Raw genomic sequence first — 72089 nt, 5'->3', positions numbered from 1 at the left:
TATAAACTCTTCAAGGACACACTTGTCCCACATTTAACCAAGTTCTGCAATTTCATCCTGGAGGAGGGTAATCCTATACCCCAGGAGCTCTTAGATGCAAAGATAGTGGTTATCCCCAAACCAGACAAGGACCATAAAAAATGCCAAAACTATCGACCCATCTCGTTAATTAACCAAGACCTTAAGATTTTCACCAAAATCTTGGCCAATCGCCTTTAACCAATCATGCCACATTTAGTCCATCCCGATCAAGTGGGGTTAATACAGAATAGGGAAGCCCCAGACAACATAAGACGAGTGATTAATTTAGTCCATCATCTGAAAGACACGCAAATGCCTTCTCTGGTCCTATCATTGGATGCGGAGAAGGCATTTGACAGGATAGACTGGAAATACATGTTTGCGCTCATGGGGGAGATGGGCTTTGACGACACCTTTATGACTGCCCTGCAGGCAATATATTCAAACCCACGAGCCCAGGTAACTTCGGGGGGATACAGGTCCATTCTTTTCCCCATATTGAACGGGACAAGACAGGGGTGTCCTCTGTCGCCCCTATTGTTCGCCCTCTGTATTGAGCCATTGGCGGCCAAAATCCGAGCTCACCCAGACATATCAGGAATTTGAGTGGCCCAATCTGAATACAAAATATCTCTATTTGCAGATGACATTCTGCTCACTATTACCAAACCACTCGTATCACTCCCTAATTTACATATGATATTGAATGAGTTCTCAGATATCTCAGGGTATAAAATAAATATGGACAAAAGCGAACTCCTTCCAGTGGCCATCCCCTCACACACACAAAATATAATTGAACTTAATTTTGAGTTTAGGTGGGTCACAAAAACAATCAGATATTTGGGTATTAACTTCCCAGCACAGATGCAGTTACTATATAAATATAATTACACTCCACTCCTTGCTCAATTTAAAAAAGACCTTTTAGGGGGGCGAACATGTGGTTTCTCCTGGATGGGAAGAGTAGAATTAGTTAAAATGAATTTGCTCCCACGCATTTTATATCTCTTTAGAGCACTCCCCATTAAATTAGTCAACACAGATATCATCAAAATACAGGCTGAAATACTAGCTTTTATAAGGGGACCAAAATCAGCTAGAATAGTGAAACAGGTAATTTGTAGGAGTAGAGTGGTGGGGGGGTGGGAACTCCGGATCTTATGGAATACTATAGGGCCGCTAGATTAGCCCAGGAATCCTGTCTTCTGAGGAGATCGGAGGAGGCTACCTGGGTGTTTCTGGAGAGGGATTTGGGGGGGTGGGAGGAAAGAGATTCAATTCTATGGGAACAGTCCTCTCACTCTACTAAGACACATATTAAGACATACACCTCAGACTTGACCACGAAGACTTGGACACAGACACTTAAAAGACCAGACTTATTTCCTGAGTTCTCCTTACTGACACCAATTAGATGCTTCCTATCAGGTGACTCTCGTATGCTGGTTGCTAAGTGGGAGAACAAGGGGCTTTATAGAGTGGCGGATGTGATACAGAAAGGGCAGTTGCTTTCCTTCACCCAATTGCTATAAAAACTTACACCCATAAAACTACACTGGTACCTGTATCTACAGTTACGCTCCTCCTTGCACTCTTTCTTGTTAAAATCAAAGAGCAGACAACCTACGGTATTGGAGGCCAGTGGCGCAAGTCCTACAAGGGTTAAACATAATATTTCTAGAATATATTTAACACTACAGACACCCCCGAACAGGACTAAATCCATGGTAATGGTAGCATGGGAGAGGGACCTGAGTACAGTTAAAGGAATACAGGAATGGGAGGAAATGATCCAAGAAGCAGATAGGGGATTAATTAGTATGGATTTAAAGGAAAATTTTATTAAGACTATATTCAGATGGTATCTGACCCCAATGAGGACAGCTCACATGCAACCGAATGGCAGTAAATTATGTTATAGAGGATGTGGTGAACCAGGGTCCTATAAACACATGTGGTGGGACTGTAGAGAGATTCAAGGGGTCTGGCAGAACCTCTCCGCTAGCCGACTGCTAGAGGACGAGGTCACACTCACTATTCAACAGGCACTACTACACGAACACATAGACAAATTCCACAGATATCTTAATATATTCATTAGAATCCTATGTACAGTGACAAGGATTTGTATAGCAAAACATTGGAAGGTAGGGTCACCCTCATGGTCGGAAATATACAATAAAATATGTTATACCTATACAATGTATGAAACCGCAGTGGACACATTAAATAATAGGGCTTCCTTTCAGAAGATATGGTACTACTGGATTAGTAACTCAACACCTTCCAGACCTGAACGTGCTGTCCACTCTGACACCTAAACACTGAACCTGGACAATACCTGCAGATTTCGGGGGATCACTGGGAGAGGGGATACTCTCCCCCCCACTTTCCTTCCCATCCCTTCCCCCCCCTACCCTTCCTGGACCCTAATTACTAGAAAGGGGTCCTTGGAAAAGCTGTTTGTTTTAATCTAAAAGTTTATTTGATCACTAATGTAGATAAGAAGATTTCAGCCTGCCATACTCTTTTTGTTTTATCATTAGGTAAAGAGTTCACGTGATAATATCTCTGTAGCATCCTTCCTGGAGTAGATTCTCAAAACAGGTGGTCAAATTGTAGAGTTTGAAATTTGAATTCTTTTGCAGGAGCCTCTACAAACCAAGTTGTATCCCTGGGAAATTTGAAGTACATTAAGATATATAGGAGGTAATGGGGGGAATGCTATTTGGATGCTATTTGGATGTGTTGGGATTGTTATCTCCTAATGTTCTAAAATGTGTATTCTTGGAATATTGGCTGAAAGTTTTTTTTTTTTTTGTATTGTAACCGAACAAGTAATTTGATAATAAAATAAAAATATTTAAACATAAAAACAAGAGCACTTTAATTCATCAAAATTGACATTTCACTCTTTTTCAAAAACTTACCTTTTCCTTCTGGCAGCCGTTCCAGCGATTCCCAAGGCCGTCGGAAGCCTCTGCAGACGTCAGAAATGACAAATCCGGCTTCCACCAATCATGGCTTCCCCCCCGGGGGAATCTTGGCCTGATGCAATGCCTTGATTGGAGGAAGCTGGATTTGTCATTTTGGACCCGCAAAGTCGGCTTGCGACGGATGGAGGAAGTGCTGTAGCAGCTGCAAGGATTAAATAGTAAGTTTTTGAAGAAAACGAGTGAAATGTCAATTTTGATGAATTAAAGTGCCCTTGTTTTTAATAGGCTTATTAAGAGCCGGTCACTAATTCATCAAAATTGACCTTCAGTTTAAGTTGTTGCATATCATGCGATCCTACAAACCAAAATTTAAGAAGCATAGTAAAAAATACATTGAATGATGCTTCTTATCTCAGTGCATTTTGAAAGTTTTTCATGTGTCATATAAGTAACATTGTGCACACTCCCATGGAGTTATTTATGAGTAAACACTAATTGGCTAAAGTGAATGTCTGTCAAAAGAACTGAGATTAGGGGACAGTCTGCAGAGGCTTAGATACAAAGTTATCACAGAGGTAATAAATGTATTAATATAACTGTGTTGGTTATGCAAAACTGGGGAATGGGTAATAAATGGATTATCTTTCTTTTCAAACAGTTAAATGTTGGTGAAGACTGTCCCTAAAAGTGGGTGCAGCATATGCAGTTTGTTCACCCCCAACCCAGTAAGACTGGTTATCTGTCTGGGCACCTTGTCTGCCCAGATGTTGATAAATGTCCTTCTGTATATTTGTTGCACACAAACAAAAACAAACTATGTATATAATTACATTTTACAAATGTTTTTTTTATTAATTATAATATTTTCTTTTCACAAGCAAAGGCATTTATTTAAATATAAATTCTAACTTGTAACTCTGCTTCTGTCATTATTTTATTATGAAACATAGATTTTTAAGAGGGAATAATTGTCACATCTTTGTTGCATACCACATAGAAATGTTCACAGTCTGAACACAGCAGTTCCATACCCAGAAACCATTGCAGCATTTCTGTGCACAACACATTTAAAGCCTACAGGCAATAGAACCCTAGGAGACAACTTCTCTAATTGATTGTGCTGCAAAACCTTATATAAATTCGTGCCTGCAAGCTTCGCCTGCTAATATTGGCAGCATAACATAAAGAAAAACAGAAATGAAAGACAGACTTACAAATTGAAAAAAGAAATACACAAACAGTACAAGCAAAAATGAAAGGAAATGTGATCTAAGTTCTGCAGTTTTTTGTTCTAAATCATTGTACTTGTTCCTTAAAGTGATGGTAAACTCTTGCTTTATAAAAACAGATCCAGAATGTTAATGATATTTTAGATGTTTCATTCACCAGTTGTAATTAAGATTCGCTATAACTTACTTTTTAATATAGATATGAAATTCAAATTCCCCACTCTCCACCGCCCACTTCAAAAGTCAATTTTTCTGAGAGCTAATGGTTTGAATTGTTGTTCACTCAGCGCTCTAGTTACAACAAAATTGCCACATGGGGAAATCACTGATTGGAAAAACCATTCAAACCATTAGCTCAGAAAAAAAATTCTTTTGGAGAGGGCGGTGGAGCGTGGTGAATTTGAATTTCATATATACTATATATTAAAAAGTAAGTTATAGCGAAACTAGGGAAAGGGTAATAAAGGGATTATCTATCTTTTCAAACAATAAATATTCTGGTGTAGACTGTCCCTTTAAGGGACATAGAACAAAAAAAATCTTTCAAGATTCAGAAAAATCATATAATTTTTTAAAAGTTTCTAATTTACTTGTATTATCAAGTTTGCTTCGTTTGTATGCTATTTTTTGTTGAAGAGCATACCTCTGTAGGTAGTGTGCATGTGTCTGGGTTACTATATGGCAGCAAACATTTCTCTCATATAGTACTCATATATGTATAAGATTCTTGCTACACTGTTGCCATAAAGTGCTCCAGGCATGTGCTCGCTACCTAACCCACCTACTTGCAACAAAGAATGTTAAGTGAACAAAATAAATTTGATCATACAAATAAATTTGAAAGTTTTTTTTTTTTTTAAACTGTACACTCTGTCTGAACCATGAAAGAAAATGATGGAGATTCATGTTCATCCCCATGGAGGATGGGACAAGCACAACTGTTACAGGAAAACAAGTAAATTACTGCAAAAGAAAGCAAATAGTAAATGTATATAAATAGTGTAAGGTTTCTACTATGCAAAAGTAAACATTTTTATTACAGTTAAAAAATGTTTCATGTCTACTTAAGCATTTTCATGCAATCAATAAAGCAGGTTTAACTATTCTGTGATTACTTTGTATTTAAGCCTCTGAAGACTGCTCCCTTATCTCAGTTCTTTTGAGAGACTTGGATTTTAGCCAATCAGTGCTGGCTCATAAATAACTCTCTGGGAGTGAGCACAATGGTATCTATATGGCACACATAAACTAGCTAGCTTTGAAAAATGGTCAAAATGCACTGAGATAAGAGGTGCCCTTTAAGGGCTTAGCAATAAGCATATCAACCTACATAGGTTTAGCTTTAAACAAAGAATACCAAGAGAACAAAGCAAATTTGATGATAAAAGTAAATTGGAAATTTGTTAAAAATGTCATGTCCTATCTGAATCATGAACGTTTAATGTAGCGTGCACATGTCTGGAGAACTATATGACAGGAAATAATACTTGCATCAAGTGGTAAAGAAATTAACATGCACCTGACCTTTCCTTCATGCTTTTCAACAAATGATAACAAGAAAACAATCAAAATTTGATAATAGAAGTAAATTGGAAAGTTGTTTGAAAATGTATGTTCTGTCTGAAACATGAAAGAAAATATTTGGGTTTTATGTCCCTTTAAGCTAGACTGTGTGAATGAAGTTGACTTGTATGACACATTTTGCTGTGCCAAACTGTATCAAATTGTAAAATAAAGGTTTTTTTCAGTAACTACTGTATAATTTGTCGATTTCCTTTGTGAAATTTGTAGATTCCTTAGTCTCCCTTTTTTTCTTAAAAAAAAAAAAAATTGGCAACCCAATATAGAACAATGACTTTGAAATCAAAAGCAATTTAACATTTTCTTTATATTGTTTGCATTTGGGAACATAAGTAGATTGCAAGTTATCATTATCATTAATAGGAGTTGACATATTACTGCCCCATTCTTAGCTCAGATCAATCAATGTCCCTTCCAATTCCTTAGATTAAGTCCCACAGGCCTTCTCAATGTAGCGATATCTAAACTCTGCCAAAGTAGGTGGTCTGCTTTAAAACAATGAAGCAAAGTGATCACTGACATAACTTGGTTTAGGAATCTGAACATTAAGCAGATATGGCTACGCAGACATAAACTATTTTCCACTTGTTATGCGAAAGCAAAAAAATCCCATACATTATAGTTGTGTATTTGTTGAAGCAGAACAATCAGCAGATTTTGGTTTGCATGACAATTGTATGGAATAAGTCATTTCAATGGTTAGTTCTTAACGTTATAACATTTTACAGTAATCTCATTCATCTGGTAGATCAGCTTAAATTTATAAATTACATCTTTTTTATTACTTAATTTTTTAGCAGTATCTTTCCTCAGTATTCTATGATGGTTTTTGTATTTCAAATATATGTGTAGCACACCAGGATTCTTAGCAGATTTAAAAATGTGGACCTTGACCATTAAGATAGAAAAAAAAAAATCAGCAAAAAGGAATTTTAACTGTATACACCTGATATAGAAATAAAATAGCAATATATAATGATCAAGTGTGGATTGAAACATAAACAAATAACATGAAATAAAAAGCAAGAAGATTATACCCTTCACAGACTTCTGACATTCTCAGTGTACATGAAAAAGAATGTTCCAAAAATAATAAAGAAAAGTTAATTAAATTATAGTTGAAGGGACAGTCTACACCAGAATTTTTATTGTTTTAAAAGATAGATAATCCCTTTATTACCCATTCCCCAGTTTAGCATAACCAACACAGTTATATTAATATACTTTTAACCTCTGTTATTATCTTGTATCTAAGCCTCTGCAAACTGTCCCTTTATTTCAGTTCTTTTGACAGACTTGCTGTTTAGCCAATCAGCGCCTGCTCCCAGATAACTTCACGTGCACGAGCACAGTGTTATCTATATGAAACACATGAACTAAAACCCTCTATTGATGAAAAACTGTTAAAATGCATTCTGAAAAGAGGTGGCCTTCATGGTCTAAGAAATTAGCATATGAACCTCCTAGGTTAAGCTTTCAACTAAGAATACCAAAAGAACAAAGCAAAATTGGTGATAAAAGTAAATTGGAAAATTGTTTAAAATTACATGCCCTATCTGAATCATGAAAGTTTATTTTGGCCTAGACTGTCCCTTTAAACCTCACACCCCATGACAATATTGTACCATTTATCTTGTGTCAATTGGTTTTTAATCAATATAATCTTCTATTTGGGAAATGTACTATGTGAATTGAAGTATTCATCTCATAAAAATGGGTCATGGATATTTAATTAGTATTTTGAGTATTTTAACTTGCAATAAAAAGATGTGAGAACTTTAGTGTTCAGCCCATTTTGCGAAAGAAACAACAATTACGCTTTGTGTTTCTTGCTTAAATTATGATTTACTCTGTGCTAGATATGTGCAATTCGTTTCGGATCGATTCGGAAATTCAGAAAATTCGGCAAATTTGGAGATTCAGATGGAACCAAATTTCCGAATTAAAATACTGCAGAATTTACAGAATAAATCCGGATTAGTTCGGATTTATTTGGTAAATTCGGATGGCCATGGATTATACTAGTATTGTACAGTATATTAGGTTATATCACTCTGCTATGGGTTACACCTAATATACAGTACATAATACTAGTCTAATCCCACCTAACACTTACCGAAATTCCGAATTTCCGAACCAAACTGAACCGAATCGAACTGAATCCAGCCGAATTTCTTCGAATCCGAATGAATCCAAAACGAATCCGAACCGAATCGATTCAAAATTTTCCGAATTCGAATCGATCCGAACCGAAATTCGAAAAATTCAGAATCGATCCAAACCGAACCAAATTTTTTCGCCATGCACATATCTACTCTGTGCATAGTTAATATGATTTATTCCTTTTTAATTTACCTACAATTTGCACATTTTCTATAAAATACAATTTTTGGTGAAAATATTGTTATGCATTTTGATGCACCTTAAAAATACAATTTTTTTTGTATAAATAATTAAATTATTTGTTTAGTAAGCGTTTAAAATGATAAATTTTATTGTGCATGTTGTAATGTATGCATCTCCTTCCCCTATGAAAATGCAGTATAAGCCCCTTAGAGAGACACCCTGTTTTCAGGATTTATAGAATTTCACCAGGGAAATAGAAAGGATGGTGAGCATTCTTATAGAATCTCACCAGCCCAGGGATCTTTTTAGAATTAGGGTCTTAAAGTGGGAATATTTTCTTGTTTCCAAACCAGAAACTGTATAAACCAGAAACTGTCCAAAGAAGGGCTACTAAAATGGTCTAAAATGTAAAACGTGCAAAGAAAGACTCTATGATCTAAATATGTATAGTTTATAGGAGAGAAGAGAAAGAAGTAACATAATGGAAAACTTCAAATATTTGTAGGGACTTAAGTGGAAGCTGAACGTATTTTCCACAAAAAAAGGATACCAAAACAAGGTGTCACAATCTTAAAGGGACATTGTACACTAGATTTTTTCTTTGCATAAATGTTTTGTAGATGATGCATTTATATAACCCATCTGTGAGTCTTTTAAGTAAGTTTTTAAAAGGTTTTATACTGGATTTTTAGGTCAGTATCTTTGCATATTCTTCTTTATAGTAGTGTCTATAACGTATTTATATGAAGAATGGTGTATACTGTCCCTTTACGTTAGAGGGTAGCAGATTCAGGAGAAATGTAAGGAAGCATTTTTTTTTTTACAGAAAGGGTGGTGGATTCATGGAATAAATTTCAATAAAGCTGGTAAACCCAAATGGCTAGATTACGAGTTTTGCGTTAGCCTTAAAAAGCAGCGTTGAGAGGTCCTAACTCTGCTTTTTAACGCCCGCTGGTATTACCAGTCTGGCAGGTACAGGTGTCCCGCTCACTTTTATTCCGCGACTCGGGCTTACTGCAAATCCCCTTATGTCAATTGCGTATCCTATCTTTTTAATGGGATTTGCCTAACGCCGGTATTACGAGTCTTGGAAAAAGTGAGCGGTACACCCTCTCCTGTCAAGACTCCTACCGCATTTAAAAGTCAGTAGTTAAGAGTTTTATGGGCTAACGCCGTAACATAAAACTCTTAACTAAAGTGCTACAAATTACACTAACACCCATAAACTACCTATTAACCCCTAAACTGAGCTCCCCCCCCACATCGGAAACACTTAAATAAATTATTTAACCCCTAATCTGCCGACCGGACATCGCCGCCACTTGAATAAATATATTAACCCCTAAAGCGTCGCACTCCCGCCTCACAAACTAGTTACATTTTATTAACCCCTAATCTGCCGTCCCTAACATCGCCAACACCTATCTACATTTATTAACCCCTTATCTGCCGCCCCCAACGTCGCAGCTACTATATTAAATTTATTAACCCCTAAACCTAAGTCTAACCCTAAGTCTACCCCCCCAACTTAAATATAATTTAATTAAAACAAAATAAAATTACTACAATTAAATAAATTATTCCTATTTAAAACTGAATACTTACCTATAAAATAAACCATGAGATAGCTACAATATAACTAATAGTTACATTGTAGCTAGCTTAGGGTTTATATTTATTTAACAGGCAAGTTTGTATTTATTTTAACTAGGTACAATAGTTATTAAATAGTTATTAACTATTTAATAACTACCTAGTTAAAATAAAGACAAATTTACCTGTAAAATAAAATCTAACCTAAGTTACAATTACACCTAGCACTACACTACAATTAAATAAGTTACCTAAACTACCTACAATTAAATTAAATAAACTAAAGTACGAAAAACAACAAACACTAAATTACAGAAAATAAAAAAATAATTACAAGTTTTTTAAACTAATTACACCTAATCTAATCCCCCTAATAAAATAAAAAAGCCCCCCAAAATAAAAAAAAATCCCTACCCTATAGTAAATTACAAATAGCCCTTAAAAGGGCCTTTTGCGGGGCATTGCCCCAAAGTAATCAGCTCTTTTACCTGGAAAAAAAATACAATACCCCCCCAACATTAAAACCCACCACCCACACACCCAACCCTACTCTAAAACCCACCCAATCCCCCCTTAATGAAACCCAACACTACCCCCTTGAAGATCTCCCTACCTTGAGACGTCTTCACCCAGCCGGGCACAAGTGGACCTCCAGAGGGGCAGAATTCTTCATCCAATCCGGCCAGAAGAGGACATCCAGACCGGCAGAAGTCTTCATCCAGGCGGCATCTTCTATCTTCTTCCATCCGGAGCGGAGCGGGTCCATCTTGAAGACGTCCGACGCGGAGCATCCTCTTCCATCCGACGGCGACTGAAGAATGAAGGTTCCTTTAAGTGACATCATCCAAGATGGCGTTCCTCCAATTCCGATTGGCTGATAGAATCCTATCAGCCAATCGGAATTAAGGTAGGAAAAATCCTATTGGCTGATGCAATCAGCCAATAGAATTGAGCTTGCATTCTATTGGCTGATTGGAACAGTCAATAGAATGCAAGCTCAATCCTATTGGCTGATTGGATCAGCCAATAGGATTGAACTTCAATTCTATTGGCTGATTGCGTCAGCCAATAGGATTTTTCCTACCTTAATTCTATCAGCCAATCAGAATTGAAGGGACGCCATCTTGGATGATGTCACTTAAAGGAACCTTCATTCTTCAGTCGCCGTCGGATGGAAGAGGATGCTCCGCGTCGGATGTCTTCAAGATGGACCCGCTCCAGATAGAAGAAGATGGAAGATGCCGCCTGAATGAAGACTTCTGCCGGTCTGGATGTCCTCTTCTGGCCGAATCGGATGAAGACTTCTGCCCCTCTGGAGGTCCACTTGTGCCCGGCTGGGTGAAGACGGCTCAAGGTAGGGAGATCTTCAAGGGGGTAGTGTTAGGTTTTTTTAAGGGGGGATTGGGTGGGTTTTAGAGTAGGGTTGGGTGTGTGGGTGGTGGGTTGTAATGTTGGGGGGGGTATTGTATTTTTTTCCCATGTAAAAGAGTTGATTACTTTGGGGCAATGCCCCACAAAAGGCCCTATTAAGGGCTATTTGTAATTTAGTATAGGGTAGGGATTTGTTTTTTATTTTGGGGGGCTTTTTTATTTTATTAGGGGGATTAGAGTAGGTGTAATTAGTTTAAAACTTTTGTAATTATTTTTTTATTTTCTGTAATTTAGTGTTTGTTGTTTTTCGTACTTTAGTTTATTTAATTTAATTGTATTTAATTGTAGGTAATTTAAGTAATTAATTTAATTATAGTGTAGTGTTAGGTGTAATTGTAACTTATGTTAGGTTTGATTTTACAGGTACTTTTGTATTTATTTTAGCTAGGTAGTTATTAAATAGTTAATAAATATTTAATAACTATTCTACCTAGTTAAAATAAATACAAACTTGCCTGTAAAATAAAAATAAATCCAAAAATAGCTACAATGTAATTATATTGTAGCTATCTTATGGTTTATTTTATAGGTAAGTATTTAGTTTTAAATAGGAATTAATTATTTAATTGTAGTTATTTTATTTAGATTTATTTAAATTATATTTAAGTTAGGGGGGTGTTAGGGTTAGGGTTAGACTTAGGTTTAGGGGTTAATAACTTTATTATAGTGGCGGCGACGTTGGCGGTGGCAGATTAGGGGTTAATAAATGTAGTTAGGTTGCGGCAACGTTGGGGGCAGATTAGGGGTTAATTAATATAATGTAGGGTTCGGCGATGTTGGGGGCAGCAGATTAGGGGTTCATAAGTATAATGTAGGTGGCAGCGGTGTCCGGAGCGGCAGAGTAGGGATTAATAATTATAATGCAGGTGGCGACGATGTCGGGGACAGCAGATTAGGGGTTAATAAGTGTAAGATTAGGGGTGTTTAGACTCAGGGTTCATGTTAGGGTGTTAGGTGTAGACATAAATTTGGTTTCCCCATAGGAAACAATGGGGCTGCATTAGGAGCTGAACGCTGCTTTTTTGCAGGTGTTAGTTTTTTTTTTCAGTCGGCTCTGCCCCATTGTTTCCTATGGGGAAATCATGCACGAGCACGTTTAGCAAGCTTACCGCTACCGTAAGCAGCGCTGGTATTACAGTGAGATGTGGAGCTAAATTCTGCTCTACGCTCACTTTTTTGTGGCTAACGCCGGGTTAAAAAAAACCTGTAATACCAGCGTTGTCTTAAGGTAGCGTTAAAAACAAAAAAGGCTTGTTAGCACCGCACCCCTGTTACCACAAAACTCGTAATCTAGCCGATTGACTGTAAAGAAATTAAAAAATGCCCGGGACACGCTTAAGGTTATCCTAAGAAAACAGTAACATGTAATATGGGTAGACTTGATGACCCTTTTTGGTTCTTATCTACCATCAAGTTCTATGTTTCTATATTGGATGGAATGATTGGGTATTCAAATCTGCTTCATTATTTTGGTATCCTTTATTGAAGAAGCCAAAAAGAACTACTGGAAGCTAGCTGAACACATCAGTGAAACAATGGGCAGCCGCCAATCAGCAGCTTGCTCCCAGCAGTGCATTGCTTCGCTTGAGTCTACCTAGGTATTCTTTTCAACATAGGATTCCAAGAGAATGAAACAAATTAGATATCAGAAGTAATGAAAGTAAATTGTAAGTATTTTGTTTGTTTTTTGCTTTACTATTAATTTGATTTAAATATACTTAAACTGGTCTTGAAATTAAAATTAAAGGTAGTGGAACCTACATATTTGTGTACAACATAGACCTGGGAAATCAAGTTTATTTTATCTGGGGGCCAGTGGCCAAGTGTTCTTTTCCCATGAGGGCCACTTGAACAAAGTGAGTGCTCTGGAACTTGATATACTAGAAACTGGAAGTGACATTTACCCAATAAGTAGTGCGTGGTTGGAGCTGTAGTCTACAATAGACATACACAGTGTATATTTATCTTGTAAGTGCCAAGTGAAGTGATCATTCTAAAAATTAAACCTCTTAGAACCCTAAATAAAATAATGGGGCCAAGCATGAAAACAAAGTATTGTTTAGGACAAAAACATTTTTTTCCTTCAAAACAAAAGCTAGAATACATTTTAACCCTTTGGTGACTGGGTTAAATTGTCTACATCGTAACAACTGTTCCAATGTATACAAATTGAAACCACGCGATCGTGCACACAATCGCAAGATTTCAATTATTGGATCGCGTCTGGGGGGCGTACCTAAAACCCTAGGATCGCCCTCCAGACCCCAATCACATCCTGGAAGCACAGAAGGCTTCAGGACAGCCGTTGGCTATGACGTTCTATTCCGTCATAACGGCTCTAAAGCCCAGTGTAATTATGACGGAATAGAGCGGCATAACGGCATTAAAAGGTTAAACGAACTTCTCTTAAATGAACAAACAAAAACAATGACAATAATTACCTTTGAAATCTATTGTGCAAATTTATAAAAAAAAAAACAACAACAAAAAAACAGTTGCTTTGTAATTATCTAAGGATGATACTGATTTTTTTTTTTGATAGCTTTACAGAGAAATCTATGAGAAGAGCAATAACTTTATGGTATCGCCCTCTCATTTTGGAACTTATTTTAAAGTTGCACATATTCCAGGCATAGGATAGTTTATTCCTCCAATAGAATTAAGTAATTTGAATTTTATTATGAGCACACTGTAAAACTCCTTTGTGGTAAATCAGTTTTTGTTTCTTGAGAAGTACAATGTGCAGGCTGTCAAGGTCAGATATAATAAAGACCAATACTTGTAGGAGATGATTATCCTCCAATAGATAGTAACAGATCTTCAGTTCTCTGCAGTTACTACCATAAGAAATTGTTAGAGTATATCATGTTATCACTAGCAACATAGCAAAGCATGTTTTTAAAACACAGATTAGAATGCAATGGAAAGAAAATGCCCCTTATTGACCAACTCCTAAATGCTTTTGTCCCCTAAAAAAAGGAAATAATCTGCTAAGAGGGCGCTATTAGCTAATAGGGACCAAAACCAGGGGTACAATTATTTCTACACAAATGTATAATTTATTTTTATTCTAAAACTCAAAATCTTAAATAACATCTATAAATAAAAGGGACGTCTCCTTTTAACACCAAACGTGCTGCAACATTATAATGTATGATCCTTTACTCTTTCAAAGATTAATACCATATGTTAGATAAAATATAGGAAAAGTACTGAAATCCATAAAAAATGGAGTTCGTTATACCCTCCAATAAATCCTCCAGTGGATTGTTCCACAAATTATCCAAAAAAAATTGTATAAAAGGAATTCATCCAAATTTTGATTAGATACTATATTTTAATGTTCATTTAGATATAAATGTTTATCCATAAACTAAACCCATGTTACAGCAGTTCTAAACATATTGCACAAGTGAAAATATATGTGTTGCCCAAATACCTCATACACATATTTCTTCCCTCTCCGCATTTCTGCTATCCAGTCTCCGCAGTAAGTGAAACAGACCGATCCTCACAGGAAGGAATGATACCTGTGACTTGTGATGTATCATTGGTTTATACCAATATAGTACATGATTTAGGAGTTGAGGCTGTGAAACATTATTAAGATAAAATACTGAAAGGGAACAAATATAAAAAGATTTTATTATAGAAAGCATAATATATATTTTAACCCACAATTATTTTTCTTTTAATAATAATTTTTATATCCAAAAGAAGGGTACAGCTAGGGGGACCAGGTTTGCCCCAAGCTATGCCAATCTATTCAAGGGCAAATAGGAACATGAATTTTTGGAGAGGTGTGGTTTTTGGACAGATCTGGTCCTTTATAAATGGTACATAGATGACATATTGATCATATGGAGAGAAGAATTAGATCATTTGGAAAGATTTATGGCCCTAATAAATGAGAATTACAAAGGGTTGCATTAGACCTATTAGTATAGTAAGGAATGTTTAGCATTTTGGATTTGGAAATATTGGTGTCTGTTGAGAGTTTTTATACAAAAACACACTTTAAATGTTTCTATGCCAATTCTATATTCATGAAAAAAGCTGCCATCTTAAAAGATGGAAGGACAACATTTTTTTGGACAGAGCTTTAGAATTAGAAAAATAAAACTGTACTAGACTATCTGATTATGAAAGGTGAAAATGATAGAACAGAGGTTCCTTGAGAGGAGCTATGAAGATAAAATGATAGCATCAGCTATTGAGAACAACAAAAATATGAATAGGAATAGCCTGATGAAATATAAAAATAGGGTAAGAAACATTGACAATACACTGTGTGCAGAATTATTAGGCAAATGAGTATTTTGACCACATCATCCTCTTTATGCATGTTGTCTTACTCCAAGCTGTATAGGCTCGAAAGCCTACTACCAATTAAGCATATTAGGTGATGTGCATCTCTGTAATGAGAAGGGGTGTGGTCTAATGACATCAACACCCTATATCAGGTGTGCATAATTATTAGGCAACTTCCTTTCCTTTGGCAAAATGGGTCAAAAGAAGGACTTGACAGGCTCAGAAAAGTCAAAAATAGTGAGATATCTTGCAGAGGGATGCAGCACTCTTAAAATTGCAAAGCTTCTGAAGCGTGATCATCGAACAATCAAGCGTTTCATTCAAAATAGTCAACAGGGTCGCAAGAAGCGTGTGGAAAAACCAAGGCGCAAAATAACTGCCCATGAACTGAGAAAAGTCAAGCGTGCAGCTGCCAAGATGCCACTTGCCACCAGTTTGCCCATATTTCAGAGCTGCAACATCACTGGAGTGCCCAAAAGCACAAGGTGTGCAATACTCAGAGACATGGCCAAGGTAAGAAAGGCTGAAAGACGACCACCACTGAACAAGACACACAAGCTGAAACGTCAAGACTGGGCCAAGAAATATCTCAAGACTGATTTTTCTAAGGTTTTATGGACTGATGAAATGAGAGTGAGTCTTGATGGGCCAGATGGATGGGCCTGTGGCTGGATTGGTAAAGGGCAGAGAGCTCCAGTCCGACTCAGACGCCAGCAAGGTGGAGGTGGAGTACTGGTTTGGGCTGGTATCATCAAAGATGAGCTTGTGGGGCCTTTTCGGGTTGAGGATGGAGTCAAGCTCAACTCCCAGTCCTACTGCCAGTTTCTGGAAGACACCTTCTTCAAGCAGTGGTACAGGAAGAAGTCTGCATCCTTCAAGAAAAACATGATTTTCATGCAGGACAATGCTCCATCACACGCGTCCAAGTACTCCACAGCGTGGCTGGCAAGAAAGGGTATAAAAGAAGAAAATCTAATGACATGGCCTCCTTGTTCACCTGATCTGAACCCTATTGAGAACCTGTGGTCCATCATCAAATGTGAGATTTACAAGGAGGGAAAACAGTACACCTCTCTGAACAGTGTCTGGGAGGCTGTGGTTGCTGCTGCACGCAATGTTGATGGTGAACAGATCAAAACACTGACAGAATCCATGGATGGCAGGCTTTTGAGTGTCCTTGCAAAGAAAGGTGGCTATATTGGTCACTGATTTGTTTTTGTTTTGTTTTTGAATGTCAGAAATGTATATTTGTGAATGTTGAGATGTTATATTGGTTTCACTGGTAAAAATAAATAATTGAAATGGGTATATATTTGTTTTTTGTTAAGTTGCCTAATAATTATGCACAGTAATAGTCACCTGCACACACAGATATCCCCCTAAAATAGCTATAACTAAAAACAAACTAAAAACTACTTCCAAAACTATTCAGCTTTGATATTAATGAGTTTTTTGGGTTCATTGAGAACATGGTTGTTGTTCAATAATAAAATTAATCCTCAAAAATACAACTTGCCTAATAATTCTGCACTCCCTGTAGACCAGATTGATATAAGGGGAGAGGTATAGTTGTGCAAAATAGGAAGAACTATTTGGAAGAGGCACATCGACACCTACAAGATCACAAGACCTATTCCCCCCTTACATTCAATCCCCTGAGAAATATAAGAAAGAGCTATATGTCTTTCTAACATAAGCAAAAGCTTTACATTTTCTGAATATGGAAGAATACAAATATCTATATGAAGTGGCACCAAAGATAGCGAGTTTCTACCATCTTCCGAAGGTGCATAAAGATGCCCATAATCCTCCTGGTAGACCAATAGTCTCTGGGATAGGCTCATTATGTGATAATTTATCCAAATATATAGACTTCTATTTGCAACATATGGTGGTGGATACTAGAGCCTATCTCAGAGACACTATTGATGTTATCAATAAATTTGAGGGTTTTTATGGGAAAAGGAATATGTATGGATGACATGTAATGTCTCTGCGTTATATACCAGCATACCACATTTATTATTGACATCAGTGCTTAGAGATATACTTAACACAAGCAAATTACCCAAAGATCAAATTGGATTTATTGTAGATTCCATTTTATTTATTTTGACTCACAATTATTTTCTTTTTGAGGGGATCTATTACAAACAAATCCAAGGGACAGCGATGGGGCCGACATTTGCCCCATCGTATGCTAATGTATTTATGTCCCACTTTGAAATGAATATGATATGGAACAATAACCCCTTAAAACGAAATATTATTAAATATTTTCATTTTATAGACAATATTATACTTACTGTATATGGAAGGGGTCCAATGATGAAAGTAATGAGATTATTTCACTTATCAATCAAAATACTTATAATTTACAGTTTACCCATGAGATTTCTCCAACATAAATTCCTTTTCTGGACTTTATTTTATACCATGATCTTGTTACGAATAAGGTTGCTGTTAAAAATTATTGTAAGACCACCGATAGAAATAGTCTGTTGAATGCGGAGACACCTAAAACAATGGAAAAATAATATTCCATTAGGGTAGTATCAGAGAATCAAAATAAATTGCACCGATATAAAGGATTTTAAAAGAGAATCTGAAACAAGTTTCTAGAGAAAGGTTATGATCCTCACTTGCTAAAGGATACCGTTAACAAAGTTGACAAAATTAATAGAGTTGATCTAATTAGTAATAAGTCCAAATTAATCTTAAAAAATATGGGGACAAAGGATAATGATCCCAAATTTGTGACTAAATATAACAACCAACATTACAAAATTAAAAAAATATTTTAACTAAACATTGGAATGTTTTAAAATTAGATCACAAAACAATACTCAGTTTTTAAACTTTGATGGTAGTAAAATATATAAGTGCAAAAGCAGATGCTCTTGCCACACTACTTATGTAGTGTAGCAATTGTCTTGTAAATGTGGTATGATTTACATTGGACGAACTAAAAGCAAGATTAAGTATAGACTTAGGGAGCATATTAACAATATTGAAAGGGGATTTGATAATCATAGCATATCCCACCACTTCAAACTGTTTCATAATAAAAACCCTCATGATCTTACAGTTACCATTGTAGAATGGGTTGCCCCTCATAAATGGGACACAAACGGGGGCGTGGCCTGGCTAGAGACGGAGATAGCTGCATAAGTTTGGAGCTCCGTGTGGGGAACTGAGCGGAAGCTTACCGGCACTACAGAAATCGGCTAAAATTATCATACTCCACGGTGGGAGACAGAGGGGGTCTTATTGATGAACCAGAAAGGACCCGAGAATATGTTCGAGGGGTAAAATTCTGGAGAATACAGGAGCAACAGATACCGCCACGGACATGGCGCTGACGCCATCTTGCTTCCCACACAGTGCTGCAGCTCTTCAGTCTCTCAGCCGAGATAAGACACGGACCAGGGGAACAACACGCAGATGGGTGAGATTTCTATAATTAAAACCACTGAGCTAACACTGCCACTTGGTCCAAGCTACTGCACTACATAAGAAGATAAGGAGTTACAACTATATAACAGTCCCAAAATGCACAGACTTTAACAATCACGGGGCGAAGCCGATATAATTTGCCTCCCCCACCCATTGATATCTTCACCATAGCAAAGGACTCAAAGTTGTTTGCAACAATTACTCAATAGCAGTCATATTCACTTGATTCCTTTAATAATAAGAAGGGAGGGAAGAAGACTTATGCTTTTTCCAGTGCACATTTAAAAACAATCTATTCACACAAACAGGAAAGGCAGTGCTAAAAAAACACTTCCCAGAGGAGCACATGAGTCGAGCATTACCAAACATTAAACTATAATTTGGAACATACAGACTCTCAGCAACCATAGCCCAAGAAAAGTTTCTGAATAACATGCAATAAATAACTTTTAAATGGTTGATGGCTCTTTTGCTGACAGATTACTTATAACCACAGTGGCTAATATTTAACTAAGGGCTTTCATAACACCGGAAAAGACTGGTTTATCCTATTTCGCACTCCCCAGCCAATAAGCCAAAACTGAAAGCCAACGCACTTAAAATGTCGTCTAGACAAGTAAAGAAAACGAGTTTAACAGGCAAACAAACTGCTTCCACTCTCTTTTTCAAATCATCTAAAGGGGATAAGACCACAGAACTCCCGGAATCGGACATAACGATCTCTTCAGACCAATCCTTTATTGAAGGATCTAGCACACTCGACCTTACACCACTCACTAAAGCAGATTTGAGAGATCTAGTGTCTAAACAAGATATCAACATGAATTTCGAAAAAATGTGGACAAAACTAGACTCCATACAAACAAAAATGACTGAGAGTCTAACGGAACTAAAACAAGACATACAGGAGCTAGGCATGAGAGTAGATACACTGGAGGAAAGTGAAAATATAAGAGATGAAACAGCAGACAAGGTATCACAACAAGTCCAGACCCACAAGCAAGATATAGAAGAGCTTAAAGACAAATTGGAGGATATAGAAAACCGCACGAGAAGGTGTAATATCAGACTCAAAGGAATCCCGGAATCCATAGCACCTACGGACCTACAAAGCTATTTACAACAGCTATTCAAGGCCATCACAGGCCACACAGAAGAAGATCACTTTCAAATCGAAAGAGCACATAGAGCCCTAAAGGCCAAGCCCAAAGGAGATCAACCACCAAGGGATGTCATAGTTAAGCTATTACGTTTTCCAGATAAGGAAGCAATTCTCTCAGCGGCTAGGCAGAATCCAACATTCAAGTTCCAGGGCTCAGTAATCCAATTCTTCCAGGACCTATGTGCGCAAACACTTCAGAAACGATACTCCATGAAACCCCTAACCTTGTTGCTCCGTAAAAATCAAATACCCTACAGGTGGGGCTTTCCATTTGCCTTAATTATTCTACACGAAGGTAAAATGCTCACAATCAGAAAACGACAGGACATCTCAGAAGCATGCTCTTATCTGAATCTAGAACCTCCAGATCTACCGCTCTCCGAGCAAAATGCAGAAGAGGCTCCTAACCCGAACAGGGAAAACATCCACAAAAGAACCAAGTGGACCACAGTGCAAAAGAAAAGACCAAAGTGACTGGTGACTCTAGATAGCAAGAAAGATCCTACTGCAAGATCCGTGATGGAAGCAAATTTTTGATCAGATGAGTATAATCTGATGAACTTATTCCTCTCTTCTCTTTTTCCCTTCCCCCCTTCCCTGCATTTGACTTGCAGAAAGTAATATTTTTCCCTTACAGCTGCCAAAACTAGACCTTCCATACGGACTAAGGGTGATTAAACCCTTGTTTATTAGGTTTTGTCTTGTTTATCATGTTTAGACTTAACATCTGCTCCTACAAGCTCCACTTTTATTAGAAAAATGAAAGAGACTTAAGCATTAGTCATATTCCTATTGCCTGTTATGAAAATATGCCGATTTGCTTCCGCTCCCATGACCGCTGCCCTGGGCTGGTTCTACCCCATTTTCTTCTTTTCTCTCTCTTTCTCTCTAATGTCGCCTCGGGGTGGCGGTCGTGGAAGCTCCCTACATCTAGTTGAATGTTCAATTTTTTGTATTTTAATACGAGATTTTTATGTTTCAAGGTTTATATGTTAATAAGTTTATTTTTTATTTATGTTCTCATGTTTGTGTGGCCTTTAAATGTTTGTCAAACAGAGTATAAACACTGACTGATACCACACCTACCATTTACCTGTAGGACTGTTACCATAAGATATAGTTACACACTCAACTCCTATGACCAATGACCTCATTATTCTCTCACACAATGTGAGAGGCCTTAACACCAATATCAAACGTAAGATAGCCCTAACCCAATATATAAAATTGAAAGCCAAGATCATCTTTCTCCAGGAGACACATTTCACACAAACCCTGATCCCTAAATACTGGCACCGACACTATCCAATCCACTTCCACTCCACAATAGAACAGAAAAAAAGAGGGGTCTCAATACTTTTGCATTCTTCCCTACAATTCAAAACTGATGAGGTCATAAGAGATACTGAGGGAAGGTTCCTCATTGTCAGGGGCCGCACACAAGGTATGAAAATCACACTCTGCAACGTATACGCCCCAAATGAAGGGCAACACACCTTTTTTCGACAGATCTCCCATATGTTAACACAATGGTCCCACTCCAGAATTATACTTGGTGGAGACTTTAACATCAATATCTCTACTCATTATTCTAAGACGATAACTAAACCCTCAAATAAACAACTTAGGCTATTATCCATAATGAAATCTATAAGGGAATCAATGTCAGAACATAACCTACTGGACACATGGGAAACATTGTTTGGTAACACAACAGACCATACATTTTATTCACATGTCCACAACAGCTACACAAAATTGGATTATATATGGACTAGTCAGACCTTGATACCAAATATTATTACTTCTAATATCCACCCTTGTGTCTGGTCAGACCATTCGATAGTCCAACTATCCATGACAGGGCTAATTGATATCCAACGTCAGAAGTCCTGGACATTTGACCCCTCCATACTCCATAACAAACAATTTCACACTGAGTTAGGAAAATTAATGAAAGAATACTGGTCTACCAATGTTGATTCCACTGTTAACTCACTCAACCCATGGGCTGCACATAAGCCATTTATTAGGGGGATTCTGATAAAGGAAAAAGCTAGGATCACCACCATAGCTAATAGAAACATTAAACAACTTCACTCAGAAATCTCTACATTAGAAACCCAGCACAAAAACACGCTATCTAACATCACATTTAGAACCCTCCAGGCTAAAAGAAAACTTCTGTCAAAAATCTTAAACGATTCGGCGATGAGAGCCCTCCAAAAACTAAAAGCAAACTACTTTTTATACTCTAATAAGCCGGATAGATATCTAGCCAATAAACTTCGAAATAGAACAAAATTATATTCTATAACCAATCTATACACACAAGAGGGCACTCAGACGTCGAATCCCCAAGAAATAGCTAATATATTTGCAAACTATTACGAATCATTATATGATGGGCAAAAAGTACATCACACTGACAGGACACACAGACTATTATCTAGATTCTTAAATCAAGCTAACCTTCCCACAATCACCCCTGAGGAGAATGATATCCTTAATGCGGAGATTTCTGTACAAGAGATCCTCAATGTCATTAAGGAACTAAAAGCAGGCAAAGCGGCAGGCCCCGATGGCCTACCCAGCGAGTACTACAAGTTATTTAAAACACCCCTAATAACCCACCTACAGAAATTATACAATGACATCATGCTAGGTTCCGATATTCCCATTGATCTACTCCGAGCCAAGATCATAGTCATCCCAAAACCAGGAAAGGACCCTAAGTGGTGTAATAATTACAGACCCATATCGTTGATCAATCAGGATCTCAAGATCTTGACAAAAATCCTGGCAAACAGACTCCAGACGCTACTACCCCGCCTGGTCCATCCCGACCAGGTTGGTTTTATTAAGGATAGGGAAGCCCCAGATAACGTGCGTAGAACTATAGACCTAGCCGACCATCTGAAAAGGAAAGGAACGCCTTCTCTGCTCCTTTCACTAGACGCAGAGAAGGCGTTCGATCGAATAGACTGGACCTATATGTTCCAAATACTCACCACAATGGGTTTTGAGGGTTCTTTCATGAAAGCACTAAAAGGGATATATTCAAACCCTAAAGCAACGGTTAGTGCAGCAGGATACATGTCCAGGACCATAGATATAAAGAACGGTACAAGACAAGGTTGTCCCCTCTCACCACTCCTGTTCGCCCTATGCATGGAACCACTAGCAGCAGCCATTAGAAACGCAAACGATATTAAAGGATTAAAGATCCGTAACTCAGAATATAAGCTCTCGCTCTTTGCGGATGACGTCTTATTGACCCTGACAGACCCATTCAACTCCCTGACTAACCTTTATCAGATCCTACAAAACTTTGCAGAGATTTCGGGGTATAAGATAAATGTTGACAAATGTGAGGCCCTGCCACTAGCACTAACCCCCCATGCCAAAAAACTGATAGAAATCAACTTCAATATTAAATGGGTCAAGAGCTCGCTCACCTACCTAGGGACAAAAATCTCAGACATTCACGATGATTTGTACAAGCTAAATTATACCCCACTATTTCAATCTATTAGGCGAGATCTTGGATCCTGGAGGAAGGGGACCTTCTCGTGGTACGGGCGCCTTTCGTCCATAAAAATGAATGTGCTCCCGAGGATCTTGTACCTCTTTAGAGCACTGCCGATCAGGGTCCCTTCCTCGGAGCTCCAGAAACTACAATCAGAACTAATCTCATTCTTAAGAGGAGATGGTAATGCTAGGATAGCATCCCATACATTAACTAGACACCGACGTCTAGGTGGAGTAGGAATGCCACACTTACAAGCTTACTATCTAGCAGCTAGGACAGCACAAGCCTCGCTCCTCCAGAAACCACTAAGAGAGATTCTCTGGAGAAAAATAGAAACTGACAGTATGGATTACACGGATGACCTTCTGTGGAACTCCAAGAAAGATATACACCAAGATAGCCGTAGCCTACCTTCAACATTAGATACACTTTCACACTGGGAACAATTAACAAAACACCCAACGATGTTGCCTCCAGGCACCTGGGTCAAACCGATCAGACTCCTGCTTCCCAAGGAAACTCACAACACATTAGATAAGTGGGCTAATAAAGGTCTTTACCGGGTGGCAGACTTTCTCATCCACTCACAAATCATTTCATTCAATCACCTTCAGGAGCTAATAACCCCACTCAAACTACATTGGTTCCTATACCTCCAAATCTCTTCTGCCCTTAATAAGTATGATATCTCCCGTGGGAAACACCCACCCACAGTTATGGAAAGAATATGCTCAAACCCGACTAGGGAAAAGCAGCTCATTTCTAAACTTTATATAGCAATTCAGGACACACATTACACCGAGAAATCGTCCATAGCGATAAAATGGGAAGAAGACGGGGCAGATCAGATTTCAAAAGATGAATGGGACCAATTATATTTCGAATCCTGTAAGGGGCTTATTAGTGCGGACCATGGGGAAAATACTATAAAAACAACATTTCGTTGGTATCTTACGCCCCTAAAAACATCACACTATTCAATAAATAAGTCCAAATTATGCTATAGAGGCTGTGGGATACAGGGTTCCTATAAACATATGTGGTGGGATTGCGAACCCATCAAAAATATTTGGAAAATGCTCAATGATCTCCTCAGTAAAGTTTTAGACGAACGAATAGTACTAACCATAGACCAAGCACTTCTTCATAGACGATTACCCAACCTGAACCCCACCATTAATAAATTCATTAAAATACTCTGCACGACCACTAGAGTGTGCATAGCGAGGCACTGGAAGGAAGGTCCCCCTACTTGGAAAGAAATACTAGACAAAATAAAAGACATATACACACTATCGGAAAGGGTAGCATGGATACAAGGAGACACTACACAGTTTAACAAAATATGGTTCTACTGGATAATGCATTCAACAATGACGGTCAGGTGACAGAATCCACAAATAGAAGATTATGGTAAAAACTCTATAAACTAGATGCACATAGTTATAAATTGGCCAAATGACGCACTCAGCTTAGATCCCAGACATAATTGATTGACAACACAGACATGATTTAATGTTTATTTGTATTCTTATTTTTGTTTTTATTTTTGTTTTTTTTTGTTTTTGTTTTTTCTTTTTTATTTCTTATTTAGGTTTGTTAATGATCATTACTCATGATATCTATCATAGATCAATGTTAAGGATTTATGAGTTAAAAATGTTCCCATGTTGATTTAAGATGACACATTGTCTGAGGCACTGTAATAATTGCTCTCAGGATGTATACACTGTTATTTATGCTGTGATATGGAAATAAAAATAATTTCAACATAAATGGGACACAAACAGATTGTTGAGGTTGAGACAAAGGGAAACCTTTTGGATCAAGACACTGGACTGCCTTGATCCAAAGGGGATGAATATTGAACTGGATATTTTAGCTTTTCTGTAAGTAGGTCATTTTTCTTTTTGCTTAGTATAGTGCTATTTGAGGGCAGGTTGTAGTGTATACATTAAAGGGCCACTAAACCCAACATTTTTCTTTCATGATTCAGATAGAACATACAAATTAAAACAACATTACAATTTACTTCTATTATTTATTTTGCTTCATTTTTTTAGATATCCTTATTTGAAGAAAAAGCAATGCACATGGGTGAGCCAATCACATGAGGCTTCTATGTGCAGCAACCAATCAGCAGCTACTGAGCATATCTAGACATGCTTTACAGCAAAGAATATCAAGAGAATAAAACAAATTAGATGATAGAAGTAAATTAGAAAGATGTTTAAAAATGCATTATCTTTCTAAATCATGAAAGAAAAAATGTGGGTCTCATGGCCCTTTAATGTATGGTGTTGTAGATATATGATATGCATATATTGTTTATAAGGATCAATTTGATTTTAAATATGCATTTTATATATATATTTTATTTTATAAATTTATAATCAAATGTAATTTAATACATTTGTTTGATCCAATGTATTGCAGTACTGAATTTTAAATCTATTTTAATATCGTATAGATTTTGTTATTAGGTGTTTTAAACTTATTGTTATGAAATTTATTGTTTTTTAACATTTGTATGTATCTGTATATTATATTGTATACATGAATTCACAATTAATGTTTGATTTCGCTATTACATAATTAATTCATTATTTTATTAGGCAACTCTAGATATGAATGCTACATGATAGAAAATGTCACCCGTAATATCGGAATCATAAATTATAATATTGCTCTTCAATCTGATTGGTTTAGAAGCCAGGGCAGGTCTGGGGAATCCCTTTATATAGAAGCCTAACATTGATTTGAATTCAGTTCTTGAGAAAGTCCCTCTGACTGGGATGAAACGCGTAGAACGTCAGTATACCTGTTTGTTGTTTAGCCCTATGAGGTCCTCTGCTGTTACGTGCAACGCTTGGAGTTACCTACTGGCACATAGCCGAGGGTTTGTCTCTTATTCCTCTCACGCTCCCAGCCTGGGCATTTGCTAGCAGCCACATTTTATCACCAGTGAATTGGAAGTATATACATTTGCAGGATTGCATTATTAACAGAGCAAGGCACTATCTTGGGACATCTAGAGGATTGGAGATACGATGTGCTTTATATTCGTTTGTATCATGTGAGTACCCATATAGCGTGTGTGGCTATAAATAAAGATTTGATCTCTACACTTGAATCATGCCTGTGCTTCTCTCCTCTTTTCATTTTTTAGACTTCATTTGGGATAATCAGTATCACCCATAAAGCGGACCTACAGCACACTCCGGATTTTGGAGCATTTCTTACAGATTCTCTATGAACTTCCATCTACTACTATAAGTATTGAACTGTTTCAATATCCTATTGAATGATTAGGAATTCATATACATATAGTTTGCAAATTCAACTAGTGTTTTCAATTTTGTATGTTTTGTATCATTACATATGTTGGGTGATATAATATTAGTATATTGACCTATTACAAATGGTTTATAACATATATTAATTTAGAGTATCAACAGTAATTTATTTTTAGACTTTTGCTCTGCTTTGTTTGCAAAAAGTTTTCTTTCCAATAGACCTGATTACAAGTGGAGAGGTATTTAACACTCCAGCTCGAGCTCCGCTAAAAGTAAGGTTTTTCCATGTGTCGGGTAGTGCTCGTATTACAAGTTAAAAGTGAACAAATTTCACTTGTTCGCTAATCCGACGTGTGCAAAAAGCCCAACTTAGAATATTGTGTGCAATAATTTATTCCACCATAGAATTCAATGGAGCAAAAAAAGTGGCAAAAAACCCTATCACCCTACTCAGGTGCAAACCTGATCGCATATTCTCAAGTGCGCTAACCCGTCATGAAAATTTTAAAATGTCACATTCCAATGTTCTTCACATAGCAGAATATGTTCTACTAATTCATAAATAAATATTTCTATATATATATATGATGTTTTTTTGCACAAAACATAATTTAAACTTGCCTGATAAATTAATTTGTTTCATGGTGATGAGAGTCCACTATCCGTTACAAATGGGATATACATTCCTACTACTTGGAGGGAGCAAAGTCTCCCAAACCTCAAGAGCCCTATAAAACCCCTCCCACCTCACACATACCTTAGTTTAACGTATAACCAAGCAGTGAGTTTAAAAAGTAAGTAGGAGCCAATAAAAAAGGAGCATGGAAAAAACATGTACTTAAAACAAATCAACCCCAAGAAAAGTGTGGGGCTTGTGGACTCTTGACACCATGAAAGAAATTAATTTATCAGGTAAGCATAAATTATGTTTTCATTCATATAGGTGGCGAGAGTCCACAATCCATTACATATGGGAACTAATACCCAAGCTGTGGAAGTCCACTATAAAGGGAGGTATTGAAAAACATTTTTTTCGCTGAGAAATTTAATCGACAACCCAAATAAACAAACAAAAAAAAAAAAAACAGGCCTAATTACTAAACTGAGACAACTGCCTGAAGGACCTGCCTACTAAATGTTGCTTCAGAGGAAGCAAAAAAAATCAAAATGGACAAATTTAGTAAAGGTATGCAAAGAAGACCAAGTTGCTGACTTGCAAATTTGATCAACTGAAGCATTCTTTAAAACCCAAGAAATGGCAACTGACCTAGTAGAATAACCTGCCTCCAAATAAGCTTTGTGAATCAAATGTTTCAACCAAGAGGCTAAAGAAATACCAGAGGCCTTCTGACCTTTCCTAGGACCAACAAAAAATGAACAAACAGACTAGAAGTTTGTCTGAAAACTTTAGTAGCATTAACATAATATTTCAATGCTCTAGCATTCTTAGGATCAGGACACAAAGAGGGAATAACAAATCTCCCTAGTAATGTTATGTGAGGAAACAACTTTAGGCAAACAATTAAATGTAGTCCGCAAAACAGCCTTATTCTTATGGAATATCAGATACAGAGACTCAAGAGAGAGCAGACAATACAAAGACTATTCCAGTAGAAGAGAAGGTTAAGAGAGACAACACTTTCCAAGAAATAAGTCTAATGTCTAATACATGTATAGGCTCAAAAAGAAGAGTCTGCAAAACCCTTTAACACTAGAAAAAGACTACTAGAAGGAGAAATAGGCTTGGTAACAGGTTTAATTCGGACCAGGGCCTAAACAAAACAAGCAATATCAGGAAGACTAGCAATCTTTCAAGAAATAAAAAGAAAGAGCAGATATCTCCTCTGTCAGGTAATTGGCAGATAAATCCTTATCTAAACCATCCTGCAAAGACTGAAGAATCTATGAGATTCTAAAGAAAGTCAGGTAAATTAAGATCTAGACATCATTGGAGGTTTTCCAAACTTGTGTTAAATTTTCCTAAAGACAATTTTTCTGAGAAACCTCTATGTCTCAGAACTAAGTATTCAATTTCCATGCCATGAAGTTTTAGAGACTTTGGGGCCTATTTATCAAAGGTCTTGCGGACCTGATCCGACAGTGCGGATCAGGTCCGCAAGACCTCGCTGAATGCGGAGAGCAATACGCTCTCCGTATTCAGCATTGCTCCAGCAGCTCACAAGAGCTGCTGGTGCAACGCCGCCCCCTGCAGACTCACGGCCAATGGGCCACCAGCAGGGGGGGTGTCAATCAACCCGATCGTACTTGGTCGGGTTGAATTCCGGCGATTCCTGTCCGCCTCATCAGAGCAGGCCGACAGGGATATGGAGCAGCGGTCTTTAGACCGCTGCTTCATAACTGCTGTTTCTGGTGAGTCTGAAGACTCGCCAGAAACACGGCCCCACAAGCTCCGTTCTGAGCTTGATAAATGGGCCCCAATAGATCCAGAAGGAAAAAAGGTCCTTGAGAAAAAAGGTCTGACCGCAAAGGAAGAGGTCAAGGCGAAAAAAAATCTAAACTGACCTTTTACGCTTGTTTGAAGGCATGTGAGAAGCAAAACAATCTTATAAATAGCATTGCAAAATATAACAGTGTAGTCGGAAGTACTTTTTTTAGCATCATCCTGTAATAAACAGAGAACAGGCGTATTAGTAACCAAAGAAATATTGGATTATTCAGTATGCATTTTACAAATCTAATCATGAGTCACATAAATGAGCTGAAGAAAGTATTTCAGTTGTTTTATAAAAAGCACACTTAAATAATGATAGAAAAGTGTTCAGGAGACTCAGTTTCTAGGGTATGTTTAGGGACAGAGTTCGCTGCTCTTTATAGCATAAGCAAAGCAAAGCAATAAGCACTAAAGAAACCCTTAAGAGAGATTTTGAGGAAAACACAATTTATGCTTACCTGATAAATTTATTTCTCTTGTGGTGTATCCAGTCCACGGATCATCCATTACTTGTGGGATATTCTCATTCCCAACAGGAAGTTGCAAGAGGACACCCACAGCAGAGCTGTAATATAGCTCCTCCCCTAACTGTCATAGCCAGTCATTCGACCGAAAACAAGCCGAGAAAGGAAGAACCATTGGGTGCAGTGGTTACTGTAGTTTAAATTTAAAAATGACCTGCCTTAAAATGACAGGGCGGGCCGTGGACTGGATACACCACAAGAGAAATAAATTTATCAGGTAAGCATAAATTGTGTTTTCTCTTGTAAGGTGTATCCAGTCCACGGATCATCCATTACTTGTGGGATACCAATACCAAAGCTAAAGTACACGGATGAAGGGAGAGACAAGGCAGGAACTTAAATGCAAGGAACCACTGCCCGTAAAACCTTTCTCCCAAATATAGCCTCCGAAGAAGCAAAAGTATCAAATTTGTAAAATTTTGAAAAAATATGAAGCGAAGACCAAGTCGTCGCCTTGCAAATCTGATCAAAAGAAGCCTCATTTTTAAAGGCCCAAGTGGAAGCCACAGCTCTAGTGGAATGAGCTGTAATCCTTTCAGGAGGTTGCTGTCCAGCAGTCTCATAGGCTAAGCGGATTAAGCTTCTTAGTCAAAAAGAAAAAGAGGTTGCCAAAGCCTTTTGACTTCTCCTCTGTCCAGAGTAGACAACAAACAAAGCAGATGTTTGACGAAAATCTTTAGTAGCTTGTAAGTAAAACTTTAAAGCACGGACCACGTCCAAATTGTGTAACACAAGGATGGAACAACAATCTCTTGATTGATATTCTTGTTAGATACCACCTTAGGTAATAACTCAGGTTTGGTACGCAGGACTACCTTATCCGTATGAAAAATCAGATAAGGAGAATCACATTATAAGGCAGATAGCTCAGAGACTCTACGAGCCGAGGAAATAGCTACGAAAAAAAGAACTTTCCAAGATAAAAGCTTGATATCTATGGAATGAAGAGGTTCAAACGGAACTCCTTAAAGAACCTTAAGAACCAAGTTTAAGCTCCATGGTGGAGCAACAGGTTTAAACACAGGCTTGATTCTAACTAAAGCCTGACAAAATGCCTGAACGTCTGGAACATCTGCCAGACGCTTAACTAGCTGACAATCCTTTTTCCAAACCTTCTTGGTGAAAAGATAATATCCTAGCAATCCTGACCTTACTCCATGAGTAACCCTTGGAGTCACACCAATAAAGATATCTACGCCATACCTTATGGTAAATTTTCCTGGTGACAGGCTTTCGTGCCTGTCTTAAGGTATCAATAACTGACTCGGAGAAGCCACTCTTTGATAAAATCAAGCGTTTAATCTCCAGGCAGTCAGCCTCAGAGAAATTAGATTTGGATGGTTGAAAGGACCCTGAAGTAGAAGGTCCTGTTTCAGAGGCAGAGACCATGGTGGAAAGGATGACATGTCCACTAGATCTGCATACCAGGTCCTGCGTGGCCACGCAGGTGCTATCAGAATCACTGATGCTCTCTCCTGCTTGATCTTGGCAATCAGTCGAGGGAGCAGTGGAAACGGTGGAAACACATAAGCCAGGTTGAAAGACCAGGGCGCTGCTAGAGCATCTATCAGTGTCGCCTTGGGATCCCTGGACCTGGATCCGTAACACGGAAGCTTGGCGTTCTGGTGAGACGCCATGAGATCCAGTTCTGGTTTGCCTCAACGATGAATCAGTTGTGCAAATGCCTCCGGATGGAGTTCCCACTCTCCCGGATGAAAAGTCTGACGACTTAGAAAATCCGCCTCCCAGTGCTCTACACCTGGGATATGGATAGCTGATAGGTGGCAAGAGTGAATCTCTGCCCAGCGAATTATTTTTGAAACTTCTAACATCTCTAGGGAACTTCTCGTTCCCCCTTGATGGTTGATGTAAGCTACAGTCGTGATGTTGTCCGACTGAAATCTGATGTACCTCAGAGTTGCTAACTGAGGCCAAGCCTGAAGAGCCTTGAATATCGCTCTTAGTTCCAGAATATTTAATGGAAGGAGAGACTTCTCCTGAGTCCACGATCCCTGAGCCTTCAGGGAGTTCCAGACTGCACCCCAACCTAGAAGGCTGGCATCTGTCGTAACAATTGTCCAATCTGGCCTGTGAAAGGTCATACCTTTGGACAGATGGACCCGAGATAGCCACCAGAGAAGAGAATCCCTGGTCTCTTGGTCCAGATTCAGTTGAGGGGACAAATCTGTGTAATCCCCGCTCCACTAACTGAGCATGCATAGTTGCAGCGGTCTGAGATGTAAGCGTGCAAACGGCACTATGTCCATTGCCGCTACAATTAAGCCGATTACTTCCATACACTGAACCACTGAAGGGCGCGGAATGGAATGAAGAACCCGGAAGGAATTTAGAAGCTTTGATAACCTGGACTCCGTCAGGTGAATTTTCATTTCTACAGAATCTATCAGAGTCCATAGAAAGGAAACTCTTGTGAGTGGGGATAGAGAACTCTTTTCCTCGTTCACTTTCCACCCATGCGACCACAGAAATGCCAGTACTACGTCCGTATGAGACTTGGCAATTTGGAAGTTTGACGCCTGTATCAGGATGTCATCTAAATAAGGGGCTACTGCTATGCCCCGCGGCCTTAGGACCACCATAAGTGACCCTAGAACCTTTGTAAAGATTCTTGGGGCTGTAGCTAATCCCAAGGGAAGAGCTACAACTGGTAATGCCTGTCTTAAAAGGCAAACCTGAGAAACCGATGATGATCTTTGTGTATCGGAATGTGAAGATAAGCATCCTTTAGATCCACTGTAGTCATATATTGACCCTCCTGGATCAGTTGTAGGATGATACGAATAGTTTCCATCTTGAACAACGGAACTTTGAGGAATTTGTTTAAGATCTTTAGATCCAAAATTGGTCTGAAGGTTCCCTCTTTTTTGGGAACCACAAACAGATTTGAGTAAAAACCCTGTCCCTGTTCCTCCTTTGGAACTGGATGGATCAATCCCATAACTAGGAGGACTCGTACACAGTGTAAGAATGCCTCTCTCTTTATCTGGTGTGCAGATAATTGTGAAAGGTGAAATCTCCCTTTTGGGGGGGAAGCTTTGAAGTCCGGAAGATATCCCTGGGATATAATTTCCAATGCCCAGGGATCCTGAACATCTCTTGCCCACGCCTGGGCAAAGAGTGAAAGTCTGCCCCCTACTAGATCCGTTCCCGGATAGGGGGCCGTTCCTTCATGCTGTCTTAGAGGCAGCAGCAGGCTTTTTTACCTGCTTACCTTTTTTCTATGTCAGGTTTGGTCTCCAGACCGTCTTGGATTGAGCAAAAGTTCCCTCTTGTTTATTATTAGAGGATGTTGATGCTGCACCTTCCTTGAAGTTTTGAAAGGCATGAAAATTAGACTGTTTGGCCCTAGATTTGGACCTGTCCTGAGGAAGGGCATGACCTTTTCCTCCAGTGATATCAGCAATAATCTCCTTCAACCAGGCCCGAATAGGGTCTGCCCCTTGAAGGGAATGTTAAGTAGCTTAGATTTTGAAGTCAAGTCAGCTGACCATGATCTAAGCCATAGCGCTCTGCGCGCCTGTATAGCAAAACCAGAATTCTTAGCCGTTAGTTTAGTCAAATGAACAATGGCATCAGAATAAAAGAATTGGCTAGCTTAAGTGCTCTAAGTTTGCCAAGTATGTCATCCAATGGAGTCGCTACCTGTAAAGCCTCTTCCAGAGACTCAAACCAGTACGCCGCAGTAGCAGTGACAGGGGCAATGCATGCAAGGGGCTGTAGGATAAAACCTTGTTGAATAAATATTTTCTTAAGGTAACCTCTAATTTTTTATCCATTGGATCTAAAAAAAAAAAGCACAACTGTCCTTGACAGGGATAGTAGTACGCTTTACTAGAGTAGAAACTGCTCCCTCCACCTTAGGGACTGTCTGCCTTAGGAGGGGAAGAGAACGGCACACCTGGTCTATCCCATTCCTTATTAATAATTTCTGTAAACCTTTTAGGTATTTGGAAAAACATCAGTACACAACGGCACTGCAAAGTATTTATCCAGTCTACACAATTTCTCTGGCACTGCAATGGTATCACAGTCATTCAGAGCAGCTAAAACCTCCCTAAGCAACACGCGGAGGTGTTCAAGCTTAAATTTAAATGTAGAAATATTAGAATCAGGTATCTTTCCTGAGTCATTAACATCACCCACTGACTGAAGCTCTCTTTCCTCAGCTTCTGCATATTGTGAGGCGGTATCAGACATGGTTCTTAAAGCGTCAGTATTCTCTGCATTTTGTCTCACCCCAGAGCTATCTCGCTTACCTCTAAGTTCAGGTAGTCTGGCTAATACCGCTGACAGTGTATTATCCATGACTGCCGCCATGTCTTGTAAAGTAAACGCTATGGGCGCCCTAGATGTACTTGGCGCCATTTGAGTGTGAGTCCCTTAAGCGGGAGTCAAAGGGTCTGACACGTGGGGAAAGTTAGTCGGCATAACTTCCCCCTCGTCAGATTCCTCTGGCGATACATTTTTTAAAGACAGAAAATGATCTTTATTGCTTAAAATGAAATCAGTACATTTGGTACACATTCTAAGAGGGGGTTCCACCATGGCTTTTAAACATAATAAACAAGGAGTTTCTTCTATGTCAGACATGTTTATACAGAATAGCAATGAGACTAGCAAGCTTGGAAAACACTTTAAATCAAGTTAACAAGCAAATATAAAAAACGGTACTGTGCCTTTAAGAGAAACAAATTTTGTCAGAATTTGAAAAACAGTGAAAAAATGCAGTAAATCAAACGACATTTTTACAGTGTGTATAATAGGCTAACAGAGCATTGCACCCACTTGCAAATGGATGATTAACCCCTTAGTTAAAAAAACATATAAAAAAAACGAAATAGACGTTTTTTAACAGTCACAACCAACTGCCACAGCAAGCTGTGGCCCTACCTTCCCCAATAAACGACTTTGGAAAGCCTTTGGGCCCTTTAGAGATGTCCTATAGCATTCAGAGGGCCTTTGAGGGAAGCTGGATGTCACAGTTTGTAATTTTAACTGCACCAACTGTAACTTTTATACAACAACAGTGGAAATTGTTTCTAGTCAAAATTTAAGCCAGCCATGTGGAAAAAACTAGGCCCCAATAAAGTTTTATCACCAAAGCATATATAAAAATTATTAAACATGCCAGCAAATGTTTTATATTGTAAATATCATAAGGGTATTACCCCTGGGAGTAAGCATGATACCAGTCGTTATTAAATCACTGTATTCAGGCTTAACTTACATTAATCCGGTATCAGCAGCATTTTCTAGTGTTTTCCATCTCTAGAAAAATTATAACTGCACATACCTGATAGCAGAATAAACTGCACGACATTCTCTCGCTGAAGTTACCTCATCTGTGTAATCCCCTCAGACATATGTGAGAATAGCAATGGATCTTAGTTACAACCTGCTAAGATCATAGAAACCTCAGGCAGATTCTTCTTCTATTTACTGCCTGAGATAAAATAGCACAACTCCGGTACTATTTAAAAATAACAAACTTTTGATTGAAGAAAATAAACTAGCTATATTTAACCACTCTCTCCTACAACGTCCTTGCTTGTTGAGAGTTGCAAGAGAATGACTGGCTATGACAGTTCGGGGAGGAGCTATATTACAGCTCTGCTGTGGGTGTCCTCTTGCAACTTCCTCTTGGGAATGAGAATATCCCACAAGTAATGGATGATCCGTGGACTGGATACACCTTACAAGAGAAAAGGAAAATTATACTCTTTTTAAGTATCTTTACATATAGTTAATGCAGGTATACCAGTATCACCTGGAACATGTTCAGTCTAGTTTTTTAAACTAACGTTTGAAGGCACAATAGAGGTCTAAGTAGCTGCAGCTGGATTCAATTGCTAAACCTGTTTGCTTGCTAGATAGCTGAGCTAATCATTGGGCTACTACAGCTGGGTTCATTTTGGATACTAATGACTGTGTTCCAAAATTAACCCAGTACTCTACACTTACGTTGCAAAGGAAAGCCAGCAAATTGTTTAAAACCTTTACCCAGTACTCTACACTAACGCTGCAAAGGAAAGCCAGCAAATTGCTTGAAACTTTATCATATACCACTCGTCTATAAAGCAGTCAAGTTTACAACCTAGTATAATTATGGACTACTAGACCAAATCTAGTCATGTGCTGCATTTAAAGATTAAGTACACTTGCACCAAGTTGCATTTTTATGCTATTTGTCTTTTAGGATGCTTTTTTAGTAAGTATATTTATTATATATGTGTTATTGACTCATATCTCATATTACATTTTTCTTATTTAATTTGACAGTGTCAGTTCCCCCCTGTTTTTAGCTTCTTTAGCGCCACTTTTTTCTTGTAACTTGTATGTTTTACACCTACCGTGTTAGAGAGGACCACGGTTACCTTTTAGTGTGCTTAAAAGGGACCTGATAGGAATCAGGGATATTCTTTGCTTTTAGATTGCTTTCTCTCCAAATAGGATTTTTTAGTTTGCTTGGGATCATTATGCTGGAAAAAAAAACATTCCCAATCAGGTGCTTCTCAGAAGGAATAGCATGATTAATTGAAACCTGTCTGTAGTTTTCAGCATTCATGATTACATCAATTCGGTTAATATTGCCAACATCACTGGCAGAAATGCAGCCCAAACCAGGAAAGACCCTCCACCATGTTTCACTGAAGGCCACAAGCACTCATTTTTTCATCTATCTCCAACTCTTCTCCATGTTGTTGATGATTGGACCCAAAAATGTCAAACTTGGATTTGTCACTCCATAATATAATACTCTTTTCCACTTATCTTCATTCCAATATCTTTGAGGTTTAGATATCTTAGTCTTTTCACTCTGTTCTCCTTCTGAAAAAGTGGTTTCTTGGCTGCTACCCTTCTACAAAGACCATTCCTGATAAAGCTTCTTTGCACTGTATAAGGGTCAACTGTAGAAGGAGCTGCCAGATGCTGAGCCAGTTCCTTGCTGGACTTCTTCTGGTCTCTCAAAGAAGAAACTCTGAGAAACTTCTCATCAGATTTTGAAAGTTTTCTTGGCCTTCCAGTCCTTTTTTTGTCCTTGACCTCTCCTGATTCTTCAAATTTCAGCTTGAATACCACATCTTGAGTATCCAGTTTATTTCCTGATTTTCCTTTGAGAGTGGCCTTGGTGATGCAAAAGCAGTGACGTGCAGTGACGTCAGAGGCTGGTGAGGCAGTGGCTTGGATACGCCTTCATTCTATAGATATCCTTTGTTGAAGAAATAGCAATGCACATGGGTGAGCCAATCACATGAGGTATCTATGTGCAGCCACCAATCAGCAGCTACTGAGCATATTTAGATATGATTTTCAACAAAGGATATCAAAAGAATGAAGACAATTAGATATTAGATTTAAATTGGAAAGTTATTTAAATTGCATGTTCTTTCTAAATCATGAAAGAAAACATATGGGTTTCATGTCCCTTTAAATGGTGTCTTGGAAAACTGGTCAACTTAGTAAACATATGATTTTAGTCTAAAGGATGTAACAGAAACACTTGCCAGATAACAAAATGCTTGCTCTGATTATGAGATCTAGAAATCCATGCCCATTAAAATATGTTTAAAACATACTTTTTACTTTAATGCTGCAAATTATGATTATAGATTCTTTCATTATTCAGTAAATATAAAAATTTCTTAATCCAGTGACGGCTGGTGAAATTTAAAGATGGTGGGGCGCTTGACCCCACCCCTTTAAATAAAGCCACACCATCAGATGGCACTACCAATTCATTAATTAAATAAATAAAAGGTAGACAGAAACACATACACAGAGGGTTAGAGAGAGAAAGAGAGAGAAAGAGAAAGACACACACAGAGGGTTAGAGAGAGAGAGAGAGAGAGACACACACACACACAGAGGGTTAGAGAGAGAGAAAGAGAGAGAGAGACACACACACACAGAGGGTTAGAGAGAGAGAGAGAAAGAGAGAGACACACACACAGAGGGTTAGAGAGAGAAAAAGAGAGAGAGAGACACACACAGAGGGTTAGAGAGAGAAAGAGAGAGAGAGACACACACAGAGGGTTAGAGAGAGAAAGAGAGAGAGACACACACACACAGAGGGTTAGAGAGAGAGCGAGAAAGAGAGAGAGAGACACACACAGAGGGTTAGAGAGAGAGAGAGAGAGAGAAAGAGAGAGAGAGAGAGAGAGAGAGAGAGAGACACAGAGGGTTAGAGAGAGAGAGAAAGAGAGAGAGAGACACACACACAGAGGGTTAGAGAGAGAGACACACACACACACAGAGGGTTAGAGAGAGAGAGAAAGAGAGAGAGACACACAATCACACACAGAGGGTTAGAGAAATAGAGAGAGACACAATCAAACACAGAGGGTTAGAGAGACACATAAGGGATGAGAGAGTCAGAGGGGGAGGAAGAGAGACAGAGAGACCATGGGGGAGAACAACACATAAGGAGAGAGATGGATAGATAGATAGATATAGATAGATAGATAGATTGATAGATAGATAGAGAGAGAGAGAGAGACACACACACAAGGGGGGAGGGAGAGAGACCACTGCATTTTTAAGTAATAAAACAGCAGAGCTACAGAGAGTTCAGAAAGTGAAGGCAAGCTGTTAAGTTAGTGGGTGTAAAGGTTGAGGAAACAAAATACAAAAATGATCCTTCAACTGCTGTTAAAGAGTAAAAACACAAAAAACACTAAATCACATTCATTAAATTATAATTTTCACTAACAGAATCCCTTTCAGTGAAATCTAAGGTTGTAGAACTTACTTCAAAGATGTGTCTTAAACACTGCTTATTGACTGAATCTCTTCCTGCTCTGCCTCTGTCTGTATTAAGGAAGTGACAGTGGCACATTCCGCTACACTTAGAGGGGAAGTACAGAACTCTCTTTTTCACTTTAGCAAAAGCTGGCAGCTTCACAGCACAGCAACAAAATAAATGAAAGTAGTTTTTTTCCGTTTTTGTTTTGTTTTATATGATTTAACATCAAGCCCCAACCCTAAGTTCCACTGACTAATGCCTCTCACTAGATTGGTTCAGCCCAAATAGGACTGCCTCAAATAAGCAATTATGGGACATGCAATGAGCTTAACCACTTTAATCCAGTAGGTGGGGCAGCATGTTGTATAATGGTGGGCAGACCTGCTTGTGCCTCTCCATTGCACAACATGTATCTGTGAAAAAAAAAATGCTGGGGAAAAAAAATTGCAATTTTTTTATTTTATTTTTTTAAAGCCCATAAAAAAATATATATTTTTGCCCATATAAGAGGTGAAGCACTGCCTCACCTGCCTCTAGTGACTGCACATCACTGTGCAAAAGTATGATTTTATGACTGTCAAATTATGTGATCTTTGGCTTTTTGAATGGAAGGATGTGATTGATGTGATTAAAAATTAATCTTATTGGCAAGCTTCCAATTAATTAAACTCATACCATATGTGTATGTAATACTCAAGCATGTCTTGTACAAACCTGGTGTAATAGACCTTTTTCACAGCAGTCATTTTGACATGAAATAGTAGGACAAATACAGATGTTAGCAATGACATTAATTAAGGTTCCATTTCATTTAGGCTTACGATATTGCTCAAGTGTAAGGGGAGGTCACACTAAATACTTGCCACTTTAGCTTTTAGAAGCAGTTTTTTCTGGTCATTATACCTTTGCTTTCATCTACTTGACAACAAAAGGCTCCAATACATTTACATTTATGTCTATTTGTGTGTACATATGTATTTATGTGTTTTTATGTGTATATACAGTATGTCTGTAAATACATATATACACATATAAATACATGAATAAATTATAGCGAACCTCGTCCGTCTGGTACTTAATAAATGGAGCCTAAAGAGTTGTCCATATATGATATGAAGCCTGCAATAGGTCCCACAACGGTAATTTGTTAAATGAGGAAATGCCTTTTTCTGTAGGTGCTTTTCCATTGCACTACACAGTGATGCTAGTGTAGCATATAAATGACAATGGACAGTTCATTGTGGTCTTCTGCACCAGCTGTCCTTCACATGAAGGGCTAGATTACAAGTGGTGCTCTAACTGTTGTGTGCAAGTGAAAATGGGTTTATTATTGGTGTTTGTGCACATAGGAAGTTGCACGCGTATTACAAGTTGAAAGTAAATGTGTTCACTTGAGCGCATTTGAATTTAATACAAGTCAGGATAACACAACTATAGAGCTCTAATTAACTGTTACGCTTGAATTAAAAGTGGCACAAAATATATAAAAAATACATTTAAAAGTAAAGTTATACTCATCTAATACCATCTAATAAAAATTATTTAAAAAAAAAATTCCATAAAAAAGTTATAAGTGCATTGGAACCCTTTGCTGTCAAGTAGCTGAAAACATGTAAAAAGTATTTCACGTTCCAATCTTCTTCATAAAGGGGAAGATGTATAAGTATTTTTGAATATATATATATATATATATATATATATATATACACACACAAACATAAAGGTATCAGCGCACATCCATTTTCAAAAGCACAACATATTTTTTGAACTGCTGCAAAAACATGCCTGCAAACAACATCAAGAGATAACTATTCTTTTTAAAAAAAAATGGGATCTTAGTCACACAATATGGCCATATTTTGCTTAGCCAGTCACCACTTACAAGGTGCCCCAATATAGACTGGTCCTAACACTACAGTCCTTTAGCCACAGAGGGCTGAATCATTCCTGCTTTTACTCTTCATAATAGAATGAGACTCCCTAGCTTAAAGGATTACTTTCTGTTATAATTTTTAAGCCAAACAACTAACATATTAAAGTTAATAAACATTAATAAAAACCTACTGACCTATATTTTCTCCAAAACGAAGTTTCATAACGTTATAAAAGTTATATCTTTTATTCCCCGATGATGTCACATTATCCTGCCCACTATTTTCAGCACTGAGTGTTCAAAATACTTAAACCAATAAAATTGTGTTTAAAGCGCCATTTTGAAACCTAGGTATTGTAAACGGATTGGTACAGAGCAAAGGATGCCCACGGAGTGGGTTTGGAAAACAATTAAATTTGCAGACAAGATTTCTGATATACCGTAGAGATATGTTAATGAAATGCTATTGATAAAAAGCGTATTTGGGGTAGTTAGTTAGTAACAGGCATAGAAAATATTTACTTACAGTGGCACTTTAATATTCACAACTCCATTACACTGTCATGAGCACACCTGAGCTTGGGTGGGGTGCTTAAACCAATGGGAGATGGTCAGTCTCCCTGATTATTTTTAAATGCAGATACAAAATTAGTTTTTTTTAGCACACCTTACAAAAGTTTAAATACACATCTTTGGGAGTGCTGCCAATATGATCTAGTAATTACACAAACAAAAAGGTATCGGCGCACATCCATTTTCAAAAGCACAACATATTTTATGAACTGCTGCAAAAACATGCCTGCAAACAACATCAAGAGACAACTATTCTTTGACCCCACACTGTCAAGTCCTTCTTAACCTTACAATAAATACACAACACCAACTTTTATGGGTATGAAAAGGCCGCAGCTTAATTTATTAATATAACAATTATAACCAACAATAAACATATCAACTTAAACCAATCCTGGTGCTTGCCCCACTACATCATCCCCGCCCCCCCGTCCTGAAGGGGGGGTGGGAGTATCACATCTTCCATAACTCCTCCCCTTTCAACCAACTGGGAGGGTACTACAATTCCTCCCAGGCGTAAGCCTCTAGAGGTTACCACAAGCACCCCGCCACAGCTCGGACCCTAGCCGAGCACCGCCCCAGGCCTTTTCGATACCCTCCTTCAAGGTATAATTAAATAAATGTAAGCCCACCTCGTTGAGGTGCACCCCGTCCTTTAAATAGAAACATCTCCCCGACTCACCCTCGAATTCTACATGCCTGAGCCCAAAACCCCCTAACCTCCTGACATACCCTGATATAGTTCTGTTTATCTTCCGTCTGGAAGCCTCCAATTTTTTAGAATCCCATGCTGCCCGCCATACCACTCTACACTCAATTTCTGACCATATTATTAGCAGCTCCGGGAACAACTCCTTTAGTCTGTCCAGCCCCCTCTTTATCCCGTCCACTAAATCCTTCTGCGACACGTACCCCAAATCGTTACCCCCAGCATGTATCAACAGTATGTGAGGAGGGGAGAAAAACCTTGCGTAATCCACAACTTTACCCACAACTTGGTCCCACTTTAAGCCCCGAATCCCCAACCATGTCAGTACGATCCTGTCCCTTGGCAGCCCCAGTTGAGTGCCGTTCTTTTTCACCGCTGCCGCCTTCCTCGCCCAGTAAATATAGGAATGTCCCAAAAGCCAACATCTAACTGGACCTGTCAAAACAAAATAAGTGTCCTAGTACCCTTCACACTCTCAACTCAGGCCGCACATACCCCTTAAACCGATCAGACTTCCATCTACCAATCCTCTTTATCACGCCCACATCCAGACCCAAGCAAGCCGCCTCTGTCGCTGCCCCAATGCGGAATGAGTGAGATCCGAAGTCCCTCCCCCGCAATCCCAATCGTTCAACCGCCTTCCGGAATACCGCCACAAACTGGAACTTTGATAAGACAGACCCGTCCCTGTGGATCAAAAACTGCCCTTCACCCCTTGGCCTCACCCGCATGAATTCCCTCACTGCCGCCACCGGGCAACAATGCCCCGGTATCGCCCGTATCCGCACCACCGTCCCTCTTCCCCCCTGATCCGTCTTGGATCTCCCCAACCATAACTCCAACTCGTCCCCTCTCACAAATACATCCTTCTTCATCAGACCACCCGCCATTCGCTTACTCAGACCTACCAGCTCCGATATTCTAAATGCCCCAAAGAAGGCCAGCACGAAAGCCACCTTGAACAATAGACCTTCCATTTCATCAAAGCATATCCTCGGCAAACACCTCACCACCTCCTCCAACAAGGAAAACGTGACTGGCCTCCGATTGTCCCTCTGTCTTTTCCCTCTGCACAGGCCCCTCACCGCCATGCGCACCATGAAAACTTTCGTTACATCCTCCCAACCCCACAATTGGAATAAGAACGCCAGCGCAGCCATCCTCGTCCTTACCTGTGAGGGCGAAAGCCCCTCCTCGCCCCATTTTTCAATCCACTGCACCAAACTTTCCACATTCTCAGCTGCGCTCCCCAGCTGCTCCATCCCCCTCCAGTGAAACCACAATTTCCAGATCCGGGCGTACGCCCTCCACGTAGTAGGAGCCACTGCTCCTTGCACCAGATTGATCACCCTTGACACCCTAGCTGCCACAGCTCCTTCGGGCATACCGCCCCCTCCGATTCCGCGTCCGGGGCCTCCTCTCGAAACCGCTGCCACTGGAAACGGGACAAAGAGTCAGCTATTACGTTCAGCCTTCCCGGAACATGGACCGCCCGAAACGAAATGTTGTTGCGCAAACATTCCAACACAAACACTCTCAAGAGGCGGATGACCGGGGGGGAGGATGCCGTCAGCTTGTTAATGGCCCACACCACACCAAGGTTGTCCGAATGAAAACACACTCTCTTGTTCCTCAGCACGTCTGGCCAAATGTTCAAAGCCACAACCAGGGGGAAAAACTCCAAAAATGTCAGGTTCTTCGTAAGACCAGAAGCCACCCATTCCCCCGGCCATGCCGCCGCGCACCACCTACCGTTCAAGTAAGCCCCAAAACCGTGGGCCCCCGCCGCATCCGTGAACAAGCATAGCTTGTCGTCTTACCAGTTTGTTTCCTGGAACAACAACCTACCATTGAATTGGGCCAAGAAAATATCCCAAACCCTGAGATCATCCTTTAGACCCACCGGGAGCCGCACGTGATGGTGGGGCCCCGGGATTCCTGCTGTAGCCAATGACAACCTCCTACAGAAAACCCTCCCTACTGGGATAATCTTGCAGGCAAAATTCAACTTGCCAATCAAGGATTGCAGTTGCCTTAGCTTGATCTTTGGTTTTTTTAGTGTCTCCCCGATGGTAGACCTCAGGTCCACCAGTTTGTCCTCCGGTAATCTGTATTCCATCCTAACAGTATCCAACTGGATACCCAGGAAACTTAAGGACGTTACTGGCCCCTCTGACTTCTCTTCGGCCACTGGAATACCAAATTCTTTAGCCACCTCCTCGAAGGTACTCACCAGCTTTTCACAGACCCCCGACCCAGCCGGGCCCACGAATAGAAAGTCGTCCAGGTAGTGCACCAAGGACGACAACCCTGTTCTTGTCTTGACCACCCAATCCACGAAAGAGCTAAATCTTTCGAAATAGGAACATGAGATGGAACATCCCATGGGGAGGCAGAGGTCCACATAGAAGGACCCTTCGAACTTACATCCTAGCAAATGATGGCACGTAGGGTGGACCGGCAACAACCTGAAAGCCGATTCCACATCTGCCTTCGCCAAAAGGGCTCCCTTCCCCGCGAGCCTGATAACCGCCACCGCCCTATCGAAAGATGCATATTTTACGGACACCAACCCCGGGTCGATACCATCGTTCACCGATGCGCCCTTAGGGTATGATAGGTGGTGGATTAAACGGAATTGCCCTTCCGCTTACTTGGGGACCACCCCCAACGGTGAAACCCTCAAATTATTCAACGGCGGGGCTGAAAAGGGGCCCGCCATTCTCCCCAACCTCATCTCTTTCTTCAGCTTTTCCCTCACCACTTCCGGGAATTCCCTAGCCGATTTCAAGTTTCCCCCGAACTGCCCCACTTCTTGCTCTTTAAACGGAATCCTAAAGCCCGAACTAAACCCTGTCAACAGCAATTCCGCGTCGCCCTCATGCCCCCTTTTACGCCCGTACAACTCGAGCCACGGGACCATCTTTTCGACCCTCACTGGCGTCCTGGCTCGTTGGACCCACCTCTGGTTTCCCTCCGGTTTTTCCTTTCTTAAAACACCTTGCCCCAGAGTGCGTTCCCCCGCAGTGAGAGCACTCGTGCTTATATTTACAGCCTGCCCCAAAACGGCACTGTCCTTCGTTAAATTGGAAACAGAGACCTTTTCGTATTGCTGTTGCTGTACCAACTCCGGCCCCTGCACTAGCACCGGAGTTGGCCGTCCGAAAGGACTGGCCCCCCCTCAGCGGTGTCATGATTTCGAGCCAAATCCCCATGTCCCTATCATCCCACCGCATCTCCGGCCTGACAGCCATCCGCTGGCGGAACCGCTCGTCGTACCGCCACCACGCCATGCCCCCGTATGTGCGATAAGCACTTGAAATTTCTTCCACGTAACAGAAAAGAGCCGAGCATTGCTCGGGGAACTTTTCTCCCATCACACTGGCCATAATGTAAAACGCCCTAGCCCAATTCCCGAAAGTCTTGGGTATCTTCCGATACCGTTTCTTCCTTTCTTCCTCTTCCTTCTTTCCCTTTTCTTTCTCGTCATCCTTCAACTCCAACACCTGCTCCAAAGGGAGTAACGCGAAGATTTCCAGGAACTCCCTCTTCCATATTCTTTCCTTCATCTCCGCTGGGAGATGGATCCCCAATGGACCCACCGAACACAAGCACGGCCTCCTCAGGGCATCCTCTGGGACTTTCAGTATCTCTCCAGCTTTCGCTGAGGTCACCTCCGCCACGCCGCTCCCTGCTGCTGTAACTGCCACGGCCCTCCCCTGGCCCCAAGCACCCGCTACCCCCACGGCCTGATCAGACCTCTCCAACGCCGCAATCAGCCCTTTCAATCCATTCAACAACGTCTCCCTTTCACCAGTCACTACTCCACTCGTACCAGACCCTGCCATCGCTGCGGTCTCACCTGTTGGCTGCACTGCCGTAACTGGTCCTTCACCAGGTTCCGCTTGCACCGCCACCTCGCTTCTCAGTGTCACTCTGCCGCTCCTGCTGGTTCCCCTGGCGCGTTCCTGTTCTCGTCTCCCAGAGCCTGTGTCCCCTCGGTCCGCTCTCCTTCTGCTGGGCGATCGCCCTCTGTCCTGCCTGCTCCTGAGTGCCGACCGTTCCACCCGCGCCCAGGTAGGTGAACCGTCCTCCCTACCTCTGGGCCCTCTTCGTAGGGGCGAACGTGATCTCCTGCCACCTGCTGCAAGCCCTGTCCCCGTGCCCGGGGCCCGGCCGTCATCCCGCCCTGCTCCTGATTCCGTAGTCTGCAGAGAAGGGGAAGAAGTGAAAACCCTGCCCCTCACCCTATCCCCCCTAACTGGCTGAGCAAGCTCACCCCTCCCCCCCCCCTCTCTCACCTAGGTCCCTGTTTCCTTCCCCCCGTTGCGGGGTCAACAATTGCAAAAGCTCAGTCAAGGCAGACATATCACATACCTGACTTGCCGTGACTGGTCCCGCTGATGTCCCTTCCATCGGATCCTCCTCATCATCAAAGGTGCCGCTGGCATCCAATACCAGAACCGGCTCCGTCAACTGTTCCTGAGCCAAGTTGCTTGCCTCCCTTGGGGCCGTCCCGGCCTCCACCTCCTGGAGCCCTTCCTCTGCTTCCCCTGTAAACAAACAAACATTAGATATCCCCATCCACCAATTATTTCCCTTTTTATTTCCTTGTACTCCCCCCCCCAATTCCCTGGGGTAAAAGGGGCCCTCCCCCCCCTTCTACTGGCCACCCATATATGCACCTCGCCCGAGGGGCCCCCCCCTCCACCCCCCAAACGGAGCCTCACAGATCCCCTTGGCCAATCGCCTGCTTCTCAAAGCCTGCGTGCCCTCCAATAGCCCCCCCCCCCCTTTTTTTTTTTTTTTTTTTTATTATTAGCCCTGCCTCATGGATGCGAATATTTTTATTTCCTATTTGGGGTGGGGGTGTACTTGGGTTTAAACCCACTGCCACCAGTCCCTGCAGAAAGGGTTAACTGATTTAGTGCACCCGCCTAGGCCCCCTGCTCTTTCTTATCCCAGTCCCCTAATCTCTCTTCTACCCCCTCCCAGTGAGGGGAGGCAGACACCCCTTGAGCCAGCTGTCCCCCATCCTCCTACTGCTGCCTAAAATCCCTCTGAGCTGGAGAAACCCCCCCCCCCCCCCACTCTATCCTCTCCCCAGCAGCGCACCCTCTGCACGGCCACAGCCCCCCCCTCCCCCTGGTCTGCCCGATCAATGCAGCCCCCCCCCCCCGAACAACATGTTTGGCATACCGCGGGGACCCGCCGCCACCCCCCCTCCCTCCTCCCACCCGGTCAAGCTAGCCTTGCCTCCCGCCAGAAGTGCGCTAACCCTAAAGCCTCACCTCCGACCGGGGCCTCAGTCCAGCCGCCGCCCCCATGCAATACCCGCACTGCCGCACTTCTCAGGACCACCGCTCCTCTTCACGCTCCCCCAGCACTTACCCCTGCTTCCTCCGGCGGGTCTGCCGCTCTGCCCGGACCTCCGTCCCCTGCTTGCATTAGGCCGCTCTGGATGACGCCTCCCAATGACGTCATCGCCCGGAGCCGTGCTAGGCCTCAACCCAGTCTCCTCCTGTAACTGCCGCTCCCCGCTAGCAGCCGCAGCATCGCCGCGGCCGTGAGGCCCCCCTCTGGATCTTCTGGCTCTGCTTACCGGTTCACCCGGACTGAGCCTTTCTGGAGGCCTAGATCTTCGTGCAGGCCGCTCCCTGGTCCTGGGCCCTGCCACCGGCCCCCCTGCCGATACAGGGGGCTGTTCCCTCTCCTGTCCTGATGGAGGATTCCCAGCTAGCCGCTCCCTGATCCAGGCAACGCCGTTGGTCCTGGCAGCCTGTAAGACCTGCTCCAGCAACTCTTCCATTCTAACCTGCAGGCAAGGTAAGTCAGATTTTGATCAGCTCCCTAACTTAGCCTGCCGTGCTGTCCAGGTAAAAAGAGGGCACCTGACTTCCTGTTCTGGGTATTTAACCCCCCTTCTCCTAACCCCACCTCTTGCCCTTACTTTCACCCCCCAGTCCTTCCCTGTGGTGTCAATTGCTCCTCCCTTCCATCCTGTCATCCGGATCTGCCTTTTAAATAAAATTGGGATCTTTTAAAATATGTTGTGCTTTTGAAAATGGATGTGCGCCCTAAATGATTTATTTATTTGAATTCTTATTATGCTAAATGCAAATACAATTTAAAATATCTTGGCATTTATATAGATTTACTTTACTTATGCTTCATGGGGAATGTAAATATTTTGTAAATATATTTATATAAATGCCTTCATATGTCTGTAAGTCTTGCTTTTTTCTAACTATTGGCATGGCTAGTACTAGCAGCACTTCTCTCTCCCAAAGTAACTTCTGACTTCAGTGTCAATCTCAAAGAAATAGAAACTGCGATAGTGTAACACCTTCAAGTTACATACACTATACGATGGAAGATACTCACAAGGCTCTGATTCTCAAGCATTTATTATGTCTTCACATGATCAGAAAATAGAACCCAAATGTGAACAGTCTGCATTACATCAATATAAAAGGTTCTTTAATAAAATCAGTATACAGCTACATAAAAATAAATGGTGCATTTCAGAAGACAGCCTGCCTTTATCAACAGCAATTCAATACTACAACAAAAACTGAATAATCACAACACATCTGTTTATATATCATTTCTTCGTTCAAACGATATTAATATCATATCTAATGTTGTGGATCACAATTAAAATGGCTCTTCCTCTGTGCAGGGAAATATGGACGAATTTAAAATCTTACTATATAAGACAATGTTTGTAATATTCAATGTATATATGAATGTGCAAATCCATATTTATATTATCTATCAGAATTAAATTATTTATATACACTGAGGATAAAAATATTCATTATAATTGTTAAAGCTAATTGTCCAATCAAAAATCAGTATATGTTTAAATTATCCAACCCAATTTCACTACCAGACAGGCCCCCTAGTTCTCAATTAGGTATAACCAATGCTTTTTTTTATCAGGGTACTTAGCAGTACTGAGTACCACCCCTTTGCCATTTCATAACAACTAATATTTGTAATCATCATGTAAATCCCCTAGTTTTCAGAAGAGGATGCTGCAAAATATATCAGACATTGCAAATATTTTTGTGCCTCTGCTGTTCTAAAAGTTATTGAGCACAATATAATGAATTAACAAACACTAGGATTTACCATTGAAACCAATAAAGGGGACTTTCAGTCATGAAGTATAAAATACTTAATGCTGAAATCTCCTTTATTTGTTTGCAGCGTTCACCGCGCTGATCGCCTCAGGCTGCCCATAGCAGAATGCTATATTGCACTGAGCTACTCTTAGCTAATAGCCGTGCGGGCCAGCTGGCATCAAGCCGTTATAGCTAGCGCTACTGGCTGAATACCTCAGTGCAAAATAGCTTTCTGCCGTGGGCGGGCTGAGGCGCTCTGTGGTGAACACTGCAAACAAATAAAGGAGCTTTCATCATGAGGTATTTTATACTTCATGACTGAAAGTCCCCTTTATTTGTTGCACTGGTAAATCCAAGTGTTTAACAAATGCTAGGATTTACTATCACTTTAATTGTCAGTGACTATTTGTTATATCATTCCTTCCTTTTACAATCAACTTTCTTTTATGTAGGCCTTGGGAGGGGCTATAGTTATGTAGTTCCAAAACAAGGGATCTTTGCCACCAAGGCTTCAAATTCACCAATGTTATACATTTAATAAAGAAGATAGTTCACAATCGAGTAGTAAACGATACGTTTTCAACCAAGTTAGATTTTGTCCCGTGAATGCAAACCGTAAAACAACTAAAAAATTTGAATTACTCATTTATAATGAACTTAACACTTAGTGCAAAATGTCTTTATCTATAATAGCCCGTATCATAATGCTAAAACTATTCTCAACCTTCTAAATAGTGCAGAGCTCTTTATATTTTTTATGTAGTGGTACACTGAACAGCTTTTACCTTTTGTTACTGATGTAAATGAGACTGTTCCCATTTGGCTTCTATTTTCTGATCCTGCGAAGACATAATAAACACTTAAGAATTAGAGTCTTCTTGTGAGTGTCTTCCATCTTTTTAGTGGATGTTACTCAAAGCGGTATTACTCTATCGCAGTTACTTTGAGATTGAAGTCAGAAGTTACTGTGGGAGAGAGACACTCCACCAGTACTAAACAACGATCAATATACAAGTCAAATGAGAGATGGAAATTGCCATTTTGGGGCCAAATTATCAAGGGCTGAACGGCCCCTGATTCTGCGCGAGCTAGCCGATTGGCCGCAAATCTGCAGGGGGTGGCATTGCACATGCAGTTCGCAAGAACCGCTTGTGCAATGATAAATGCTGACAGCGTATGCTGTCGGCATTCATCAATGTCTGTCGGACATGATCCATTGAGCAGATAATGTCCAACAGACCGATGATAAATCGGCCCCTTTGTATAGATATTATTTCTATTTTTTTCTAGTCTTTTTTCCGTTGAGCGGATAATGTCCGACAGACCAATGATAAATCGACCCCTTTGTATAGATATTATTTCTATCTTTTTCTAGTCTTTTTTTCTGTTGAGCGGATAATGTCCGACAGACCGATGATAAACTGGCCCCTTTGTATAGATATTATTTCTATTTTTTTCTAGTCTTTTTTCTGTTGAGCGGATAATGTCCGACAGACCGATGATAAATCGACCCCTTTGTATAGATATTATTTCTATTTTTTTCTAGTCTTTTTTCCAATTAAACTGTAAGCTCTCCATATCCACTCTGTTCTGCTAATATAATGTTAATATTGCTAAAACAGTGCTTTATACATAGGTAATGTTAATGATAAATATAAAGATATTTACATACACACATAACATACAAAGTCAATTACTATTCTCATAAGGGTTTTACCTCTTTTGTTATTGGATTTTAAACTTTATATTTGATATCGAACTGGCAAATTGAGCTTATTTCCTTTTATTCCTGAAGACATTTGTTAACTTGATAGATACTACGCAGGTCTTTTTGGTGGTTGTACTCACCGGTACTGAGTACCACCACCTCTGCCATCTCATAACAAGTAATATTTGTAATCATCATTTAAATACTCTAGAGGGGGCTGCAAAATATATCAAGCATTGTAAATAACTTTGTCACTTTGCTTTTTGCAAAGTTACTGAGCACAATATAGCAATCAACAATCAGTGACTACCATCACATTTTTTTTTTTTTTACAGAACTATCACTGATCCTATGTATGTCACTAAAATTGAGATTAAAAATGTAATGACATCTGTTTTTTTTCATAGTGGCTTAGTTTACTCAGATCACTTTTGTAGTGGCAACCTGTACACACTTCAATAAATGATAATGCTTACCTGGGCAACCTAAATGCCTCTTCCACAATCTTTTATCCTTTTCCCATTTGCAGGAAAATAATCCCTCATAGTCTTCTTCACTATCCTGGACTGTTCCTAGCCCAGTGTTTCATTCTATTACTCTGTTTATTTAATTGTTCCTAATTGGTTATCTGGTTAACCAATCATAAAGTGGTGGGAACATTGTTGTCAAAGGAGAGCCCATCCATTGCGTTAATAGGTAACTTGAGTGTACATTTTTCTTAACATTGATTTATAGTGTTACCATATTCTGTGCAATGATGTGCCACGGGAGCACTGCTCAGGATACGTATTTATGGTGAAACAAACCATAAAAATATTAACACAGATTTGACAATACAAATGAATACAAGAGAATTAAATTACTTCCCTGCAAAGCTTGCTATTAAAAGTAAATATGACTCTAAAGAAAACCAAACCTACTGCAAGGAACTTTCACAAATAAAGACAACGAATTATTAAACTCATATAACTAATAATTAATAATAGTTTTTTATTTTTATGTTATAACCATTTTTGGTAATTCTAACCAGAGCACTTAAAGTGTGAGTTAAAGTGAATGTAAATTTTGATGAATTAGTTCCTGGTTTTTAATAATCCTATTAAAAACATGGGCACTATCATTCATCAAACTATAAATTACACTGATTTTTTTAAAATACTTACCTTTTCTTTCTGCAAGCCGCTCCAGTGCTTCCTCCACCCGTCGCAAGCCTCTGCCGATGTCAGAAATGACGATTCCGGCCTTCCACCAATCACGGCGTTGCTTTAGGCAATAATTCCCCCGGGGGGGGAGCCGTGATTGGAGGATGGCAGAATCGTCATTTCTGACGTAAGAAGAGGCTTGCGACGGGCTGGAGAGGCTTGCAGAAAGAAAGAAAAAAGTATTTTAACAAAAGCAGTGTAATTTAAAGCTTGATGAATGAAAGTGCCCATGTTTTTAATAGGATTATTAAAAACCGGGCACTCATTCCTCAAACTTTACATTCACTTTAAAGTGAGAGTTTGATATCCTAGTGTACAATTACACCTCTACGCTCTGTAAAAACAATGAAAACAACTCTTTTAGAAACATTGTTTATATATGCACATTACACAGCCACATCTGAAAAACAGATTACTTTTTGTAGTAAAATATGTCAAAAGCTCTTTAAAGTGATGCAATACAAAATAAGCATATGCCAGCTTGAATGTAATATGTGTTTACTGTAGTTTATTATTTCATTTGCATAGTGTTCCTTAGATTTAAATATGTGCTGTAACATTAAGTAATATAACATGATGTTTCAATTATGATTGTTTATATATCACTAAACAATTTCCATAGCTCAATATAAATTCCCTTATTCACACTGGGCTTTAGGCCTAGGTTAAGTAAAACTTTCTCCCAAACGGCGTTAACATTTTTTTTCTTGGAAATATTCACCCTAGATGATAGAGTGTGAACTCAAGCAATATCTCAATCAACAGCAAAAAAAACTATAAAAATGTTCACAGTATTATGAGTTATCTCTTGAGTGACTGTAGACTGTACACATTGCACTTACTTAAACATTTTCATACTCACACAGTCATACTGACAGTCACATTCCCGTTTAGACTTTCACTGTAGCCAAGCGTAATTGGACTGCGCAATACTAATCTCCTAAGGACTTTTGGGGCTGTGTATTTGAGAACACCCAGGACTTCATCAGCAACAGTATTGAGTGAGATATTAGTAAGTCAGCTTGTGTACTACACCAAAAGGGATTATTTCTCTAGACCAGTTAGAAACTGACAAATATACATCATAAATATTTTATATCATTATATTGAAGACACTACATAGACGTGTACTCTAACTAAAAAGAAAAAATACTTCAAGTATAAATATATACAAATTACATTTTTATTTGTAGCATACTAAAAGTGAATGTAAATTTTGATGCTAAAGTGCCCAGTTTTTAAAACTTTGATTAAAAACAGGGGCACTTTAATTCATCAAAATTTACATTTCACTCCTGTTGTGAAAAACAACTTACCTTTTAATCTTCACAGCAGCTCCAGCTTCCTCCACCCGTTGCAAAGCCTCTTCCTGGGTCTAAAATGAGGAATCCGAATCACGGCGTTGAATCAGATACCGATTCCCCGGGGGGGAAGCTGTGATTGGAGGATAACCTATCCATCATTTCTGACACCAGAAATGGCTTGCGATGACCAGAGGAAGCTGGAGCTGCTGTGAAGATTAAAGGTAAGTTTTTTTTCACAAAAGGAGTGAAATGTAAATTTTGATGAATTAAAGTGTCCCTGTTTTTAATTAAATTTTTAAAACTCGGGTACTTAAGCATCAAAATTTACATTCACTTTAAGTTACAGAAAAGTTTAAAGTCCTTAAAAATGTACAGCATTATTAGGGGGAGCATGTACTTAATCAAAATCTATGCTGGGCTGGGTCACCAAGTAGAAAGTGAAGACCAGTTGTGACTCACACAGGAGATTCATGTGGAGCTTGAGAAGAAGGAAGAAATGCTAAGACCAAAAACGTTTTAGAACGTATTAAACCCAGTATAGGCATAGCTTGTAACTAAAAGATAGGCCTGCTGCAATTTTGGCAGGTAAAAAAGAAATAATGAATCTCACAGCGCTTAAGAATAGCGACCTATGGCTCCTATCTAAAGTGGGTCCCCAACTACCCACAGAATAAGAATATATTGTGTCGAGGGCTACAAAGGAGCTCCAAAAGAGGCAAGATCTAATGAGTGTGGAAATGGTAGTGAAAGTAAGTGTGGTACTTGGCTACAGTATAAGATTGACCCTATATGTAGCAGTTTTCAAGTACTAAAAATAGGCCTCATAGGCTTTAGGAACTAATCAATAGTTATTAGTTGAATATTACAACACAATTTAATACAGGTTACATAAATAGACATGGATCCATGGTACATAAAAACATAAAATCAATGCAATAAAAACAAATGAACATACAGAAGTCTAATACAATAAATATAACAAATAAAAATGCCAAATATATATGTATATGATCCTTCCAAGGAAGCGACCCAAAAATGACTAATTGATGCTAACAGATAATGATCATAAAAAACAATTAAACAGTCAAAATAGGAATAAAGAGTATCGGTAAACGTTACTCCCGTCTACAACAGGGGTCCGGTGTAGATACAGTCCTCCTAATCTGTTAACCCTGGTGAGGGTGTTTGCTTAAAAGTGGAACGATAAAACAATCCAAAAAGTGGAAAAAACAAAGTGAAACGATCAAACAATCCAAATAGTGGAAAAAATAACTAGTGTGTACACAGGCTAGTGCCGATCCAAAATAAAATAATAATGTTAGTGGTCAAGTCACATAGTGGTGTGGCAAAAAAGTGAAAATGTATAAAAAAGTGATCACAAATCAAATGGTGTCCTTATTATAATCCAATCAATGCAAAAATGTCCTAAGTGTATCCATGATAGTGCTAAAAGATAGATGAGATGTTATAAAAAACCGGAAGATAATAGCCTTATTGTAATCCAATCAATACTCTTTAGTGTGTCCATACAATAGAAACAGTTGTGTCCATAGAAAAAACTAGTCTTGAAAAAGGCCCCAGCTGTGGGCTGAAAAGCGTTGGCAATTATATGGTGAGCTATATTCCTTGATTATCTAATATCTAAACAGTATTATACTATGTTTTTATTTTCTGTTTACAGGTTTTGAGGATTTCCCAGCTTTTTACTGTTATTTTAATTTTTAATTTTGTTTTTCTATGGACATAACTGTTTCTATTGTATGGACACACTAAAGAGTATTGATTGGATTACAATAAGGCTATTATCTTCCGGTTTTTTATAACATCTCATCTATCTTTTAGCACTATCATGGATACACTTAGGAAATTTTTGCATTGATTGGATTATAATAAGGACACCATTTGATTTGTGATCACTTTTTTATACATTTTCACTTTTTTGCCACACCACTATGTGACTTGACCACTAACATTATTATTTTATTTTGGATCGGCACTAGCCTGTGTACACACTAGTTATTTTTTCCACTATTTGGATTGTTTGATCATTTCACTTTAAGTTTTTTCCACTTTTTGGATTGTTTTATCGTTCCACTTTTAAGCAAACACCCTCACCAGGGTTAACAGATTAGGAGGACTGTATCTACACCGGACCCCTGTTGTAGACGGGAGTAACGTTTACCGATACTCTTTATTCCTATTTTGACTGTTTAATTGTTTTTTATGATCATTATCTGTTAGCATCAATTAGTCATTTTTGGGTCGCTTCCTTGGAAGGATCATATACATATATATTTGGCATTTTTATCTGTTATATTTATTGTATTAGACTTCTGTATGTTCATTTGTTTTTATTTTATTTATTTATATTTACTAAATACATATGGACACATAAATATACATATACAGACGAACCTCTGAGATATTGCTGATTTGGTTCCACACCACCGCAGAGCATATAAAAGTTATATTTACACTATAATGTAGTCTATTAAGTGTGCAATAGGCATTCTATCTAAAAAAATGTACATAACTTTATTAAAAAATAATAATTAAAGTTTAAACCTTTGTATGCAGAAACATTTCTATTTTCTTGCATGTAGTTTGAAACTGCATGTTAAGGGCTAGATTACAAGTGTCGTGGTATTTTTTTTTTGCGATTGTTAAAACTCCACTAGAGATAAGCTTTATGCGAAAGTCGGGTTGTGTTCGTATTACAAGTTTCCAAATTATGTATTTTGCGCTAGCATTAACCCGAATAGGGTGAAAAACCTAGCTTAAGTTTTTGCGTGTTTGTGCAGTATTCCCCCATAGAAATCAATGGAGAAAAAAAAGTGGAAAAAAACTAACACCCAAGTTCGAGCAAACTCCATCGCATGTTTGCATTCCCCATTGAAGTCAAAGTAGAAAAAAAAATTGTTGAACACCCATCGTCCAAACAACATAGCATATTCGCATTAGCAAATGTGAAATATTTACAGTAAATACTAAGGGGGATATTTATCAAAGCCTCAACTATGCTGCATTCGCTGGCACCAATTCGCTCGCCTAACATCGCCTAACATCGTGGCCGCAGACCTGAATAGGATCTCCATATTTATAAAAAAAGCCTGCAAAAAGCCACGCACCAAGTACGGGGTATTGAGCATCGGACTGTTGTTAACTAACAGTCATCGATCTTGCGTCTATTTGGCTTTTTACCAACTTTATTTATAACCTGTAACTAAACGCCGCCACTATACTAAAATGTTTAACCCCTATCCCGCCACTCCAAGACCCCACCGCCACCTAAATAAATGTATTAACCCCTATCCCGCCACTCCCGGACCCCGCCGCCACTTAATAAATGTATTAACCCCTATCCCTCCGCTCCCGGACCCCGATGCCACTAAATAAACGTATTAACCCCTATCCCGCTGCTCCCGGACCCCGCCGCCACTAAATAAACATATTAACCCCTATCCCGTCGCTCCCGGACCCCGCCGCAACTAAATAAACGTATTAACCCCTAAACCTCTGGCCTCCGACATCACTACCACTAACTAAAATTAATAACCCCTAAACCGCCAGTCTCCCACATCGCCATAAACTAAATTAAGCTATTAACCCCTAAACCTAACAACCCCCTAACTTTAAATTAAAATTACTACAACCTTATCTTAAAATAAATTTAAACTAACCTGTAGAATTAAAATAAACTATATTAAAGGGACACTGAACCCAAATTTTTTCTTTAATGATGCACATAGAGCATGCAATTTTAAGCAACTTTCTAATTTACTCCTATTATCAAGTTTTATTCGTTCTCTTTCTATCTTTATTTGAAAAAGAAGGCATCTAAGCTAAGGAGTGCCAGAATCCGTAAGCAAGCGCTCAGTGTGTTGGGCAGTTTCATTCACCTCTCTCTGTGCCGCGCTGTGCTGTGTCTTCACTGCCTCTGCAGCACCGCTCCGTCTCACCTCCTCAGCGCTCCCCACGGGAGCTGTGATCAAAACAAAAGTTCCGGTCTGACTGGTGCAGATAGGATATGTGCAGGGAACTTCACCTTTTTCCCTCAAAGGTAAGAATAGTTGAACAACTGGAATCCTCTCACTCAAAGGGGTAGGTAGAAAAGGGTGAATATAAATAAAGTACCGTCAGTCCAAAGGCTTAAAAGTAGAAAGCTCCTTTATTTAGAAATACACTAAAAAGGCATACACGCCAGCAAGGTAACAAGGTCACCTTGTTACCTTGCTGGCGTGTATGCCTTTTTAGTGTATTTCTAAATAAAGGAGCTTTCTACTTTTAAGCCTTTGGACTGACGGTACTTTATTTATATTCACCCTTTTCTACCTACCCCTTTGAGTGCGAGGATTCCAGTTGTTCAACTAACTAAGCTAAGGAGCCAGCAATTTTTGAATTCAGAACCATAGACAGCACTTGTTTATTGGTGCTGTCCAATTATCAAGGACAACCCAGGTTGTTCAACAAAAATGGGCCGTCATCTAAACTGACATTCTTGCTTTTCAAATAAACATAGAGAATGAAGACAAATTGATAAAAGGAGTAAATTAGAAAGTTGCTTAAAATTGCATGCCCTATCTGAATAAGAAAAGAAAAAATTTGGGTTCAGTGTCCCTTTAAACTATTAATTAACCTACGCTAACTATTATACTACAATTAAATTAAACTAGCAATTAAATAAACTAAATTACATATTAAAAAACCCTAACCCAACTCAAATTATTTAAATCTACTATTTAACCTTATTAAAAATTACTAAATTACACAAAAAATAAACGCTGTTACAAAAAATAAAAAAAAAAAAATTACGAAAAAAAACAAACCACATAATCAAAAATAAAAAAGAACTACAACTAATATAATAGCCCTATCAAAATAACAAATTATTTTTTATTTTTGATAATGTGTTTTTTTCCGTAATTTAGTTTTTTGTTTTTTTTTGTAACTTAACGTTTATTTTTCTGTGTTATTTAGATCAAGCTCGCAACAATAACGCTGCGGAATTCCAGCGTTTTTGCGGTTGACGGCTTGATAAATATCCCCCATAGTTAAAATCTTTTTAAAATATAAATATTGCATATGTTTTATCATGTTTTCATCTGGCAAAGGGCTATAATGCACTTATATATATGTATATATGACTGTAAATACATATGACTATGTGTTCCCATAGACCACAATGTAAATATATATGTATATGCTTATATACATATATATATATATATATATATATATATATATATATATATATTTATGTGTTAATATGTGTATATACAAGCTATGATTATGGCTCTTTAGCTAAAACCCGTAAGCATCTCCTGCACAGCTGCATGTTTTGTTTTGCTGTTTTACCATGCTTGTGGACTTTGGACTTTTAAACTTTACTTATCATGAATAAACGTTGTTTTATTTAAGGACACTTGATGTTGCTCTGTCTGTTTCTCCGTTATATGAACATATTAACACATAAATATATATATATATATTCATATATATTTAAAAATACTGCCCATCGCTGCGCTACTTGCCCCCTTCACTGCACGAGGTTCTGATGACGTCTCTGATGGTATCAGAACAAGGCTCCCATAGGAGCCTATGGAAGTACGCTCTTGTGAGCACATTTCTTCCTAGCAATGTGAACGCAAGCTTGCGTTTGCATTGTGATTCCCTTGTAATACTAGTGCACATTATCGTGTGTTGGTATTACAAAGTGACGGGCTAAAATTTCTTGCACGTGTAATGTGTAACGCCATGCTGCAATGCAAGCAGTTCAAACATCCACACAATAACACAAGCTACAAGATCAAGCATTTCCTTACGTGTACCACAAAATTTGTGGTGTACATGCTGAATTGCAACTGTGGCCTATTCTATATAGGTAAGACGTCAGATGACATTAAGAAAAGGATGGCCAATCACAGGAGTGCCATCCGGACGGCAATTGAGAAAGGCAAGAGTGACCAACCGGTGGCCAGACATTTTATGGAGAAGGGTCACTCTGTGGCGGACCTGAGATTTAAACTCATCGATCATGTACCCCCAATGCCTAGGGGAGGTGACAGGGACACCCGTCTCCTACAGAAGGAGGCCGAGTGGATTTTCAAACTGGACACTATACACCCCCGAGGTTTGAACATGGGGATAGACTGGCATTGTTTTTTATGAACTAAGCTGTTTACGCTTCTAATGTATCTGGTTGTATCTTTCTAAGGGGATTAATATAGTTTGTACAGTATCTGATACTATGTTTGCATTCTTTTATCCACAGTGGGTTCATGAAGTCTGGTTGCTGATTGGCAGTAGGCTCTGCCCATATTTATCCTCCAGGAGGGGTGCCCAATGGGTGTACCCTTATTTAGGTTGTTTCTGTTATGTACATTAGTGGATGTTACTTTTGATGCACACCGCAGTGTTGACACATCACTGAGTGCTGGTGCTATTAACCTTGCACTACGGAACCCTGTTAGCACTAGTATTTTCTGTATCTAGGGGGATGGGACCTGCCTGTACTATGTATTTATTCACATTAGTTTAGGGGTCTCTTTTCCTTTATAGCGATCCTTATAATTCTGGGCTACCGGACTCTAGCAAACCTGTAATCATAGCATCAGCCTGAAACATACTGTGACCGACATATCTTTTGACTTTGGACCCCTGCCCCCCTATCTCATAGCAAAACTGTTACTCACACAGGGATAGGGGCTTGTCCCAGACGGCCTATCAGGGACCTTGCCTTACACAGTAATAATTGACTGGGCATGGCTTACACGCATGCGCACACTTATAGACAACCTTTTTGTGACCCTGTAAAAGTGCCTATGCACGGACAATAGGTGTCTTGACCGCAAGACCGGTGCTGACAGGTTAGAAATGACAGACGCATATACCCTTCTCATCGTGTATGTCAGACTGAACTAGCTGGGTTACTAGACCTAAGTGGGTGACTCCTGATATCTGGGTATTAGGGGTGTTGTACTATCTTCTACTGCATATCCTGCTGCATTTATAACGTTCATGACCCGGACCCTTCCTTCCCTTAGTAGTACCTTGGGGCCCTCTTACCATGCGATTTTAATAACTCTGTTTGTCCGGTGTGGGGGCTTGTCCTTTCTATCCTATTGGGTACCTAGCTGGAGCATTGGGGGCTGGACTGCGCCGGGTTTACACGCATGCGCATAACCCTTGTTGTTCCGCTAGTAACTGTGCTAGATTCAGCGCGAGGTTGGTCCGATGCTGAACAGGGTGATTACATAGGTCTTGCTACAATTTGTGCTTGTAATACGGTCACATCGTTTGAGGTATCTGTATAACGAGTTTGCTGTTATTTGCGTCTATAGCATTAATGGTACACATGACCCTTGACTATGTAGTACGGGTATTATGAGTTAGGCATTAACTATAAGTGCATTACGTGAATTGCATTTCAATATGATGAGGTGCCGATGTTTAACTAAACGTTTTTTCAACCCCTTTTTTCTACACATTCTTGTTTTCCTGTACTTAGCTAATAATATTGTGATATGTCTCTTTAAAAGGACACACTGCCACTGGGGTATTAGAAGTACTAATATACAGCAGGTGTATTATGTGGTAGGATGATGCGTTGATTTGCTAATTGACCTGATGCTAATTAACCATAATGATCTGGTTTCTTTGATGTCATTGTTGCATTGGTAAATGTATTTACTTTGAACTGGTTGTTTGGTTGCTATGGCAACCATTTTTGGAGGTTTTTTGCACTAGGGGGAGGGGTTTGTGTATGCTTAAATGTTTGTTTCACTTGTATGTTGTTGGTCTGATGAAGGGGAGCATTCCCCGAAACGTTACTGAATAAACTACTTGTTTTTTACTTAAGTCCAGAGAGTGCTGTTTCCTGTTTTGCTATATTTATGTGTTAATATGTGTATATACAAGCTATGATTATGGCTCTTTAGCTAAAACCCGTAAGCATCTCCTGCACAGCTGCATGTTTTGTTTTGCTGTTTTACCATGCTTGTGGACTTTGGACTTTTAAACTTTACTTATCATGAATAAACGTTGTTTTATTTAAGGACACTTGATGTTGCTCTGTCTGTTTCTCCGTTATATGAACATATTAACACATAAATATATATATATATATTCATATATATTTAAAAATACTGCCCATCGCTGCGCTACTTGCCCCCTTCACTGCACGAGGTTCTGATGACGTCTCTGATGGTATCAGAACAAGGCTCCCATAGGAGCCTATGGAAGTACGCTCTTGTGAGCACATTTCTTCCTAGCAATGTGAACGCAAGCTTGCGTTTGCATTGTGATTCCCTTGTAATACTAGTGCACATTATCGTGTGTTGGTATTACAAAGTGACGGGCTAAAATTTCTTGCACGCAAACAATATTTAGCGCTCCACTTGTAATTTACCCCTAAGTCTGCTATCTGCTCCTGACACTCCTACTCCTGCCATTCCTGTTCTGTGGTTCTCATCATCCGTCTATTCCAAATCCTCTGAGAGTTGCTGGCCGCTGTGTCCAAAGGGCTTTAGTCACATGTTTACCCTCCTTCTTCCTTCGAGGTGTATTTTTGAGGTTTATGTACTGTGAGGCCGACCAAATTCAGTAACTCCTTCTCCCTGCTGCTGCTGCCTCTCCTGTCTATATTTTGAAATGAGTCACCAAGGTAACTAGTGTAAGTACAACATTTTTCAGAAGCAGGTCAGAAAGTGAGGGATGTGAGTACTTTAGCATGAGGAAAAAAAGAAAATGAGAGAGCTGAATGAAAAAAATATTGCACAGAAAGCTGTTAGTGGTGCTTTTAATTTAAATTTATTGTTTGAATTTTCTGTATAAAACTTGTTCCAATTCCTGTATGTTTTTGTGTCCCTGTTAACAGAGGCATAACTAGAAACCACAGGGCCCAGGTGCAAGAATCTAAGAAGCCCCCCTAAAAAAATGTGAATTTGACACATATCTTTTTTCCCCCCCAACATTTAACACATAAAAAAAAAAATTGTGAAGTTTTTTGGAATGTTGGTATCGTTTTTTTTTGTTAGCATGTACTACATTTGATAAAGGTGTCTGTGTAACAACAAAAAATAATGTCAAAATTAAACTTTCATGTTTTAGATAGAGCATGCAATTTTAAACAAATTTCTAATTTACATCTATTATCTAATTTAACTTGTTCTCTTGGTATCCTTTATTGCAAATTCTCAGAAGCAGCAGCAGTGCACTGCGGGAACCTATGTGCTGATTGGTTGCTGTGCATGTATGCCTATTGTCATTGGATCACCCAATGTGTTCACTGAGCTCAGAGTAGTGCATAATTTGAAAATATAAGTATAGTTGTTTAAAATTGTATGCACTACTTTAATAAAGAAAGAAGAAAAAATAGGTTCCATATCCCTTTACTTTTTTGCCTTTATATGTTATATTTATGTGTAAGCTATGTACAGATACTTTCTACAGAAAAATAATAAGAGCCTGCACCCTGAGTGGCACTGGCCTTGTGAACAAGCATGGAAGTTTTTCTAGATATTGTTCTGTCTCAGTAAGTGTGTCTCTCTGTTTTCTTGTTTTTCATATGTATTATGTATTGCTGTAAGCACAGGACTAACCCTATATGTATTATGTATTACTGTAAGCACAGGAATAACCCTATATGTATTATGTATTACTGTAAGCACAGGAATATAACCCTATATGTATTATGTATTACTGTAAGCACAGGACTAACCCTATATGTATTATGTATTACTGTAAGCACAGGACTAACCCTATATGTATTATGTATTACTGTAAGCACAGGACTAACCCTATATGTATTATGTATTACTGTAAGCACAGGACTAACCCTATATGTATTATGTATTACTGTAAGCACAGGACTAACCCTATATGTATTATGTATTACTGTAAGCACAGGACTAACCCTATATGTATTATGTATTACTGTAAGCACAGGACTAACCCTATATGTATTATGTATTACTGTAAGCACAGGGCTAACCCTATATGTATTATGTATTACTGTAAGCACAGGACTAACCCTATATGTATTATGCATTACTGTAAGCACAGGAATAACCCTATATGTATTATGTATTACTGTAGGCACAGGACTAACCCTATATATATTATGTATTGCTGTAAGCACAGGACTAACCCTATATGTATTATGTATTACTGTAAGCACAGGACTAACCCTATATGTATTATGTATTACTGTAAGCACATAAATAACCCTATATGTATTATGTATTACTGTAAGCACAGGACTAACCCTATATGTATTATGTATTGCTGTAAGCACAGGACTAACCCTATATGTATTATGTATTACTGTAAGCACAGGACTAACCCTATATGTAGTATGTATTACTGTAAGCACAGGACTAACCCTATATGTATTATGTATTACTGTAAGCACAGGACTAACCCTATATGTATTATGTATTACCGTAAGGACAGGAATAACCCTATATGTATTATGTATTACTGTAAGCACAGGACTAACCCTATATATATTATGTATTACTGTAAGCACAGTACTAACCCTATATGTATTAAGTATTACTGTAAGCACAGGACTAACCCTATATGTATTATGTATTACTGTAAGCACAGTACTAACCCTATATGTATTATGTATTACTGTAAGCACAGGGCTAACCCTATATGTATTATGTATTAAGCACAGGAATAACCCTATATGTATTATGTATTACTGTAAGCACAGGACTAACCCTATATGTATTATGTATTACTGTAAGCACAGTACTAACCCTATATGTATTATGTATTACTGTAAGCACAGGGCTAACCCTATATGTATTATGTATTAAGCACAGGAATAACCCTATATGTATTATGTATTACTGTAAGCACAGGGCTAACCCTATATGTATTATGTATTAAGCACAGGACTAACCCTATATGTATTATGTATTACTGTAAGCACAGGACTAACCCTATATGTATTATGTATTATTGTAAGCACAGGAATAACCCTATATGTATTATGTATTACTGTAAGCACAGGGCTAACCCTATATGTATTATGTATTACTGTAAGCACAGGAATAACCCTATATGTATTATGTATTGCTATAGGCACAGGACTAACCCTATATGTATTATGTATTACTGTAAGCACAGGACTAACCCTATATGTATTATGTATTACTGTAAGCACAGGGCTAACCCTATATGTATTATGTATTACTGTAAGCACAGGACTAACCCTATATGTATTGTGTATTACTGTAAGCACAGGACTAACCCTATATATATTATGTATTGCTGTAAGCACAGGACTAACCCTATATGTATTATGTATTACTGTAAGCACAGGACTAACCCTATATGTATTGTGTATTACTGTAAGCACAGGACTAACCCTATATATATTATGTATTGCTGTAAGCACAGGACTAACCCAATATGTATTATGTATTGCTGTAAGCACAGGACTAACCCTATATATATTATGTATTGCTGTAAGCACAGGACTAACCCTATATGTATTATGTATTACTGTAAGCACAGGGCTAACCCTATATGTATTATGTATTACTGTAAGCACAGGAATAACCCTATATGTATTATGTATTACTGTAAGCACAGGACTAACCCTATATGTATTATGTATTACTGTAAGCACATGACTAACCCTATATGTATTATGTATTACTGTAAGCACAGGACTAACCCTATATGTATTATGTATTACTGTAAGCACAGGCCTAACCCTATATGTATTATGTATTACTGTAAGCACAGGACTAACCCTATATGTATTATGTATTACTGTAAGTACAGGACTAACCCTATATGTATTATGTATTATTGTAAGCACAGGACTAACCCTATATGTATTATGTATTACTGTAAGCACAGGAATAACCCTATATGTATTATGTATTACTGTAGGCACAGGACTAACCCTATATGTATTATGTATTACTGTAAGCACAGGACTAACCCTATATGTATTATGTATTACTTTAAGCACAGGACTAACCCTATATGTATTATTTATTACTGTAAGCACAGGGCTAACCCTATATGTATTACGTATTACTGTAAGCACAGGAATAACCCTATATGTATTATGTATTACTGTAAGCACAGGACTAACCCTATATGTATTATGTATTACTGTAAGCACAGGACTAACCCTATATGTATTATGTATTATTGTAAGCACAGGGCTAACCCTATATGTATTAGGTATTATTGTAAGCACAGGAATAACCCTATATGTATTATGTATTACTGTAAGCACATTACTAACCCCATATGTATTATGTATTACTGTAAGCACAGGACTAACCCTATATGTATTATGTATTACTGTAAGCATAGGAATAACCCTATATGTATTATGTATTACTGTAAGCACAGGACTAACCCTATATGTATTATGTATTACTGTAAGCACATGACTAACCCTATATGTATTATGTATTACTGTAAGCACAGGACTAACCTTATATGTATTATGTATTACTGTAAGCACAGGACTAACCCTATATGTATTGTGTATTACTGTAAGCACAGGACTAACCTTATATGTATTATGTATTACTGTAAGCACAGGACTAACCCTATATGTATTGTGTATTACTGTAAGCACAGGACTATCCCTATATGTATTATGTATTACTGTAAGCACAGGAATAACCCTATATGTATTATGTATTCCTGTAAGCACATGACTAACCCTATATGTATTATGTATTACTGTAAGCACATTACTAACCCTATATGTATTATGTATTACTGTAAGCACAGGACTAACCCTATTTGTATTGTGCATTACTGTAAGCACAGGAATATCCCTATATGTATTATGTATTACTGTAAGCACATGACTAACCCTATATGTATTATGTATTACTGTAAGCACAGGAATATCCCTATATGTATTATGTATTACTGTAAGCACATGACTAACCCTATATGTATTATGTATTACTGTAAGCACAGGAATATCCCTTTATGTATTATGTATTACTGTAAGCACATGACTAACCCTATATTTATTATGTATTACTGTAAGCACATTACTAACCATATATGTATTATGTATTACTGTAGGCACATGACTAACCCTATATGTATTATGTATTACTGTAAGCACAGGGCTAACCCTATATGTATTATGTATTACTGTAAGCACAGAGATTACCCTATATGTATTATGTATTACTGTAAGCACAGGACTAACCCTATATGTTTTATGTATTACTGTAAGCACAGGACTAACCCTATATGTATTATGTATTACTGTAAGCACAGGAATAACCCTATATGTATTATGTATTACTGTAAGCACAGGAATAACCCTATATGTATTATGTATTACTGTAAGCACAGGAATAACCATATATGTATGGTTATGTATATGTATTACTGTAAGCACAGGACTAACCCTATATGTATTATGTATTACTGTAGGCACTGGACTAACCCTATATGTATTATGTATTACTGTAAGCACAGGACTAACCCTATATGTATTATGTATTACTGTAAGCACAGGACTAACCCTATATGTATTTTGTATTACTGTAAGCACAGGGCTAACCCTATATGTATTATGTATTACTGTAAGCACAGGACTAACCCTATATGTATTGTGTATTAATGTAAGCACAGGACTAACCCTATATGTATTATGTATTACTGTAAGCACAGGAATAACCCTATATGTATTATGTATTACTGTAAGCAGAGGAATAACCCTATATGTATGGCTATGTATATGTATTACTGTAAGCACAGGAATAACCCTATATGTATGGTTATGTATATGTATTACTGTAAGCAAAGTACTAACCAAATATGTATTATGTATGTGTATTACTGTAAGCACAGGAATAACCCTATACAGTATGGTTATTATTTATATGTATTACTGTGTAAGCACAAGACTAACCCTATATATGTTAAATGTATATGCATTACTGTAAGCACAGGACTAACCCTACATATGTAAAATGTATATGTATTACTGTAAGCACATAAATAACCCTATATGTATTATGTATTACTGTAAGCACAGGACTAACCCTATATGTATTATGTATTACTGTAAGCACAGGGCTAACCCTATATGTATTATGTAATACTGTAAGCACAGGACTAACCCTATATGTATTATGTATTACTGTAAGCACAGGGCTAACCCTATATGTATTATGTATTACTGTAAGCACAGGACTAACCCTATATGTATTGTGTATTACTGTAAGCACAGGACTAACCCTATATGTATTATGTATTACTGTAAGCACAGGACTAACTCTAGATGTATTATGTATTACTGTAAGCACAGGACTAACCCTATATGTATTATGTATTACTGTAAGCACAGGACTAACCCTATATGTATTGTGTATTACTGTAAGCACAGGACTAACCCTATATGTATTATGTATTACTGTAAGCACAGGACTAACTCTAGATGTATTATGTATTACTGTAAGCACAGGACTAACCCTATATGTATTATGTATTACTGTAAGCACAGGACTAACCCTATATGTATTATGTATTACTGTAAGCACAGGACTAACCCTATATGTATTATGTATTACTGTAAGCACATGACTAACCCTATATGTATTATGTATTACTGTAAGCAAAGGAATAACCCTATATGTATTATGTATTACTGTAAGCACAGGACTAACCCTATATGTATTATGTATTACTGTAAGCACATGACTAACCCTATATGTATTATGTATTACTGTAAGCATAAGACTAACCTTATATGTATTATGTATAACTGTAAGCAAAGGGGGGGCTTCCGGATGGGTGGAGACAGCAAACACCTGTACGCTGACTCTGGGCTCTGATGCCGAAAGAGCCGGGAAACCTACCCAAGACGCCTGGATCCCTTTGCTGCACGCCGTGAGTGGCAGTTCGGGCAGCAGGCCGACGCGGTCCAACAACAGGCAAGGAAGTTTCTATTTGCTGCTGGGCTCAGAGCAGAGCCACATATCTTCGGCACTGAAAACACATCCGACCTCAGCTGAGTAAGGCGGACCGGAAACAGGTCGCGTCGCTGGCTAAGGACGAGGTGCGGGTACAGAAGGCTACGGCGGTCTGTTGAAATATCCCATTTATCGGAACATGGGAATATTGCTCCCTAATGGTATGATGAGGTGTTGAGCGCCTTCCTTGGGTCGCGGTGTAGCAAGTTAGCTGGCCTGGTCTCAGTTCGCTACACATTGGAGCTCCGGAGCAGCTGCAACATAGCCAGAGGATTTTGCTTAGGAGTCTAAGGCGGTGAAAACAAAAGGGAAATCTTGAGCACAGGAATGTGGCCCCCTAAAGGTCTCATAAAGTGGTGATCGCCTTCTCGGAGGCGCGGTGTATCATATTTGCTGGCCTGGTCCCAGATTACTGTACACCGGAGTTCCGGAGCATCTACCATACAGCTAGAGGATTACATATGCAAAAGTAAGAGGTTGCGGGTGCTGCCCACACACAAGGAGCTGGTGAGTAATCTAAGCTGTGATTATTGTCTTTGGGCAGTACGAAAGCAAGTGAATGGATAAAACTGTGTGACATTTTTTCCTGCTTCAAAATACATGCTGTTTGCAGATTACCAAACAAACAAGAATTTGAGCAATACATGAGGATTGCAATAGCCTAATTAGCATTTGAAGATTTTATCTTTGATTAGAGGTGCTGTGGGTTACAAGGGTCGTAGACTGCCATTTTTCTATCTTAAAGGCTTTTGGGACCGTCCCTACTGAAGTTCCTCCAAATTTACTGCAAAAAGGCAAATGACACTGCGGCTCTAGCTGGTACTATTGAAGTTAAAGTTTAGGAAACAGCTCTGTCTGGATTACAATTATTGTCCTGCTGTGTTAAACAAAGTTCCTCTCTAAGGGATTGGAAAAGTAAAACAAGTAATTGGTGGCTCCCTTTTTTTTTCCTTTTTGAGCAAAAGGATAATGGTGGACTATGTATGTTTAAGTACCCCATATGGAGAAACAGGTTTGATGAACGTCTAAGTAAAGAAGTAATCTGTTGACTACTGTTGGGGGTCAAGAATAAGGAATTTCTCTATTCTCTTAGTAAGGAAAGGGTGGAATTGCTTGGACTACTCTGATGCTATTAAAACTTTTGATCATGCTATACTGATTTTTGGGGAAAAACCAAAAAATAAGTACCTTAACAAAATATAAAGTAGAAATTGAGATGTATGTATTCTAATGTACTATATATACTGTTGTTGCTACTACTGGGAATAAGATCAAAGAACAAGAGTGATAACTTAGTCAAAAGTGTTTAATATTAGGATGATGTTCTTTAAATGCAGTAAATAGTGCTAAATATTGTTAGGTAGAATCAGCAGCCATATAAAGTGGCAACTTGGATAGTTGTGAATTAACTTGAAATTGATACCTTAGAAGGGGCTCCTGAGAATAACCTGATCTATATAGCTGAGCGATCTCTGGACCTTTGTGGCCTTACTTCTCTCCTATTTCCACTTTTTGGGTGAGTTCCCTGCTTGGGTTCTATTCCTCTTTTTTTTTTTTTTTTGGGTTTATGAGTTTTGTGATTCACTTACACTTTTCATATAGCAATTCACTCTTTTTATAGAAATTCTTTAGGTGCGAGCGGTCTGTCTTTGACCCGCACGATATAGAGCATACGGGCTTGACACTTCTTGATTTCCTTTTCTACGCACGGATTTTCTCGAGTCAAATTTTTCTAATTCTTTTTCTTCACATCTGGTTTAGATATTCTACACTATCAATTTACACGGGCGTATTTCACAAATTATTGCACGGAACAGGTTGCGCTCTGTTCCACATGGAAAAATTTGTCCTTCACTCTAAGAACAATTCGCCTATAATGGCGCCTAAACACAAGGAGAGAAAGGCTAAACAGGTTGACACTAGTATAGAAGCCACAAACGACCCTGCATTAACCCCTATAGATAACACGAAGTTACTCCAACAGATTGCTGAATTATTCATGCCTCAGTTTGAATCAATTAAACATGATATTGCAAGTCTTTCAGGAGAGGTCAAGCAATTTGCTACGAGAATGGCAGAGGTTGAAACTAGGGTTTCAGATATTGAGGACCGTATTACGGTACAAGAACAGTCCAGTGCATCACAGAATAAACAGATCAATTTATTGCATTCCAGACTGGAGGAGTTAGAGGACAGGGCCCGCCGTAACAATCTGAGAATAGTGGGCCTACCTGAAACACTAGAATATCAGGACCTGCTGTCCTTTGCCTCCTCTAAGCTGCCGCAAACACTAGGGCTTAATGTAGAAGATCTCCCAGTGCGGATAGAGAGGGCGCATAGAGTCGGCCCAATTAGGAATAACCAGGAAGGTACTGTTAGACCAAGACCGGTACTTATAAAATGTTTGGATTTCCAGGATAAAATAAATATCCTTAGGCATTACCGTAAAAATAATGGTTTAATGATTGCTCAACATAAAATATTAATATTCCAAGACTTCTCTGCGGAGACCCTTGCTAAAAGGAGGGAGATGTCTCCATTTTGCTCAAGATTGATTAAGGCTAATTTTAATGCAAGATTAATATATCCTGCCAAAATCATTTTTGAAAAAGAAGGTTCTTCAATAACATTAAACAATCAAACAGAGGCTCAGGAATTTTGTACTAGATATTTGTAAAATGTACAAATTTCATAGTGAATCTTTAAGTAAGAAAGAAATGTTTGATCTATATTGCTGTGATGTTAGGATTATATTTGAGAATCAGCCGACCCCAGGGAAGGGGGGGAGAGATAGTGTTTTTTTTGGATATATGTTTATACTGGTTTTAATCGTTTTTCCTGACAGGTTTTTGTTTTTAATGGATCAGAAAGGTTATAGTGTGATGGTTTTCCTTATTTTTTTACGATATAAATGGCGGATAAACTCAGAGTAATCTCGTGGAACGTCGGAGGTATAACTTCCCCAATCAAAAGGAAACTTATTATTAAGGAATTGGGTAAATATAGACCCGATATTGCGTTTATCCAAGAGACCCACCTAAAATCCCATGAATTACTTAAGTTGAAAACTAAATGGGTGGGGGAGGTATCCGCAACAATGTATGAGAAAAGGAAAAGAGGTGTGGCCATATTGTTCAATAAACAACTTTCTTACCAGATTGTATCCCAGGTATTAGACACAGAAGGAAGATTTCAGATTCTGGAGATTATGATTAACAAATGCTATTTTGTTTTGTGCAATGTATATGGTCCAAACTCCTTGGATAAAGGATTCTGGGAGAAGCTGAGTCTGCAATTATTCCCTTATCTAGGGAAGAATATTATATTGGCTGGAGATCTTAATATGACATTCTCCCCCAGTTTAGATAGGTCAAATCTCACGCAAAGGTCTAGACATAATAGGGAAGCAAAGGTTTTACAGAACTTTAGTTACAAACTTGCTCTTAAAGATGTATGGAGACTGCAACACCCTGACAGTAAAGAGTATACCTGTGAGTCGAAGTCATTTAAATCTTTCTCGCGAATAGACTGTTTTTTAATATCTAACAACATGTTTGGTTTAGAGATTAAAACAGATATAGGTGAGATTGTCATTTCCGATCATGCAATTATCATATTGGAAATTAATGCACTGCGCTCACCAGGTGCATATAATTCACGTTTTTTTTCCCCTCAATATTTAGCCAATAACTCCAAATTTAAAAACTGGTTACAAGCCAGCTGGAAGGAATTTTATCAAATTAATGCTACATACAGTGATAAACCAGAAATTATATGGGAAACAGCTAAAGCGGTTTTGAGGGGTAAGATCAAAGCGTACCTATGTAAATGGAAAAAGAAAAAAAAGAATAGGGAAGAACAATTAGCAAATCAGGTTAAAAATGCCTATGTTGTTAGATATTAAAAAACAGTCTATTCGCGAGAAAGATTTAAATGACTTCGACTCACAGGTATACTCTTTACTGG

This window comes from Bombina bombina, chromosome 5 (assembly GCF_027579735.1).
Source record: "Bombina bombina isolate aBomBom1 chromosome 5, aBomBom1.pri, whole genome shotgun sequence".
In the NCBI taxonomy this organism is placed as follows: domain Eukaryota; kingdom Metazoa; phylum Chordata; class Amphibia; order Anura; family Bombinatoridae; genus Bombina; species Bombina bombina.
This window is presented reverse-complemented; position numbering follows the sequence as displayed.